This window comes from Canis lupus, chromosome 36 (genome assembly GCF_048164855.1).
Source record: "Canis lupus baileyi chromosome 36, mCanLup2.hap1, whole genome shotgun sequence".
Classification (NCBI taxonomy): domain Eukaryota; kingdom Metazoa; phylum Chordata; class Mammalia; order Carnivora; family Canidae; genus Canis; species Canis lupus.
Window position 1 is genome coordinate 32,518,070 of NC_132873.1, and position 72,089 is coordinate 32,590,158.

Consider the following 72,089-nt stretch of genomic DNA (forward strand, 5'->3'; position numbering starts at 1 on the left):
TATACAATGGAATATTACTCAGCCATTAAAAACGACAAATACCCACCATTTGCTTCAACGTGGATGAAACTGGAGGGTATTACACTGAGTGAAGTATGTCAATCAGAGAAGGACAAATAGTGTATGTTCTCATTCATTTGGGGAATATAAATAATAGTGAAAGGGAATATAAGGGACGGGAGAAGAATTGTGTGGGAAATATCAGAATTGGAGACAGAACATAAAGACATCTAACTCTGGGAAACGAACTAGGGGTGGTAGAAGGGTAGGAGGGTGGGTGGTGGGGAGAATGGTGATGGACACTGAGGGGAGCACTTGATGGGATGAGCACTGGGCGTTCTTATGTATGTTGGTAAATTGAACACAAATAAAAAATTAATTTATTAAAAAAATGTTTCATGGAAACTAATGAGAATGAAGATACAACTGTTCAAAATCTTTGGGATGCAGCACAAGCAGTCCTACGGGCGAAATACATCACAATAGAAGCCTCCATTCAAAAACTGTAAAGAACTCGAATACAAAGGTAACCTTACACATAAACTAGCTAGGGAAAAAAACAGCAGATAAATCCTACACCCAGCAGAGAAAGAGAGTTATTTAAGATTCGAGCGGAACTCAACGAAATCGAGACCAGAAGAACTGTAGAACAGATCGACAAAACCAGGAGTTGCTTCTTTGAAAAGAATAAGATACAAAAACCATTAGCCAGACTTATTAAAAAGAAGAGAGAGAAGATTCAAATAAATAAAATCATGAATGAGAAAGGAGAGATCACTACCAACACCAAGGAAATACAAACGATTTTAAAAACATATTATGAACAGCCATACGCCAATAAATTAGGCAATCTAGAAGGAATGGACGCATTCCTGGAAAGCCAGAAACTGCCAAAACTGGAAAAGGAAGAAACAGAAAACCTGAACAGGCCAATAAGAAGAGAGGAAATTCAAGCAGTCATACAAAACCTCCCAAGACACAAAAGACCAGGGCCAGATGGCTTCCCAGGGGAATTCTATCAAACGTTTAAAGAAGAAACCATACCTCTCCTACTATTACTCAGCTATTAGAAATGACAAATACCCACCATTTGCTTCAACGTGGATGGAACTGGAGGGTATTATGCTGAGTGAAGCAAGTCAGTCGGAGAAGGACAAACATTATATGTTCTCATTCATTTGGGGAATATAAATAATAGTGAAAGGGAAAAGAAGGGAAGGGGGAAGAAATGTGTGGGAAATATCAGAAAGGGAGACAGAACGTAAAGACTGCTAACTCTGGGAAACGAACTAGGGGTGGTAGAAGGGGAGGAGGGCGGGGGGTGGGAGTGAATGGGTGACGGGCACTGGGTGTTATTCTGTATGTTAGTAAATTGAACACCAATAAAAAAATAAAAAATAAAAAATAAAAAAAAATAAAGTTGTTTGGAAAGATAGAAAGAGATGGAGTACTTCCAAATTCGTTCCATGAGGCCAGCATCACCTTAATTTCAAAACCAGACAAAGACCCCACCAAAAAGGAAAATACAGACCAATAGCCCTGATGAACATGGATGCAAAAATTCTCAACAAGATACTAGCCAATAGGAGCCAACAGTACATTAAGAAAATTATTCCCCATGAAATAGTAGGATTTATCCCAGGGACACAAGGCTGATTCAACACTCGTCAAACAAACAATGTGATTCATCATATCGGCAAGAGAAAAACCAAGAAGCATATGATCCTCCCATTAGATGCAGAGAAAGCATTTGACAAAATAGAGCATTCATTGCTGATGGAAACCCTTCAGAGCATAGGGATATCGGGAACATTCCTCGACATCTTAAAAGCCATCTACGAAAAGCCCACAACAAATATCATTCTCAATGGGGAAGCACTGGAAGCCTTTCCCCTAAGATAAGGAACAAGACAAGGATGTCCACTCTCACCACTCCTATTCAAAATAGTACTGGAAGTCCTAGTCTCAGCAATCAGACAAAAAAAGACATGAAAGGCATTCAAATTGGCCAAAAAGTAGTCAAACTCTCCCTCTTCACCGATGACATGATACTCTACCTAGAAAACACAAAAGCCTCCATGCCAAGATTGCTAGAACTCATACAGCAATTTGGTAGCATTGCAGGATACAAAATCAATGCCCAGAAATCAATGGCATTTCTATACACTAACAATGAGTCTGAAGAAAGAGAAATTAAGGAGTCAATCTCATTTACAATTGCAACCAAAAGCATAAGATACCTAGGAATAAACCTAACCAAGGAGGTAAAGATCGAAACCATAAACACTATAGAACGCTTCGGAAAGAAATTGAGGAAGACACAAAGAGTTGGAAATATATACCATGCTCATGGATTGGCAGAATTAATATTGTGAAAATGTCGTGTAACGCAGGGCAATGTACACGCTTAATGCAATCCCTATCAAAATACTATGGACTTTCTTTGGAGAGTTAGAACAAATTATTTCAAGATTTGTGTGGAATTAGAAAAGACCCCGAATAGCCAGGGGGATTTTAAAAAAGAAAACCATACCTGGGGGCAACACAATGCCAGATTTCAGGTTGTACTACAAAACTGTGGTCATCAGGGCAGTGTGGAACTGGCACAAAAACAGACACATATCAATGGAACAGAATAGAGAACCCAGAAGTGGACCTTGAACTTTATGGTCAACTAATAATCGATAAAAGAGGAAAGACTATGCATTGGAAGAAAGACAATCTCTTCAATAGATGGTGGTAGGAAAATTGGACATCCACATGCAGAAGAATGAAACTAGACCACTCTCTTTCACCATACACAAAGATAAACTCAAAATGGATAAAAGATCTAAATGTGAGACAAGAGTCCATCAAAATCCTAGAGGAGAACACAGGCAACACCCTTTTTGAACTCGGCCTCAGTAAATTCTTGCAAGATTCATCCACAAAGGCAAAAGAAACAAAAGCAAAAATCAACTATTGTTACTTCATCAAGATAAGAAGCTTTTGCACAGCATAAATACAGTCAACAAAACTAAAAGACAACTTACAGAATGGGAGAAGATATTTGCAAATGACGTATCAGATAAAGGGCTAGTTTCCTAGATCTATAAAAAATTCTTAAAATCAACACCAAAGAAACAAACAATCCAATCATGAAATGGTCAAAAGACATGAACAGAAATCTCACAGACGAAGACATAGACATGGCCAACATGCACATGAGAAAATGCTGTGCATCACTTGCCTCAGGGAAATACAAATCAAAACTACAATGAGATACCACCTCACACCAGTGAGCATGGGGAAAATGAACAAGGCAGGAAACCACAAATGTTGGAGAGGATGCGGAGAAAAGGGAACCCTCTTACACTGTTGGTAGGAATGTGATCTGGTGCAGCCACTCTGGAAAACTGTGTGGAGGTTCCTCAAAGAGTTAAAAATAGACCTGCCCTATGACCCAGCAATTGCACTCTTGGGGATTTACCCAAAATATTCACATGCAATGAAATGTCGGGACACCTGCACCCCAATGTTTTTAGCAAGAATGTCCATAATACCGAAACTGTGGATGGAGCCATGGTGTCCATCGAAAGATGAATGGATAAAGAAGATGTGGTTTTTGTATACAATGGAATATTACTCAGCCATTAGAAACAACAAATACCCACCATTTGCTTCTACGTGGATGGAACTGGAGGGTATTATGCTAAGTGAAGTAAGTCAATCGGAGAAGGATAAACGTATGTTCTCATTCAAATAGTTAATATAAATAACAGTGAATGGGAATATAAGGGAATGGAGAAGAAACGTGTGGGAAATATCAGAAAGGGAGACAGAACATAAAGACTCCTAACTCTGAAAAAGGAACAAGGGATGCTGGAAGGGGAGGAGGGCGGGGGGTGCGGGTGAATGGGTGAAGGACACTGAGGGGGTCCCTTGCCGGGATGACCACTGGGTGTTATTCTGTTGTTTGGTAAATTGAACACCAATAAAAAATAAATTTATTTGAAAAAAAAGTTAAAACAACTAAATACTGATGCTGCCAACATGGGAGTACGTAAATCTAGAAACCAATTAACAACACACATACAGGAACTCACTGATAATAATACAATGACAGGGGATTTTAAAACCTACCCAGTAATGGCAATGTACCGATCGTCTATGCAGAAAATCAACAGGGGAACAATAGTCTTGACACACTGGACCACAGGGACTCAACAGATATAGTCTGAACATTTCTTCCTAAAGCAGAATACACATTCCTTTCAAGTGCACATGGGACATTCTCCAGAACAGATCATATCATGGCCCACAAATCAGCCCTCAACAGGTACAACAGGTAGAAGAAGGGTGATATCACACCCTGTACATTTTCAGACCATGACTCTATGAAACTCGAAGTCGACAGTAAGAAAAAAATTGGACAGACCAAAAATACGTGGAGATTATGAACATCCTACTAGAGAATGAATGGAGCAACCAGGAAATTAAAGATCAAATTTAAAACAAATGAAAATGAAAACGTTTCTCCAAACCTCTGGGATGTTGCAAAGGCAATCCTAAGAGGGAAATACATAGCAATCCAGGCCTATCTCAAGAAACAAGAAGTCTCCAATACACAACCTAACCCTACGCCCAATAGGCTGGAAAAGGAATAGCAAACAAAGCCTAAAGCCTACAGAAGAAGGGAAAAAATAAAGACGAGAGAAGAAATAAACAATGCAGAAAAAAACAAAACAGTAGAATGGAATAATGAAACTAAGAGCTGGTTCTTCAAAATAATTAATAAAATGGATCAAGCCTTAGCCAGCCTTATCAACGAGAAAAGAGAAAAGACCTAAATAAATAAAATCACAAATGAGAGAAGAGAGATCACAATCAACACCAGAAAAATTAGACAATTATAAGGGAATACTATGAAAGATGATATGCTAACAAACTGGGAGTCCTGGAAGAAATGGACAAATCCTTAGAAATGTGCAAACGAGCAAAACTGAAATAGAAAAAATAGAAAATATGAACACACCCATAACTAGCAAAGAAATTGAATCAGCAAGTCACCTGGGTGCCTCAGTGTTTTAGCATCTGCTTTGGCTCATGTCATGATCCTGGGGGAATCACGCCCCACATCAGGCTCCCCACATGGTGCCTCATTTTCCCTCTGCGGATAACTCTGACTCTCTGTGTCTCTCATGAATACATAAATAAAGGTGCAGCCACTGTGGAAAACAGTCTGGAGGGTCCTCGAGAAGTTAAAAATAGGGGATCCCTGGGTGCACAGTGGTTTGGCGCCTGCCTTTCGCCCAGGGCCTGATCCTGGAGACCCGGGATCGAATCCCACGTCGGGATCCCGGGGCATGTAGCCTGCTTCTCCCTCTATCTGTGTCTCTGCCTCTCCCTCTATCATAAAAAAAATTTTTTTAAAAAGAAGTTAAAAATAGAGCTACCCTACGATTCCAAAATTGCACAGCTAGGTATTTACCCCGAGGATACAAAAGCAGTTTAGTAGATTTGAAGAGGAACACGCAGCCAAGTGTTGGTAGAAGCATTATCAACAATAGCAAAACTGTGTATACACCACAGATGTCCAACGACAGATGAATGGGCAGAGACGATGTGGTAAATATACACACTGCGACATCACTCGGTCATCAGGAAAGATGAAATGAAGCCATTTACAATGATGTGCGAGAAGTGGAAGACACTTATGCTAAATGAACTCAGTCAGAGAAAGACAGATACCAACTACCATACAATTTCATTCACATGTGAATTTTAAGAAACCAAACAAACTGGCAAAGGGGCAGAGGGGGGCATGAGAGAAGCAAACAAAAAAAAAACCACACTCTTAGTCACAGAGAATAAAGTAATCAATACCAGAGGAAGGGGGGGGGATGGGGAATCAGGGGATGGGGATAGTGGAGGTCACCTCTGACCAGTACCAGGCGTTGTATTCAAGGGTTGAATCACTATGTGGTAAACCTGAAACTATATCATACTGTGTTTACAAAGAGGAATTCAAGTAAAACTTTAAAATAATAATTGGTAGTATAGAGGAAACATGTGCGCACAAGAGATAAAATCAGAAAGGCAACTGAAAATCCAAACAGTCTTTAGAGTCACAAATCCCCTCCTTAGCTCAGCTCAGGAGAAGCCTGCCATGCCTATTCTCACCCCAGCAGAAGCCTGGATTTTAATTCTCTGGGGAGGCCACTGACTTGGTGGCGTCAGGCTATCTTTGAACCTGAAACCTAAATAGAGGGCATAAAACTAAACTATCCAAGATGCTAGGATTCCCAGTGCAGGCACATGCCAAGACCCAAACTCTAACCATACACAGACATAACCCTAACCATACACTTAAGCCTAATGTTAAGGTCATCCTTAAACAAGAACTATCACTAATCAAAAACCAAACACAAACCCCAAGACCGAAACACATTGACTGAACCTTCCTGCCAGCCCTCACCCTAACTCCTAAACCTATTCTAAACCCTTAACTCTGACCCTTACCTTAAATCTAACCCTAACCTTAACCTCTAACCCTAACCTTATCTTAATGTACTCAAATCCTAATCCTAACCTTAACCTGTACACTAACCCTAACCCTCTAATACTAATCCTATCTCATACCCCAAACTGTACACTAAACTGTACCCTAAAACTAATCCCTAACACACTGCCTAACCCTCTTACCCTTTTCCAAAACCGTACCCTGACCCTGACCTGCCCCTAACCCTAACCCCTAAACAAACACTAAACCTAACCCTAGCCCTAACCCCTATCCTAAACCTAACCCTCACCCTAACCCTAAACCTAGCCTACCTTTAACTCTAACCCCTAACCCTAAACACTAACACTAACTCACACCCTAACTTGTAACCCTAACTGCAAATCTAGCCCAACCTTATTCTAACCATAACCCAAACCCCAACTCCTAATCTCCTGCCCTAATCACTAAAGTCTAAACCCTAACCCTAACTCTAACTCCTGTCCCTAACCCAAACCCCCATCTTAACTCCTAACCACTTAACCTTACCCTTATCCCTCACCCTAACCTCTAATCCATAACCATAAGCATAATGACTAACCCCTAACATGACTAACCCCTAGGCCTAACCACAAACTGCCTCCCCTCCCCTGACCGTACCATTCATTCTACCCATTCACTTACCCTATGGTTTTGAGGAGTCCCTTCTGACATGGACGAGGCCCACAATGGCGCCTCCAGTGTCCTCCAGGGGGTCCTGAGGACGCCGGGCTCCTGTGAGCGTGGACGTGGCTCCACGTGTTCCAGAGTCATAGTCAGCGGGTCCTGAGTACGCCAGGTCTCCTGTCACAGTGGAGTATTCCTCACATCCTCTGGAAGCCTCACAGCAGTTTCTCAGGAGGCCGGGGGCTCCTGTCAGCCTGGACATGACCCATGTCCCCTAAAAACTCACCGCAAGTCCTGAGGAGGCTGTGGGTTCCTGTCAGCCTAGACGCAGCCCCATGTGTCCTGAAGCCAAAGTGCAGGCCCTGAGGAGGACGGGGGTCCTCTCAGACTAGACGTGGCCCCAGAATTTCCTCAGCCTCACCATAAGAGCTGAGGAGGCTGGGGGCCTCTGTAAGAATGGACGTGGCCCCAAATCATCCCAATCATTCACAGTGGGTCCTTAGGAGGCCAGAGACTCCTGTCAGTGTGGATTCAGCTTCCACATTTTTCTTAGGCCTCACCACAGGCTCTGACAAGGCTGGGGTCTTCTGTCTGCATGGACGCATCCCGATATTTCCCGATGTCTACACCGGGGGTCCTGAGGACATCAGCGTCTGGTTGTGTGGACAGGGCCCCACGTCCTGCTGAAGCGTCACCGCAGGTTCTAAGGTGGCCGGGGCTCCTGTCACTGTGGATGCGGCCCCCAGCTTCCAGAAGACTCAACTTATGTCCTGAGGGGCCCATTAGCTCCTGCCAGAGTGGTCGCAGCGCCACATGTTTCAGAAGCCTCCCCGCATGTCCTGACGTGGCCCAGGGGCTCCTGTCAGTGTGGATGCGGGCCCACATCTTACTGAAGCCTCCACGTGGGTCCTGAGGCAGCCCAGGGGCTCCTCTCAGGGTGGGTGTGGGCCAACTATTTCCTGAAGCCTCCTGGGAAGTCCTGAAGCGGTCCAGGGGCTCCTGTCAGGGTGAATGTGGACCCACATCTTCCTGAAGCTTCACCGTGTGTCGTGAGGAGACTGGGACTCCTGTCAACGTGAACGCTGAGCAATATCCCCCTGAAGACTCCCCACAGGCTCTGAGGAGGCTGTGCTCATCAGCGTGGATATGTCCCCCCGTCTTCCTCAGGCCTCCCCAGCACAGGCTGGCTCCTGTTACTGGAGGCAGAGGAGGCCTACTGCGCATGAGGGCCCCCTGTGCAGTGCCTGGGCTCGGGCGCCCCCTGCGGGATGCTCAGATGCTATAGGAGGCTGTGCAGGAGGCACCTGCCCAGCCCTGGGCCCACATCTGCCTCCTTCCAGGCTCCAGCTGGGGCCTGTTAGCTTCGGAAACATCTCACTGAAAAGGAGCCCAACACCCGGGTTCCTCAAAAATACTTAAGGAGAAGGAATTGGAGCCCAAAAAGCGAAATGAAATGTGGACCAGACTTTTACCACGTCCTGTAAAACTCACTCAACCCTCTTCCACTGTGGGCGGGACAGCAGGCTGGTACAGCCGCCCTGGAAATAGTGTGGAGGCCCCTCAGGAAGTTACAAATAGAGCCGCCCTGCGACCAGCAGGTGTATGGCCTGGAGCTCACTCCGAAGATCAGATGCAGTGAGACTCGGGACACCAGCACCCCAAAGTCCACAGCAGACATGTCCACAGTAGCCACACTGTGGGAGGAGCCTCGGTGCCCTCTGACTGATGATGGATAAAGAGGATAGGAAACAGTTGATGGTCATAGAGAGAGGAATGGCACTCAGCTATCAAAGAGAAGGAAATTTTGCCATTTGCAATGACGTGGATAGAAGTAGAGGGATCATCTTAAGTAAAATAGGTCAGTCAGAAAAGAGAATGACCGTGTGGTATCATTCATAGGTGGAATTAAAGAAGCAAAGCAGATGAACATCTGCGAAGGGAAGGAAAAACAAATAAGATGAAAACAGATGCAGGGAATACAGACTCTTATATATAGGAAACAAACTGTCGCTGCAAGGGAGGGGACGAGGGAGGGGATAACAGGGGACCAGCATGAAGGAGGGCACATGATGTCACGAGGACTGCTGTTAGCTCCAACTGGTGAATCCCTGAATTCATCCTCTGAAAGTATAATACACTATATGTTAATTAATGGGCTTTAAATTAAATTAAGTTAAAAAATCATTTGTATCAGAGCACGTTTCCTACTGGACTTTCTGTTCTGCTCCTTCAGCTTATGCTGGGACCACCCTCGTGGGTCTGGTTTGTTTACGTAGGCATCAGGCCTCGTCCATGGACCAGCCCTGGGCTAGAACTCACGGCCCCGAGATCAGGACCGGAGGTGAGGTCAAGAGTCAGATGCTTAACCAACGGAGCCAGGCAGAGTCCTGAAGACAACACTGCTTTATCATTTGTCTCTGTGACATCGTTTGTTTTATTATTTTTTTAAAATATTTTTTTAAATTTTTTAATTAACTTATAGTCAGAGAGAGAGACAGAGACACAGGCAGAGCGAGAAGCAAGCTCCATGCACTGGGAGCCCGATGTGGAATTCGATCCCGGGTCTCCATGTTCGCGCCCTGGGCCAAAGGCAGGCGCCAAAACGCTGTGCCACCCAGGGATCCCTGTAACATCGTTTGAAATAGGAAAGTGCTGCGTCCCGCTCTGTCCTGCTTCTCCAATACTGATTTGCTCTCCGGGGTCATTTGTGGGGGCTGTTGGATGTTTTGGGGTTTTTTTTCCTATGTATAGGATCTGCCACCATGACTTGACAGGAATGACATTGAAATTGAGGGTGGCTTCAGGAACTGCGGACATTTTCACAAGATGAGGCTCCAAACCAATGAGCCCAGGACGGCCTCCCAGAGCCTAGTGTGGCTCAGTGCACAAGTCTTGTGCTCCTTTGGTACAGTCTCATTATTTATTCTCTGTGATGCTCCTGAGAAGGGATTCACGTCCGCCATTTCCTTCCTGATTGCTCATTGTCTGGACACAGCAAGCCCCACAATAGAATAAACTCTGAGCCCAGGCCAAGGGCAGGAAGCCCCTATTAGAAAAGATCCACTGCCCTTGAAGGCCAATGTCAAAATGTAAACAGAACTTCAGGAAATGCTCCAGCTCTTGTGGTGGTCCCGGAGACCAGCCCTTAAAACTAAGCAAAAACCCACCTTGGGGTCCAATTCCCTGCTCCGCTGTGTCAGGTATACTTGGACAAAAGATTGAGCTTGTAAATAGTCCCTCGTGTGTTTGCATCGGAATTGGCTTCTCGGTGGTTTCTCAGATTCGCAATCTTGGGCACAACAGTCTGAGATAATAAAACAAAACCAAAAGAAGCTCGGACGCGGGCAGAGAGAAAGCAGGGGTCTGAGAGAAGCGGCGGAGACCCGGGGGCTTGGGGAATCTTCTATGGAGGACATGCAGACTGGGGGGCGGAATGCTCAGCCCCAGAGCCAGAGGACCCAGAGACCCCACCCGCATACCGCCCATCAGTGTGGAGTCTCAGGGAGCAGCACAACACTGCCCACTGGAGGCCAGAAGTGCTGACGCCCACCCCGCCTCTGACCCCGCAGGTGCATCTCCCAGGCAGATGTGCACCTGACAATCAGCGCCATGGCCAATCTCCAAACCAGCACAGACCACTCGCTGCCACCAAGGTGTCGGACCACAGAGGCTGTAGACATTCAGCTCTATCTGGAAAGTATGGTCTAGTTTCCTTTGTACTTTGTGCTTTATTGTCATTTATTTTCTTTGATTCTATTTTATAAATTGCCTTATTTTATTTTTATGTATGTACCTTATATATTTCTTATTTTTAGTTTCATGGTACTTTAATTTTGTTTCTTATTTTGGGATTTAGAATCTTTTAACAACCAGGCCAAAATAATCTCGTGGTTTTTTTGGGAAGGCAGTTTTAATTGTTTTTCTTTTTCTTCCTTCTTTCTTTTCTTGGAAAAAAATAAAGAGATGGAAAAATTCGCCTCCATAAAATAATATGAGGTAGTACTCACAGCCAGGAAGTCCATCAATACAAATATATGATGTCTAACTACAGTTTAAAACAATGATTATAAAGATAGCAGGTGGGTTGGAAAAAGAGCACAGAAGAAAACTAGAGAATCCCTTACTGTAGGAATAAAAGAACTAAAATCTAGTCAGGCCAACGTTAAAAATGCTATAACTGAGATGCAGTCCCAAGTGGAAGCCTTAAAAACAAGGAAGTTTATGGACCACAAACGCAGACTTGGAAACTCAGCCACTTATTAAAACAATAGCATTCATATCATGGGAGACTCAGAAGACGAAGAGAGTGAAAAGGTGAGCCTTGCTCAGCCATTAGAAATGACAAATAACCACCATATCCTTCAACGTGGATGGAACTGGAAGGTATTATGCTGAGTGAAGTAAGTTAATCAGATATTGTATGTTCTCATTCACTTGGGAGATATAGACAATAGTGAAAGGGAATATAAGGGAAGGGAGAAGAAATGTGGGGGAAATATCAGAAAGGGAGACAGAACATAAAGACTCCTAAATCTGGGAAACGAACTAGGGGTGATGGAAGGGGAGGAGGGCAGGGGTGGGGGTAAATGTGTGATGGGCACTGAGGGGGGCACTTGACGGGATGAGCACTGGGTGTTATTCTGTATGTTGGCAAATTGAACACCAATAAAAAGTAAATTTATTATTAAGAAAGAAAGAAAGAAAGAAAGAAAGAAAGAAAGAAGGAAAGAAGGAAAGAAGGAAAGAAGGAAAGAAAGAAAGAAAGGCACCTGTGTGGCTCAGTCTGTTAAGCTTCTGCCTTAGGGTCGGATCATGATCCAGGTCCAAGGAAGGCTCCCTGTTCAGCAGGGAACCTGCTTCTCCCTCTCCCTCTGTCCCTCTAGTACATGTTTTTCACTCCTCTCTCTCTCAAATAAATAAATAGCATCTTTGAAAAAGAAATAAACAAACCCAGAGGGAAAAGAAATCTCCCATGTAGAAGATTTTCAAACAATTTGTGCAGACATTCCACCGTCAAGTTCATGAGCATGCTTCCCACTCTTATGTTTGGAATAGACATGGTAACTTCCTTCTACAAAATATAATATGAAAAACTTAAAACAATAATGATAATATAATAATAATAATAATAGTAGTAGTAATAATAATAATAAAGAATCACTTTACTACAGAGAAACCTGACAAACACTACCTCAGCAAGATGATCAGATCGATACCAAGACTGATAAATCATGTTGATAGTATCTAACCTTTATATGATATAATAAAAATAGCAGTATATCTCTGTATATAATCCACAAAAACAGTTCAATCATGAGATAAACAACAGACATGTCCCAACTGAGGGAAATTTTACAAAATACTCTACTTCTCAAAGTGTTCCAGTTCAACAACAACAAGGAAAGGCTGAAAGACTGTCACAATCCAGAGGAGCTTAAGAAAACATGAGGACAAATGGAGTGTGATATGAGGAATGGAGACTTAGCAAAAACTAAGGAAATCTGAATAAAGTATGGTCTTTGGTTATTGGAAAAATTTTAATATTGATTCATTAGCTAATATTTGTACCGTACTGATATAAGATATCAATAATTGGAGAAATTGAGTGCAAGTGCATGAGAATTCTCTGTACTATCTTCTCAATTTCCCTATGAAGCTTTGTTTTCTTTCTAAGAAATAAGATTTAATTTGAAAATTGACTTAAATGAATCAGGCCCCAGTGTGAAGACATTTTAAGAATCATTGAATTAACTTTTGCCTTATACTTAAAGATTTCCTTCGATGGGAACATAGTAAGAATTTTATATCAGAAGGAAAGAAAAACACTTATGAACACGTATAATGCCTCTTCAACCTGAAAAGCAGGAAAGGATAATAAATAGCAAAAATCAGATAAAAATACTTCTAGTATAATAGACACCATTTGCAAGTGCATTTAAAATTATCAATGTATAACATTTATTTCCTTGACATTTGTCTTCCAAAGAGTTCACAGTGTTTCAGTGTCAGTTGAAACAGGGGAAGAATCTCAGGGAAGAATCCTTCACTTAATAATAGGACCATTGGTACTAATGTCTCTCAATTATTTCCAAATCCATAACGATTCATTTCCTGATGAATGACTGAGCTGTGAAGAAATAGGTGAGAAAGCCTCATCCCTCTGTATTACTTGTGTCAGAATATTTTAAACATAGTACTATGGATAGTAAATTATCCTTATTTACAGGAAATACGTCTCAGATTAGAATCTGAGAAATCAGATGGGCAGAGAAAAAATGCTTTAAATCGCTCCTCAAGTTTTAAAGACAAAGGAGAACTTTTCTATGTACAAAGTCAGTTGTCAAGATATCCTTAGGGAATAAGATTCTGCAGCATCTAATCCTGCTGCACTGCCGGGACGCCCGCGCCCCAGGTCTTCCTGATCCCAAATCCCTGGGCCTGTCGCCGAACACAGGCTGCCAGGCTGAGGTCATTTGCAATGTCTCTCTTAGGAGCTCCAGGGAGGGGGGCATGAGCTAGATAGGACAGGACGGGATGCGTGGAGGCCGAGAACATTATGGCCATTCTACTTAAGTTCAGTATTAACACACGTCCAGCAATCCCAGGCCCCTGTGAAGAAGAGCTGAAATTTGCATTACTTCAGTTACTGTAAAAAAACAAAGTTTACAGCTTAATGTCTTAGAAAGCCCCCAATAGAATAAAAACCGAGCCGAAGCCAAGGGCTGGAAGCCCCAATTAGAATGAGAACTCAATGCCCTTGAAGGACCCATATCAAAATGTAAACAGAACTTGAAGAATTGCTCCAGCCCTTCTGGAGGTCCCTGAGACCAGCCCTTAAAACTAAGCTAAAACCCTCCTCGGGGTCCAAGTCCCTGCTCCACTGTGTGGGGTATACCTGGACCCTTGCTTGAGTTTGTAAAACAACCCACGTGTGTTTGCATAAGTGTCGGCTCCTTAGTGGTTTCTCGGATTCGCAATCTTGGACACAACACCCGAATGACCGCTCCCCACCTGGACTGACCTCCTGTCCCCTCCCACCCAGGCTGACCGTCAGTCACCTCCCCACCCACCACAGCTGGGCACAGGCCCTCACACAGTTCCATGGGCACGGTGGGCACTCCCGCCGTCCCCGTCCTCCCAGGCAATGGAAGGAGGTTTCGGCAGGACACACTCCCATGGTGGCCCCAGGGCTCCCTGCCCAGGAGAGCACCTGGTGACAGGTCGGGGTCTGTGTCCCTGATGCCAGCTACTCCTCCCAGATTTTCCCGCAGGAAATGAGAGGAGGACCTGGTCTCCTCCAGGGACATCACGCAGGTGGACCTGGACGTCAACAGGATGTGCAGCAGTCACATCATATTTTGGGACTACTACGGGGTAGAGTGAGGTTGAGGGGCTAGGGGGGATCAGGACCCAGTGGAGGACCAGGGGATTCTGGGTAGGGAAAATGGGGATTCTGAGTCGGGGGGCAGAACGCAGCCAACAACACACCACTCCATGGTAGGGTGTTGGGGATGACCTCTGTGCCCCCACCCCCGGGGCCTCGGACTTGAGGAGGACACTAGGATGGGGTCTCCAGGGCTTGCCATGGGAGCTGAACCCCAAAGGGGTGAGGGACGGTCCTCTGAGTAGCAGGGGATGAGGTGGGGGACGTGGGGGGCAGGAACTAGACCTGGTGGCCAGGCGGCATGGCCACGGCTGGACCAGGACACACATTGATTCCATGAGGGTCGGACGGGTCAGAGTGACACCCACTCTCGGTGATTTATATATTTCTAAGTTTTATGCATTTAATTTGAGACATTTTGCAATTTGAAAACACACATAGTATGACGAACCCCAGATAATGCCCCCGGTCCAGCCAGGGTCCTGCAATGACCACACCCCGCCCCAGGGACAGGTGTCTCAGCAAACCCTAGACTGGAGTTGCCTTTAAGTGTAGACGTCTCCTTGTGCATCTTAGAGGAAGGGGATGCCCTGTGTCCGCAGGCCCGCCATGATATCCCCCTCATTCCCCACTCCCACTCCATCCCCCTACATCATCATTCCCCATGGCATCCCACCTACACCACCCGACTCAAACCCACACAGCCCCACACAATCCCCACCCACACTACCCCAACACCATGTCCCCATAACATCCACCCCCACACCATGAGCCCCCATCAAGGACCTGGTGCAGGTTCCCCCTTGTGGGACATGCTCAGCCTCCCCGGGGATATCTCGATACCCTACTCCCATCAGAAGCCTTGGGGTCCCATAGAGTACCTAGGGGTTGCAGGGAGGAGCGAATACAAGGAGCCCCCAACAGGGTGTGTGCAGGTGAGTGGTGCAGAGGATGCACTGTCCCTCCTGGAGGGCGGCACACCCTTCACAGGACACCAGCCCATAACCCAGGGGGATCTGGGCTGGCCTGGCCCCAGGCTCTGTGAACGTGGGGGTGATTTCAGACCCCACCCCAGGCCCAAAAAAGACTAATGGGATCCAGCCCCCCATGGCCCTGTCCAGCCCTGGATTCTGTCGCTACACTGAGCAAGCCTTCTCACAGCTGGATGTGGCCTCCTGGGCCCTGGGGGTGCCCCACAGATCCAGATCGCTGACCTAGGGCAGCCCTGGGGATCCCGGGACACCCAAGGTTGGGGAGAGCAGAGGTAGGCCGGTGGACCTTACCCGCACCCACACCAGGAAGCAGGCTCCTCCAGGTGCTTGGGCCACAGGAGCCCCATGACCAGGGTCCACCTGCCCTGTAGGGACCCAGCGCAGGAACCCATGAGCTGGAGGTCAAGGTCAGCTCTGCTGTCCTCACAACCGTCTCTCATGCTGAAACCTCAGGACACACGCCCCCACCCGGAGTCCACACATGCTCCCCGGTGGGGGACTCCAGCACTTGCCCCGCATCCATGTGATTCTTGCCCTCCCCTCAAGGACAGGATGGTCTCCCTTCCCAGGGGAAAGCATGCACCCTCGACTCTGAGCCCGTTTGCTGTAGAATGTCAATAAAGTATTGTGGTGTGAAAATGCACAGCCAGCCCGTTTCTGTGTCTCCCAGAACTCTGTGTACGGGGCGTGGAGAGACCCACAGAGAGGAGGAGGGGGCACCATCCAGGCCCCAACAGCCCCTGCATGGGCACTGCAAGGCACAGCTGACGTCCCCACGTGCCTTCCAGGGGTGGCCAGATGTCAGGGTCAGGACCCCACACACTATACTTGGACTCAGCCTGTGCCCCATGGGCCAGGAGGGCCTGGGACAGAGTGACAGCCAGGGAGCCTCAGGTCACCAGGGTCTGTGAAAAGCGACCTGGGAAGTCTGTGCTCCCTCTGTCCAGGGGGCCGAGGCTGGCCCGGTTCCGGGGCATGTACTCCCCTCCCTGCATCCCCGTGCCAGTGTGCCTGGGGCACTGAAGGCCTGTGGGGCGCTCAGAGTGGCTGTGGAAGGGACGTCAGGACAGCAGGCCCTTGTGTTGTGCCCAAGACTGCGAATCTGAGTAACCACCGATGAGCTGACACCAATGCAAACTCCTGAGGGTTTCTCTACAAGCTGTAGCTTGGGTCCAAGTGCACCCGACACAGCGCAGCAGAGACTTGAACCCCGAGACTAAGAGGCATAGCAGCTTTATAGGGGCAGTGGACCGTGGGATATGCAGAAATTTGCAGTCATGTTGGTCCACACGCAAGTGGCTGATTGAATTACACCTTACCCTATAGTATCCACTTGAGCTGGCCTATTACTTTGGTCAGAATTGGCTCACAGTTCTGGGGGGCACAAAGCAGGGTTACATTGTTATGAGCCAATTTCCGGTTAGGGTGTGCCCAGCTGTTTGACTCGGGTGGGGCAGCACCTTAAGCCATAAGCAGGTCATGTGGGGGTCAGAGGGGAGGTGGCGGGTGTAGCACAAAATGGAATCAGTCCTGCTCTGCTTGTCCAGGGGTAGGGGATTTTTATTAAATTTCCTGTGTCCCAACTTGCAGCTCATCAACCTGGACAATGCTCACCAGGTGGACTCAGCGTGTACACCTTGTGGTGCTGGATGTCTCACACGAGCATGTGGATGGCACCCTCCTTGCCCTAGTGAGTAAGGGCTGGGTGAGCATGGGGCTCGGCCTGAAAGCCAGGCAGCACAGGGGACCAAAGAACCCCAGCCCCGTCCCCACCCGGACCTCCACACACAGGCAGCCCCAGGGCTCCCCGCCATGGGTACCCGACTCCTCAGGAGCTCTCCCCAGGGTTGCCCTGAGGTCTGACTCCCTGCTGGAGAGGCATCGGCGAGAAGAGAAACAGCTGGTGCTCGGCGAGACCCACTGTCGTACATGGGGTTGGCTGAGCCAGTCCTTCCACCTCAGCTGAACCTCCAGTTGAAATTCACTACAGGAACGAGCCCCGGGTCAGCCAGGAGAGCCCAGCTAGCCACCCAGCGCCAGCACCAGAAATGATGTTATACCAACCATTTCGGTGTTAGGGTTACCCAGCCAGAGGATCCGAGAGCTACACGTGATAGATTCATGTGATAGACAAACACACACCCCACAACGAACAAAAGTCAGAATCACCCCAATGTTGTCAAACAGCAGCTGGATGGTTACAAACATGACTCCGTGATCCCCAATAGGATACATGGAAGACGCTATAAACCACGACTGCAGAGGTGCTAGAGGCACGGAGATGTGCCTGCTGGGTTCAAAAAAGGAGCGCAGAGGGGCAGGAAACATCCTACGGAGGGGGGCCCCCTTAGGAAAGGACACCAGGTCCCTGTGAATGCTAAGGATGGTGAAATCTGTCCTCCTTCCTTTCAGCTTCTGCTTTTCCTCCTAAATGCCATTTTCCTCAGTCATATGAGCAAAAATTTATTTTATGTTTTTAACTTTCTTTTTATTGGAGTCCAATTTGTATGAATTCATTCTTCAGGAAGTGTGTCATTCAGGAGAGAAGGAGAGAGAAAGATTTTGCCTGACAGGCAACGTATAAAGGAGTTCATGACCGCTAAACCAGTCCAGTAAGCAATTTTAAGAGGGACTCTTCTAGTGGGGGAAAAAAAGATACCAAAAGCAACAAAGACTAGAAAGGACCAGAGAACGTCACCAGAAACACCAACTCTACCACTAACAACAAGGCACAAGTTCATATCTTTGAATAAGCACTCTGAATGCTGATACTAAATGCTCCAATCAAAAGATATAGGGTGTCAGAGTGGCTTAAAACACAGGATCCGGGATGCCTTGGTGGCTCAGAGGTTGAGTTCTGCCTTTGACTCAGGGTGTGATCCTGGAGTCTGGGATCGAGTCCCATATTGTGTTCCTGGTGGGGAGTCTGCTTCTCTCTCTGCCTAATTTTCTGCCTCTCTCTCTCTCTCTCTCTCTCTCTCTGATGCTCTCAAAAATAAAATTGTTATTAAAAAAACAAGATCCATCAGTAAGCTGCCTACTAGAGGCTCACCTTAGACCTATAGACACCAGTAGATTGAAAGTCAGGGAATGGAAAATCATCTATGACACTAATTTTTATGAAAAGAAAGTTGTAGGACCAATACTTATATAAGACAAACTAGATTTGAAACCAAACCCTGGGGGACATCTGGTGGCTCAGTGGTTGAGCATCTACCTTCGGCTCAGGGGTTGATTCTGGGATCCCAGGATCGAGTCCCACATTGGCATCCTTTGGGGAGCCTGTCTCTCCCTCTGCCTATGTTTCTGCCTCTGCTCCTCTGTGTATCTCTCATAAATAAATAAATAAAATATTTAAATCTCAAAAAGAAAGAACAAATACTGTAAGAAGAGATGAAGGAGGGCATTATTTCATAATTAAAAAGACTCTCTATCAGAATCAAACAAATAAATATTTATGCTGCCAACATGGGAGTACCTAAATATGGAACCCAATTACCAATAAACATACAGGAACTCACTGATAATGATACAATGACAGGGGATTTTAAAACCTATCCAGTAATGGCAATGGACTGATCGTCTATGCAGAAAATCAACAGGGGAACAATAGCCTAGACACACTGGACCACAGGGACTCAACAGATATAGTCTGAACATTTCTTCCGAAAGCAGAATACACATTCCTTTCAAGTGCACATGGGACATTCTCCAGAACAGATCATATCATGGGCCACAAATCACCCCTCAACAGGTACAAGAATGTTGATATCACACCCTGTACCTTTTCGGAGCATGATGCTATGAAACTCGAAGTCAACAGTAAGAAAAAATTTGGACAGACCAAAAATACGTGGAGATTATGAACATCCTACTAGAGAATGAATGGAGCAACCAGGAAATTAAAGAGGAAATTTAAAACAAATGAAAATGAAAACATGTTTCTCCAAATCTCTGGGATGTAGAAAAGGCAGTCCAAAGAGAAAAGTACATAGTAATATAGGCCCACTTCAAGAAACAAGAAGTCTCCAATACACAGCCTATCCCTACACCTAAAGGAGCTGGAAAAGGAATAGCAAACAAAGCCTAAAGCCTACAGAAGAAGGGAAAAAAATAAAGATGAGAGCAGAAATAAACAATACAGAAATAAAAAAACATTAGAATGGAATAACGAAACTAAGAGCTATTTCTTCAAAATAATTTAAAAAATGGATCAAACCCTATCCACCCTTATGAACGAGAAAAGAGAAAAGACCTAAATAAATAAAATCACAAAAGATAGAAGAGTGATCACAATCAACACCAGAAAAATTAGACAATTATAAGGGAATACTATGAAAGATTATATGCTAACAAACTGGGAGACCTGGAAGAAATGGACAAATCCCTAGAAATGTGCAAACGAGCAAAACTGAAATAGGAAGAAATAGAAAATGTGAACAGACCCATAACTACCAACGGAATTGAGTCAGCAAGGCAACTGTGTGCCTCAGTGGTTGAGCATGTGCTTTGGCTCAGGTCAGGATCCCAGGATCCTGGTGGATCAAGACCCACATCAGGCTCCCCGCATGGAGCCACATTATCCCTCTGCCTATACCGCTGCCTCTCTGTGTCTCTCATGAATACAAAAATAAAATCTTTTAAAAAGGTAAAAGATAAAAAGATGAGAAGACCCAAATAAAATCACGAATGAGAAAAGAGAAATAACAATCAACACTACAGAAATTCAAACAATAATAAGAGAATATGATGAAAAAGTATATGCCAGCAACCTAGAACCTGGAAGAAATAGATAAATTCCTAGAAATATATAACATATCAAAAATGAAAAATGAAGAAATAAGAAACTTGAACAGACCGTTAACCAGCAGAGAAATTGAATCAGCAATCAGGGATCTCCCAACATGAGATGCTTAGATCAATAGAACAGAATGGAAAGCCAAAACAAGATACAAACCTGTAACTCTATGATCCATTAATGGACAAGAAGGCAGGAAGGAATATCCAATGGCACAAGGACAGTCTCTTCAAGAAACCCTAACCCTGACCCCAGGATAAGAACAAATGGTGTTGGGATCCCTAGGTGGCGCAGCGGTTTGGCGCCTGCCTTCGGCCTAGGGCGCGATCCTGGAGACCCGGGATCGCATCCCACATCGGGCTCCCAGTGCATGGAGCCTGCTTTTCCCTCTGCCTGTGTCTCTGCCTCTCTCTCTCTCTCTCTCTCTGACTATCATAAATAAATAAAAATTAAAAAAAAAAAGAACAAATGGTGTTGGGTAAACCAGGCAGCCACAGGCAGAAGAATGAAACTGGACCACTTTCTTACACCATATATATAAAAAATAAATTCAAAATGGATGAAAGACCTAAATGTGAGACCTGAAACCATACAAAGAAGAAAAGATAGGCAGCAAAGTCTTTGTATTGGCCATTGGATCTTCTTTCAGGATATGCCTCTGAGGTGAGGGAAACAGAAGCAAAAATACTATTGGGATTTCATCAAATTGAAAAGCTTCTGCAAAGTGAAGGAAACAACTAAAGCTAAAAAGCAACATACAGGTGGAGAGGCAAGATGGCGGAAGAGAAGGGTCCCCAAGTCACCTGTCCTGATCAAATTACCTAGATAAACTTCAAATCATCCTGAAAATCTAGGAATTCAGCCTGAGACTTAAACAGAGACCAGATAGAATGCTATAGTGAGAAAAGTTCACACTTCTATCAAGGTAGGAAGATGGGGAAAAAGAAATAAAGATACAAAAGACATCCAAGGGGGAGGGGCCCCACAGAGCCAGGCTAAGGCCAGGGCGAGTGCCCCCCGGGCAGGAGAGCTCTGTCCCAGAGAAGCAGGAGCTGCACCATTCTTCCAGGGGGAAATGACGCCCCCAGGGATTCAGAGCAAGACCCCAGGAGGGCGGGGATACCCTTGGGCTCCATGGGACACAAACATACACCTGCACTCCCAGGAGTGCACCGAGCTCCCTAAGGGCTGTAGGGCACATGCACTGACCCAGGAGCAGCTCTGAGGGGATCCGCAGCGGCTCTGTGCGGAGGGGGCAGCGGGTCCCTGGGAACAGCTAGGTGGCGGCGCCTAGGGCAGAGGAAGTGGCTTCGTGTGGAGGGGGCTGCGGGGCTCCAGGAGCAGCTCAGAGGGGCTATGGCGGCTCCGTGGAGAGGTGCCTACCCGGCCGGAAGCGAGAATCCAACAGCGCAGGTCGGGGAGCACAGGGCTGGGACACAGCCCAGGATTCGGGCTCCCCCGGGACAGGCAGAGGCCTGGACGGCCCAGGACAGCAAGGACGCTCCTGCTCAGAGCTGAGAAGATCAGCAGCCCTGCCCCAGAGCCTCCAGGCCCTGCAGACGGACTGCTCCAGAGTAACTGGGGAGGCTGAATACAGGTGTTCCGACCTGGCTGCTGCCACTGGGGTTGTTCCTCCTTGGGCGTCACAGGGTATACAACCCCCACTGAGCGCTTCACCAGGCAGGGAGAGAGGAGCTCCCCCAAGGGCTAGCACCTGAAAATCAGCACAACAGGCCCCTCCCCCCAGAAGACCAGCTAGACGGACAAGTTCCAGGGGAAGTCAAGGGACTTAAAGTATATAGAATCAGAAGATACTCCCCCATGTTTTTTTTTTTTAATTTCTGATTGCTTCCCCCATCCTTTCCCCCCTTTCTTTCTTTTTCTTTCTCCTTTTTTTTCTTTCTCCTTTTATTCTCTTTTTTGCTTTTTTCTTCCTTTTTCCTTTTTTCTTTTTCTCTTCTCTTTTTTTTCTTTCTCTCTTCTCTTTTTCTCCTTTTCCCAATACAACTTGTTTTTGGCCACTCTGCACTGAGCAAAATGACTAGAAGGAAAACCTCACCTCAAAAGAAAAAACAGTCCTCTCTCCCACAGAGTTACAAATCTGGATTACAACTCAATGTCAGAAAACCAATTCAGAAGCACTAGTATACAGCTACTGGTGGCTCTAGAAAAAAGCATAAAGCACTCAAGAGACTTCATGACTGCAGAATTTAGATACAATCAGGCAGAAAGTAAAAAACAATTGAATGAGATGTAATCCAAACTAGAATTCCTAATGATGAGGGTTAACGAGGTGGAAGAACGAGTGAGTGACATAGAAGACAAGTTGATGGCAATGAGGAAAACTGAGGAAAAAAGAGACAGACAATTAAGAGACCAGGAAGACAGATTAAGGGAAATAAACGACAGCCTGAGGAAGAAAAACCTATATGTAATTGGGGATCCTGAGGGCGCCGAAAGGGACAGAGGGACAGAATATGTATTTGAACAAATCCTAGCTGAAAACTTTCCTAATCTGGGAAGGGAAACAGGCATTCAGATCCAGGAAATAGAGAGATCCCCCCCCTAAAATCAATAAAAACCGTCCAACACCTCGATTTAATAGTGAAGCTTTCAAATTCCAAAGATAAAGAGAAGATCCTTAAAGCAGCAAGAGACAAGAAATCCCTGAGCTTTATGGGGAGGAGCATTAGGGTCACAGAAGACCTCTCCACAGCGACCTGGCAGGCAAGAAAGGGCTGGCAGGATATATTCAGGATCCTAAATGAGAAGAACATGCAACAAAGAATACTTTATCCAACAAGGATCTCATTCAAAATGGAAGGAGAGATAAAGAGCTTCCAAGACAGGCAGGAACTGAAAGAATAAGTGACCTCCAAACGAGCACTGCAAGAAATTTTAAGGGGGACTCTTAAAATTCCCCTTTAAGAAGAAGTTCAGTGGAACAATCCACAAAAACAAGGGCTGAATAAATATCATGATGACACTAAACTCATATCTGTTGATAGTAATTCTGAATGTGAACAGGCTTAATGACCCCATCAAAAGGCGCAGGGTTTCAGACTGGATAAAAAAGCAGGACCCATCAATTTGCTGTCTAAAAGAGACTCATTTTAGACAGAAGGACACCTACAGCCTGAAAATAAATGTTTGGAGAACCATTTACCATTCAAATGGTCCTCAAAAGAAAGTAGGGGTAGCCATCCTTATATCAGATAAACTAAAATTTACCCCGAAGACTGTAGTGAGAGATGAAGAGGGACAGTAAATCATACTTAAAGGATCTATCCAAAAGAGGACTTAACAATCCTCAATATATTGCCCCATATGTGAGAGCTGCCAAATATTTAAAACAATTAATAACCAAAGTGAAGAAATACTTAGATAATAATACACTCACACTTGGTGACTTCTATCTAGGTCTTTCTACCCTTGATAGGTCTTCTAAGCACAACATCTCCAAAAAAACGAGAGCTTTAAATGATACACTGGAGCAGATGGATTTCACAGAAATCTACAAAACTTTACATCCAAACTCAACTGAATACACATTCTTCTCAAGTGCACATGGAACTTTCTCCAGAATCGACCACATACTGGGGCACAAATCGGGTCTGAACCGATACCAAAAGATTGGGATTGTTCCCTGCATATACTCAGACCATAATGCCTTGAAAGTAGAACTAAGGTATCCCTGAGTGGCGCAGCAGTTTGGCGCCTGCCTTGGCCCAGGGCGTGAATCTGGAGACCCGGGATTGAATCCCACGTCGGGCTTCCGGTGCTAGAAGCCTGCTTCTCTCTCTGCCCGTGTCTCTGCCTCTCTTTCTCTCTCACTGTGTGACTATCATAAATTAAAAAAAATAATAAAATAATGAAAAAATGAAATTAGAACTAAATCACAGCAAGAAGATTGGAAGGAGCTCAAACACGTGGAGGTGAAGGATCATCCTGCTAAAAGACGAAAGGGTCAACCAGGAAATTAAGGAAGGATTAAAAAGATTCATGGAAACTAATGAGAATGAACATACAACCGTTCAAATTATTTGGGATGCAGCAAAAGCAGTCCTAAGGGGGAAATACATCACAATACGAACAGGGGCAGCCAATGTGGAAAACACTGTGGAGGGTCCTCGAGAAGTTAAAAAAAGGGGATCCCTGGGTGGTGCAGTGGTTTGGCACCTGCCTTTGGCCCATGTCGCGATCCTGGAGACCCGGGATGGAATCTCATGTCGGACTCACAGTGCATGGAGCCTACTTCTCCCTCTGCCTGTGTCTCTGCCTCTCTCTGTGACTATCATAAAAAAAAATTATAAAAGATGTTAAAAATAGAGCTACCCTACGATTCCAAAATTGCAGAGCTAGGTATTTACCCCGAGGATACAAAAGTCGTTTAGTAGTTTCAAAGAGGGACACGCAGCCCAGTGTTTGTAGCAGCATTATCAACAAGAGCCAAACTGTGGATACAGCCCAGATGTCCATCGACTGATGAATGGGCAGAGACGATGTGGTAAATATACCGACTGCGACATCACTGGGTCATCAGAAGGGATGAAATGAAGCCATTTACAATGACGTAGGAGAAGTGGAAAGGACTTATGCTAAATGAACTCAGTCAGTCAGAGAAAGACAGATACCAAATACCATACAATTGCATTCACATGTGAATTTTAAGAAACCAAACAAACTGGCAAAAGGGCAGAGGAGGGGATGAGAGAAGCAAACAAACAAAAAAAAAAACACACTCTTAACCACAGAGAATAAACTAATAAATACCAGAGATATGTGGGGGGGATGGGGAATCAGGGGATGCGGATAGTGGAGGGCACCTGTGACCAGTACCAGGCGTTCTATCCAAGGGTTGAATCACTATGTGGTAAACCTGAAACTATATCATACTGTGTTAGAAACAGTAATTCAAGTAAATCTTTAAAATAATAATTGGTAGTATTGATGAAATATGTGTGCACTAGAGATAAAATCAGAAAGGCAACTGAAATTCCAAATAAAGAGTATTTAGAGCCACAAATCCCCTCCTTAGCTCAGCTCGGGAGAATCCTGCCATGTCTATTCTGACCCCAACAGAAGCCTGTATTTTGATTCTCTGGGGAGGCCACTGACTTGGTGGAGTCAGGCTATCTTTGAACCCAAAACCTAAATAGAGTGCATAAATCTAAACTGCACAAGATACTAGGATTCCCAGTGCAGGCACATGCCAAGACCCAAACTCTAACCAAACACAGACATAACACTAACCCTACACTTAATCATAATGTTAACCTAACCCTTAAACAAGACCCATCAGTAATCGAAAACCAAACACAAACCTCAAGACCAAAACACATTCACTGAACCTTCCTGCCAACCCTCACGCTAACTCTTAATCCTATTATGAACTCTTCACCCTGACCCCTAACTTAAATCTAACCCGAACACTAACCTCTAACCCTAACCTTAAAATAAGGTATTTAAATCCTATTCCTAACCTTAACCTGTACCCTAACCTTAACACTCTAATACTAATCCTATCTCATATCCCAAACTGTACCCTAACCCGTACCCTAAAACCAACCCCTAACCCACTCCCTAACCCTATATCTTACCCTTTTCCAAAACCGTACCCTGACCCTGACCTGACCCGAACCCTAACCCCTAACCAAACACTAACCCTAACCCTAGCCCTAACCCCTATCCTAATCCTAACCCTCGCCCTAACCCTAAACCTAGCACTCACTTTAACTCTAACTCTTAAATCTAACCCCTAACTCTAACCCCTAACCCTAACTCACACCCTAACCCCTAACCCTAACTGCAAACCTAAGCCCAACACTAACTCTAACCATAACCCTAAACCCAACTTCAAAACTCGTGCCCTAATCCCTAAAGCCTAAACCCTAACCTAACTCTAAATCCTATCCCTACCCCTAACCCACATCCTAACTCTTAGCCACTGACCCTTACCCTTATCCCTCACCCTTACCTCTAATCCATAACCATAAGCATAATCACTAATACCTAACATCTAACCTAAGGCTAACCACCAACTGCCTCCCCTCTCCTGACCCTACCATTCATTCTACCCATTCACTTACCCTGTGGTTCAGAGGAGTCCGTTCTGATATGGACGTGGCCCCCAACGGCGCCTCCAGAGTCCTCCAGGGTGTCCTGAGGAAGCCAGGCTCCTGTGAGTGCGGACAAGGCCCCACGTGTTCCTGTGTCATAGTCAGTGGTTCCAGAGGACGCCGTGTCTCCTGTCAATGTGGACTATGCCTCACATCCTCTGGAAGCCTCACATCCTCACATCCTCACAGCAAGTCCTCAGGAGGCCGGGGGCTCCTGTCAGCCTAGACATGGTCTCACATCCCCCAGAAAACTCACTGTGGGTCCTGATGAAGCTGTGGGCTCCTGTCAGCATAGACCCAGCCCCATATTTCCCGAAGCCAAAGTGCAGGTCCTGAGGAGGACGGGGGTCCTGTCAGTGTTGACGTGGCCCCACATTTTCCTCAAGCCTCACCATAAGACCTGAGGAGGCTGGGGGCTCCTGTCAGCATTGACAGGGCTCCAAATCTTCCCAAAACTTCACAGTGTGTCCTGAGGAGGCCGGAGGTTCCTGTCAGTGTGCATGCGGCACCCACATCTTTCTGAAGCCTCACCAGAGGCCCTGACAAGGCTGGGGTCTTCTGTCCGCATGGACGCATACCCATATTTCCCAAAGACTAGACCAGGGGTCCTGAGGAAGTCAGCGTCCTTTTGTGTGGACATGACCACACGTACTACCAAAATGTCACTGAGGGTACTGAGGAGGCCGTGGCTCCTGTCACTCTGAATGCAGCCCCCAGCTTCCAGAAGCCTCAACTTATATCCTGAGGGGCCTGGGATTTTCTGCCAGAGTGGACACGGTGCCACATCTTCCTGAATCCTCCCCGCGGGTCCTGAGGTGGCCCAGGGGCTCCTGTCAGCGTGGATGCGGGCCCACAATATCCTGAAGCCTCCCCGCGGGTCCTGAGGTAGCTCAGGGTTTCCTATCAGGGTGCATGCGGGTCGACATCTTCCTGAAGCCTCACCGAGGGTCCTGAGAGGACCGGTGCTCCTGTCAGCGTGAACACGGCCCAATATCCCCCTTTAGACTCCCTGCGCGTCCTGAGGAGGCTGTGGCTCATCAGGGTGGATGCATCCCCATGTCTTCATCAGGCTTTCCCAGCACAGGCTGGCTCCTATTAGTGCAGGCAGACGAGGCCTACTGCACATGCGTGCACCCTGGGTGAGGCCTGGGCTTGGGCGCCCCCTTTGCGATGCTAGGCGCTGCAGGAGGCTGTGCAGGAGGCGGCTTGCTGGTGCAGGGGGCCGCACCTGCCTCCTTTCAGGCTCCAGCTGGGGCCTGTTAGCATTGGAAACGTCTCACTGAAAAGGAGCCCAACACCCGGCTTCCCCAGAAATACTTAAGGACAAGGAATTGGAGCCCACAGACTGCAAAATGAAATGTGGACCAGACTTTAGCAAGTCCTGCAAAATTCACTCAACTCCCTTCCACTGTGGGCGGGACTGCGGGCTGGTGCAGCCGCCCTGGAAACAGTGTGGAGGCTCCTCAGGAAATTACAAATACAGACGCCCTGCGACCAGCAGGTGCAGGGCCTGGAGCTGACTCCGAAGATACAGATACAGTGAGACTCGGGGCACCTGCACCCCAATGTCCACAACAGCTAGGTCCACAGTAGCCACACTGTGTGAGGTATCTCGGTGCCCTCAGGCAGATGATGAATAAAGAGGATAGGAGATAGATGATGGTCATAGAGAGAGGAATGGTGCTCAGGTATCAAAGAGAAGGAAATCTTGCCATTTGCAATGACGTGGATAGAACTAGAGAAATCATGTTAAGTGAAATAAGTCAGTCGGGAAAGAGAATGACTGTGGGGTGTCATTCATAGGTGGAATTAAAGAAGCAAAGCAGATGAACATCTGTGAAGGGAAGGAAAAACAAATAAGATGAAAACAGATGCAGGAAATACAGACTCAATTATAGGAAACAAACTGAGGGTCGCTGGAGGGTAGGGGCCGGGTGAGGGGATCACAGGGGACCGGCATGAAGGAGGGCACGTGATGTCACGTACACTGCTGTTATCTCCAACTGGTGAATCCCTGAATTCTTCCTCTGAATGTATAATACACTATCCGTTAATTAATTGGGTTGAAATTAAATTAAGTTAAAAAATCAGCTGTATCAGAGCACAATTCCTTCTAGAATCTCTGTTCTGATCCTTCAGTTTATGCCGGGACCACCCCCCTTGAGTCTGGTTTGTTTAAGTAGGCTCCACGCCTCATCCATGGCCCAGCCCACGGCTAAACCCTCGTGTGTTTGCAATGGTGTCGGCTTCTCGGTGGTTTCTCGGATTCGCAATCTTGGGCAAAACAGTCTGAGAAAAAAAACAAAACCAAAAGAAGCTCGGACGCAGGCAGAGTAAAAGCAAGGTTCTGAGAGAAGCAGTGGAGACCCGGGGTGTTGGCAGGTCTTTTGTGTAGGCCCTTGCAGATGGGGGGAGGCGGGGGGGGGGTGAGGGGGGTGGGGGCGGATGCTCAGCCCCAGAGCCAGAGGACTCAGAGTCCCCACCCACATCCCGCCCATCAGGAGAGTCTCAGGGAGCAGCACAGCGCCGCCCACTGGAGGCCAGAGGTGCAGATGCCCACCCAGCCTCTGACCCCACAGTTGCATCTCCCAGGCAGATGTGCACCTAAGAATCAGCCCCATGGCCCATCCCGAGACCCTGCACAGACCACTCACTGCCACCAAGTGGTCGGACCACAGAGGCTGCAGAGCTTCAGCTCTGCCTGGAAAGTAGGGTCTAGCTTCCTTTGTTCTTTGTGCTTTATTTTCATTTATTTTCTTTGATTCTTTTTTATTAATTGCCTTATTTTAATTTTTATGTATGTACCTTATATATTTATTATTTTTACTATCATGGTACTTTATTTCTGTTTCTTATTTTGGAATTTAGAATCTTTAACAAGCAGGCCAAAATAATCTGGTGTTTTTTATTTTGGGAGGGTAGTTGTTATTGTTTTTCTTGGTTTTCCTTTTTCTTCCTTCTTTCTTTTCTGGAAAAAATAATGATATGGAGAAATTCAACTCCATAAAATAACATGAGGTAGTACTCACAGCCAGGAAGTTCATCAATACACATATATGATGTCTTATTACAGTTTAAAACAATGATTATAAAGGTAGCAGCTGGGCTGGAAAAAGAGCACAGAAGAAAACTAGAGAATTCCTACTGTAGAAATAAAAGAAATAAAATCTAGTCAGGCCAATGTTAAAAATGCTATAACTGAGATGCAGTCCCAAGTGGAAGCCTTCAAAACAAGAAAGGTTATGGACCACAGAGGCAGACATAGGGAACTCAGCCACTTATTAAAACAATAACATTCATATTATAGGAGACTCAGATGATGAAGAGAGAGAAAAGGTGGGCCTTGATCAGCCATTAGAAAAGACAAATGACCAGCATTTGATTCAATGTGGATGGAACAGGAAGGTATCATGCTGAGTGAAGTAAGTCAATCAGAGAAGGAAAAACATTGTATGTTCTCATTCACTTGGGGAATATAAATAAGAATGAAAGGGAATATAAGGGAACGGAGAAGAAATGTGTGGAAAATATCAGAAATGGAGACAGAACATAAAGACTCCTAACTCTGAGAAATGAACTAGGGGTGATGGAAGGGGAAGAGGATGGGGGTGGGGGTGAATGGGTGACGTGTACTGAGGGGGGCACTTGACGGGATGAGCACTAGGTGTTATTCTGTATGTGGGCAAATTGAAGACCAATTAAAAGTAAATTTATTATTAGAAAGAAAGAAAGAAAAAGTGGCATCTGAGTGGCTCAGTCAGTTAAGCTTCTGCCTTAGGCTCAGATCATGATCCAGGTCCCAAGGCAGGCTCCCTGAAGCAGGGAACCTGCTTCTCCCTCTCCCTCTGCCACTCTCGCTAATGGTTTTTCTCTCCTCTCTCTCTCAAATAAATAAATAACATCCTGAAAAAGAAACAAACAGAAGGAAGAGAAATCTCCCATGTAGTAGAATTTCAAAGAAGTTGTCCAGACATTCCACCCTCAAGTTGATTAGCATAGCCTCCCACTCTTACGTGTGGAATACACATAGTAACTTCCTTCTACAAAATATAATATGAAAATCTTAATATAAAAATAAAAAAAAATAATAATAATAATAAAATCACTTTACTATGGAGAAAGCTGACAAACACTACCTCAGCAAGATGATCAGATCAATACCAAGACTGATAAATCATGTTGATAATATCTATCCTTTATATGATATAATAAAAATGGCATTATATCTCTGTATATAATCCACAAAAAAAAGTTCAATGATGAGATAAACAACAGACATGTCCCAACTGAGGTAAATTTTACAAAATACTCTACTTCTCAAAGTGTTCCAGTTCAACGACAACAAGGAAAGGCTGAAAGACTGTCACAATCCAGAGGAGCCTAAGAAAACACGAGTACAAATGGAATGTGATATGAAGGATAGTAACTTAGCAAAATCTAAGGAAATCTGAATAACGTATGGTCTTTGGTTAATGCGACTATTTTAATATTGATTCATTAGCTAATGTTTGTACAAGACTAATATAACACCACAATCATATCCCTGCCCCACACCATCCACCACCACACCACCGGCCCCCAGCAAGGACCCAGTGCAGCTGCCCCCCTGTGGGACATGCTCAGCCTCCCCAGGGTTCTCTGGATACCCTGCTCCCATCAGAAGCCCGATTGTCCCATAGAGAACCCAGGGCTTGCAGGGAGGAGGGAAGGCAAGGATCCCTGAAATGGTGGGTGCAGGTGAGTGGTTCAGAGGACACATTGGGCCCTGCCTCCGCCCACTGTCCCTCCTGGAGGTCGGCACACCCTGCACAGGACACCAGCCCCTAACCCAAAGGGACCTGGGCTGACCTGGCCCCGCGCTATGTGGGGGCTGAGGTGATTTGAGCCCCACCCAGCCCCAACACAAAGACTAATGGGATCCAGGCCCCCATGGTCCTGGCTAGCCCTGGATTCTGGCCCCAGGCTGAGTGAGCCCTCTCACAGCTGGACGTGGCCTCTTGGGCCCTGAGTGTGCCCCACAGATCCAGGTCACTGACCTAGGGCAGGCTGGGGGATCCCGGGACAACCCAGGGTGGGGAGAGGATGGATAGGTCGGTTGGCCCCACCCGACCACACACCAGGAGGCAGGCTCCAGGTATTGGGTATTGGGGCCCCAGAGGGCCGAAGGCCGGGGTCCCGCTGCCCTGTGGGTCCCAGTCAGGAGCCCATGAGCTGCAGGACTAGGTCATCTCTGCTGTCCTCAAAACAGTCACACAGGCTGAAATCTCAGGACACACGCCCCCACGCGGAGTCCACACATGCTCCCACAATGTGGACTCTAGCACCCGCCCCCCCACACTGTGTGATTCTTGCCCTCCCCTAAAGGACAGAAAGGTCTCCCTCCCCAGGGGAAGGCGCACATTAGGCTCTGAGCCCGTTTGCTGTAAAAAGTCAATAAAGTTTTGTGGTGCGAAAATGCATAGCCAGGCCATTTCTGTGTCTCCCAGAACTCTGCATGGGGCGTGGAGAGATACCCAGAGAGGAGGAGGGGGCACCATCCAGGCCCCAAACAGCCCCTGCAGGGGCGCCGCCAGGTACACACAGCTGACGTCCCCATGTGCCTTCCAGGGGCGGCCAGATGCCAGGGTCAGGACCCACAGACTTTCCTGGGACTCAGGCTCTGCCCACTGGGCCAGGAGGGGCTGGGACAGAGTGACAGCCAGGGAGCTTCAGGTCACCAGGGTCTGTGAACAGCGACCTGGGAGGTCTGTGCTCCCTCTTTCCTGATGAACGAGGATGGCCGAGTTCCGGGGCAATTATTCCCCTCCCCGCATCCCCGTGCCTGTGTGCCTGGGGCACAGAGGGCCTGTGGGGTGGTCAGCGTGGCCCTGGAAGGGATGCCAGGACACCAGGCCCTGGTGTTGTTCCCAAGATTGTAAATCAGGGGAACCACCAAGGAGCCCACACCGATGGAAACTCCCGAGGGTTTCTTTACATGCTGGAGCTTGGGTCTAATTGCACCCAACACAGCGGAGCAGGGACGTGGATCCTGAGACTAAGAGGCATAGCAGCTTTATAGGGGCCAGTGGCACATGAGATTCGCAGAAAGTTGCATGATCATGCCGGTCCACAAGCTGGTGGCTGATTGAATTACACCTTACCCTATAGTATCCAATTGAGCTGGCCTATTAGTTTGGTCAGAATCATCGCACAGTTTTGGGGGACACAAAGCAGGGTTACATTGTTATAAGCCGATTTCCGATTAGGGTGTGCCCAGCGGCCTGACTAGGGTGGGGCAGCACCTTAAGCAATAAGCAGGTCATGTGGGGGTCATAGGGGAGGTGGCGGGTGTAGCACAAAATGGAATAAGTTCTGCCCTGCTTGTCCAGGAGTAGAGGATTTTTGTTAACTTTCCTGGGTCCCACACTTGCAGCTCATGCACCTCGGCTACCCTGACCAGGTGGACTCAGCCTGCACACCTTGTGGTGCTGGATCTCTCACACCAGCCTGTGGAGGGCACCCTCCTTGTCCTAGTGAGTAGGGGCTGGGTGAGCATGGGGCTCGCCACAAGGCCAGGCAGCACAGGGGACCGAAAACCCCAGCCCTCACCCCAACTCGACTCCCACACACAGGCAGCAACAGGGCTCTCCGCCATGGGCAGCTCCTCAGGATCTCCCCCAGGCAGCGCTGAGGTCTGGCTCCCTGATGGAGAGGCATCGGCGAGAAGAGAAGCAGCCTGTGCTCAGCGGGACCCCCCGCTGGACATGGGAATTTGGCCTAGTCAGAACTTCAAGCTCAGCTGACCCTCCAGAGGAGTCACCGCAGGAGCGAGCCCCGAGTAAGCAAGGAGAACCCAGCTATCTGCCCAGCGCCAGCACCAGAAATGATGTTGTGCCAACCATTTGGGCATTTGGGTGACCCAGCCAGAGGATCAGATAGCTGCACGTGATATCTGAATGTGATAGACACACACACAACCCAAAACCAACAAAAGTTGGAATCCCCCAATGTTGTCAAACAGCAGTCGGATGGTTACATACACGAGGCTGTGGTCCCCAATAGGATACATGGAAGACGCTATAAACCATGACTGCAGAGGTACTGGAGGCACGGAGATGTGCCTGCTGGGTTTCAAAAAGGAGCACAGAGAGGTTGGAAGCATCCTACGGACGGGGTGCCCCTCCTAGGAAAGGACACCAGGTCCCTGTGAAGGCTACAGATGGTGAAATCTGTCCTCCTCTCTTTCAGCTTCTGGTTTTCCTCCTCTTTTGTTCTTCCTAATTCTAGTTTAGCCTCCACCCTGCATCCAAGACAATGACCAAAGAGGCTTCGTTATGACATTGCGTCCTAAAGGAGGCCGAGCTCTGGCTACCGGGTTCAGAAATGGTCATTGCCTAGGTGTATGCTGATCCCCCAAAGTCGTGGCTTCACGGCTCTTCTCTCCCTGCAGAACGAGGGGAACCACAGGTCTTACAATGAAAGACACCCACTTACACTGAGGCAGGACTATCCCTTGTGGAGGACGTCATCTGGGCTAAGTAGTACAAGCGGGGCAATCAAGAATAGTTCGCAGGTGAGACATAAGCAAACACTTACCTTTGATGTCATGCTTTATTTGTTCATCCATTTATTATTTGTTAAATATTTTCGTTTCATGTCCTCTCTATACCCAACATGGAGTTCAAACTCACAACCCTGAGATCAAGATCCCCCAAACAGGCCAGCCAGGCACCCCAGTGCCATGTTTCATAACTCTTTGCTTCCTTGCCTATCTCTGCATCGAACTGGAACATTAAGTCCTGGACGGGAAGCTTTAGTTACCTCCGAATCCTAGAACGTTCTCACTGTATCCCAATCCTAAATTGACATTTACCATTGAATAGCACTTTAAATAAATAGTAAAATAACTACTACAGTAAAGGAAATTATCAACTTTTCACGTGTGTGGGCCCTGCTCCCTGGGCTCCCAGGGAAGCTATGGTTTCTTTCACATTGATCAGGTCCAAATGACTCCACCACACCTCAAAGCGTGGGCTCAGTTTCTGCCCTGACACATGCAAGACCCCTGCTTCAATTAACATGTATCAATCAATCAAAGAGAGCCTGACCGGCTCAGTGTGGTTCGTAAGAACATGGGACTCTTGTTCTTGGGGTAGCAAGTTCAAGACCCATGTTGGCTGTAGAGATTACAGAAAAATAAAATCTTAAAAAAATCAATCAGTTGATCTTGATGATACATAGCCCCAGATCCCACAAGGGCAAAGAGCCAACTGACGAATCTACTCACAATATTATAAGCAGCAGTGCACAAAAATTGAACTTTCAGAAGTCTCCTAGAGTGGGGGACACACCAGCCTTAAGGTGTTCAGGTGGAGAAGTGGGGGGCAGTCCCTGGAGCGACAGGGTGGGCTCAGAATCCCAGGGGTCCCAAGGACAGTGGCGACAACTGTTCCCAGGCACAGGAGCAGGAACCCGGCTGAGAGCAGTGGGGCTCGGGCCAGCTGTCTGCCCTGTGTGGCCATAAGCTGCAAACCCCTGTGCAGTCATGGGGCCCAGTTCCTGGGACAGACCAGCAAAGGCCAGGAGTGCGAGGACACCCTCCCGGGCAGGAAGAGAACAGGTCTCCACCAGGGCAGCCCCTAAAATTTGGAGTTTTAAACTTCAGTCACTTGTCTATGGGGAGGCTGACAAAATTGAGGCGGTTCCACTTTAAGTTCACGGTTAGCACAAGTACTGCCATCCCAGGACCCTGTGTATAAGAGCTAAAATTTACATTACTTCAGTTACAGGAAAAAAAGAAAAAAATCTTACAGCTTAAGGTCCCAGAAAGCCCCATATTAGAATGAGAACAAAGCTCAATGCCCTTGAAGGCCTCATATCAAAATGTAAACAGAACTTGAGGAATTGCTCCAGCCCTTCTGGAGGACCCTGAGACCAGCCCTTAACTAAGCTAAAACGACCTCGGGGTCCAAGTCCCTGCTCCGCTGTGTGGGCTATACTTGGACCCAAGCTCGAGTTTGTAAATCAACCCTCGTGTGTTTGCATCGGTGTCGGCTTGGACAATCTTGGGCACAACACCCCCAAGTGTTGGGCACTTGCAATCTTGGGCACAACACCCCCAAGTCCCCTCCCCACCTGGGCTGATACCCTGTCCCCTCCCACCCAGGCTGACCCTCAGGCACCTCCCGCCCACAGCGGCTCACCACAGCCCCTCACAGAGGTCCCACAGCCATGGTCGGCACTCTGGCCATCCCCGGCCTCCCAGGAGAAGAAAGGAGGTTTCAGCAGGACACACTCCTATGGTGGCCCCAGGGCTCCCTGCCCAGGATGGCAGCTGGTGACTGGCCGGTGTCTGTGTCCCTGACGCCGGCTCCTCCTCCCCGGTTTTCCCGCAGGAAATGAAGGAGGAGGCCTCGTGTCCTCCAGGGACATCACGCAGATAGACCTGGACATCAACAAGATGTTTGGCAGCCAAATCAAGTTTTCGGACTGCTACAGGGTGGGGAGAGGCTGTTGAGTCAGGGGGCTTCTAGGCCCGGGGGAGGTCCAGGGGCTTCTGGGTAGGAAACACGGGGCTTAAGAGGCCAGGGGAAGCAACAGCAGCCAGCAACACACCACTGTATGGTTGGGTGCAGGGGATGACACCCGAGCCCCAACCCCCAGGGCTTCGGGGTTGAGGGGGTCACTAGGTGGTGCCTCTAGGGGTTTCCATGGGAGCTGAACCACACAGGGACAAGGGACGGCCCCTTGAGAAGCAGGGGGCTGCGGTGGGCCCGTGGAGGGCAGTAACCGGACCTGTGGGTCAGGCGGCATGGCCGTGGCTGGAGCAGGACGCACATCGTTCCCATGAGGGTCGGACGGGTCAGGGTGACACCCACACTTGGTGTTTTATATATATCTAAATTCTATGCATTTAATTTGAGACAATTTGCAATTTGTAAACATACATAGTATGATGACCACCAGATAATGCCCCCGGTCCAGCCAGCGCCCTGCACTGACAACACGGGGCCCCAGGGGCAGGTGTCACAGCAAACCCCAGACTGGGATCGCCTTTATCTGTAGACGTATCCATGTGCGTCTGAGAGAAAGTGGATGCCCTGTGTCGGCAGGCCCCCCATGTCATCCCCTCTTTCCCCACCCCCACACCATCCCCTTTCATCATCATCCCCAATAGCATCCCACATATATCATCCCCCTCACTCCGACACAGCCCCACACAATCCCCACCCACACTATTCCCCCCACCATCCCCCCTAAACCATCCCCCACACTCCACCACCATCATGCCCCTGCCCCCACAACATCCACCCCCACAGCAACTGTCCCCAGCAAGGACCCTGGGCAGCTGCCCCTTATGGGACATACTCAGCCTCACCGGGGTTCTCTGGATACCCTGCTCCCATCAGAAGACCGGGTTTCCCATAGAGTACCCAGGGGTTGCAGGAAGGAGGGAAGGCAGTGAGCCCCAGACAGGGTGGGTGCAGGTGAGTGGTGCAGAGGACCCACTGTGCCCTGCCTCCATCCACTGTCCCTCCTGGAGGGCGGCACACCCTGCATAGGACACCAGCCCCTAACCCAGAGGGACATGGGCTGGCCTGGCCCCGGGATCTGTGGGGTTGGGGTGATTTGAGCCCCCCCAGGCCCAACACAAAGACTAATGGGATCCAGCCCCCCATGGCCCTGGCCAGCCCTGGATTCTGGCCCCAGGCTGAGAGAGCCCTCCCACAGCTGGATGTGGCCTCTTGGGCCCTGGGCGTGCCCACAGATCCAGGTCGCTGACCTAGGGCAGCCCTAGGAATCCCGGGACACCCAATGTTGGGGAGAGAAGGGGTAGGCCGGTGGGCCCCACCTGCACCCACACTAGGAGACAGGCTCCACCAGGTTCTGGGGCCCCAGGGCCCCGAGACCGAGGTCCAGCTACCTACCCTGCGGGGAACAGTGCAGGAGCCCATGAGCTCAGGTCCAGCTCAGCTCTGCTGCCCTCAGAACCGTCTCTCTTGCTGAAACCTCAGGACACGTCCCCACCCGGAGTCCAAACATGCTCCCAAGTGGGGGACTCCAGCACCCGTCCCCACCCCACATGTGATTCTTGCCCTCCCCTAAGGACAGAAAGGTCTCCCTCCCCAGGGGAAAGCACGTGCCCTCGGCTCTGAGCCCCATTGCTGTAGATAGTCAATAAACTGTTGTGGTGCAAAAATGCACAGCCAGCCCATTTATGTGTATCCCAGAACTCTGAGCAGAGGGCGTGGAGAGACCCCGAGAGAGGAGGAGGGGCTACATCCATGCCCCAAACAGCCCGTACAGTGGCGCTGCCAGTCACACCCAGCTGACATCCTCACATGCCTTCCAGGGGCTGCCAGACGCCAGGGTCAGGCACCATAGACTTTACTGGGACTCAGCCTGTGCCCAGCAGGCCAGGAGGGGCTGGGACAGAGTGACAGCCAGGGAGCCTCAGGACACCAGTGTCTGTGGAAGAGACCTGGGTGGTCTGTGCTCTCTCTGTCCAGGGGGCCAGGGCTGGCTGGGTTCCGGGGCACTTCCTCCCCTCCCCGTATTCCCGTGCCTGTGTGCCTGGGGCACAGAGGGCCTGCGGGGTAGTAGCGTGGCCCTGGAAGGGATGTCAGGACAACAGGCCCTTGTGTTGTGCCCAAGATTGCTAATCCGAGAAACCACCAAGGAGCCCACACCGATGCAAACTCCCGAGGGTTTCTTTACAAGCTGGAGCTTGCGTGAAAGTGCACCAGACACAGAGGAGTAGGGATTTGGACCCCGAGACTAAGAGGTGTAGCAGCTTTATAGGAGCTGAAAGATGCGTAGTCATGTTTGTCCACAAGCAGCTGGCTGATTGAATTACACTTTACCTTTTAGTATGGACTTGAACTGGCCTATTACTTTGGTCAGAATTGGTGCGCAGCTTTGTGTGGCACAATGCAGGGTTACATTGTGATGACCCGATTTCAGATTAGGGTGTGCCCAGCGGTTTGAGTTGGGTGGGGCAGCGCCTTAAGCCATAAGCAGGTCACGTGGGGTCATAGGGGAGATGGCTGGTGGAGCACAAAATGGAATCAGTCCTGCTCTGCTTGTCCAGGGGTAAGGGATTTTTGTTAAATTTACTGGGTCCCACACTGCAGCTCACGCACATGGGCCACCCTCACAAGGTGTACTCGGCGTGCACACCTTGTGGTGCTAGATCTCTCACACTAGCATGTTGAGGGAACCCTCCTCGTCTTAGTGAATAGGGGCTGGGTGAGCATGGGGCTCGACCTGAAGGCCAGACAGCACAGGGGACCGAAGAACCCCAGACCCATCCCCACCCAGACTCCCAAACACAGGCAGTCCCAGGGCTCCCCCCATGGGCAGCTGGCTCCTCAGGAGCTCCCGCCAGGATGGCCCCGTAGTCTAGCTCCCTGCTGGAGAGGCATCAGGGAGAAGATAAGCAGCCAGCGCATGGCAGGACCCACTGTCGCACATGGGAATATGGCCAAGCCGGACCTTCCAGCTCAGCCTGCCCACCAGCGGAAAATCACTGCACGCACGAGCCGTTGGTCTGCCATGAGAGCCTAGCTAGCCACCCAGCGCCAGCAGCAGAAATGATGTTGTGCCAACCATTTCGGCATTTGGGTGACCCAGCCAGAGGATCCAGTAGCTGCACGTGATAGCTACATGTGATAGACACACACACACCACACAACCAACAAAAGTTGGAATCCACCCAATGTTGTCTAACAGCAGCCGGATGGTTACATACACGACGCTGTTGTCCCCAATAGGATACATGAAAGACGCAATAAACAATGACTGCAGAGGTGCTGGAGGCACAGAGATGTGCCTGCTGGGTTCCAACATGGAGCACAGAGGGGCAGGCAGCATCCTACGGAAGGGAGGCCCCTCCTTGGAAAGGACATCATGTCCCTGTGAAGGCTACGGACGGTGAAATCTGTCCTCCGCTCTTTCAGCTTCTGGTTTACCTCCTAGATGCCATTTTCCTCAATCATAAGACCAAAAATTTATTTTATGTTTTTAAATTTCTTTTATTGGAGTCCAATTTGTATGAATTCTTGCTTCAGCAAGGGTGTCATTCAGGAGGAGAGGAGAGATAATGATTTTCCCAGACAGGCAAAATATAAAGGAGTTCATGACCACTTAACCAGTCCAGTAAGGAATTTTAAGAGGGACTCTTCTAGTGGGGGAAAAAAAAGAGACCAAAAGCAACAACTCTAGAAAGGCCCAGAGTACGTCACCAGAAACACCAACTCTTCCGGTAACACAAAAGCACAAAGTTCATATCTTTGAATAATCACTCTGAATACTGATAGACTAAATGCTCCAATCAAAAGATATAGGGTATCAGAGTGGCTTAAAACACAGGATCTGGGATGCCTGGGTGGCTCAAGGGGTTGAGCATCTGCCTTTGACTCAGGGTGTGATCCTGGAGTCTGGGATCGAGTCCCATATGGGGCTCCTGGTGGGGAGTCTGCTTCTCTCTCTCCCTAATTTTCGGCCCCTCTCTCTCTCTCTCTCTCTCGTAAATAAAATTGTTATTAAAAAAACAAGATCCATCTGTATGCTGCCTACAAGATGCTCACCTTAGACCTATACACACCAGCAGATTGATAGTCAGGGGAGGGAAAATCATCTACCAATCTACCACGCTAATGGATATCAAACGAAAGCTGGAGGACCCATACTTATATCAGACAAACGAGATTTGAAACCAAACCCTGGGGGACACCTGGTGGCTCAGTGGTTGAGCATCTGCCTTCGGCTCAGGGTGTGATCCTGGGATCCCAGGATCGAGTCCTACATCGGACTCCCTTAGGGGAGCATGCCTCTCGCTATGCCTATGTTTCTGCCTCTGCTTCTCTGTGTATCTCTCAGGAAAAAGTAAATAAAATATTTAAATCTCAAAAAGGAAGAAAAATACTGTAAGACGAGATGAAGAAGAACATTATTTCAAATTAAAAAGACACTCTATCAAGATCAAACAACTAAATATTTATGCTGCCAACATGGGAGTACCTAAATATAGAAACCAATTAAAAACAAACATACAGGAAATCACTGGTAATAATACACTGACAGGGGATTTCAACACCCACTTATGGCAATGGACCGTTCGTCTAGCAGAATTAACAAGTGAACAATAGCCTTGACACACTGGACCACAGGAACTCAACAGATATAGTCAGAATATTCATCCGAAAGCAGAATACACATTCCTTTCAACAGCACATGGGACATTCTCCAGAACAGATAATATCAAGGCCCACAAAACAGCTCTCAACAGGTACAACAGTTACAAGAAGGTTGATATCACACCCTGTACATTTTTGGAAAACAACGCTATGAAACTCGAAGTCGACAGTAAGAAAAAATTTGGACAGACCAAAAATATGTTGAGTTTATGATCTTCCTACTAGAGAATGAATGGAGCAACCAGGAAATTAAAGAGGAAATATAAAACAAACGAAAATGAAAACATGTTTCTCCAAACCTCTGGGATGTACCAAAGGCAGTCCTAAGAGGGAAGTACATAGCAATACAGGCCTACCTCAAGAAACAAGAAGTCTCCAATACCCTTCGTAACCCTACACCTGAAGGAGCTGAAAAAGAAATAGCAAACATAGCCTAAAGCCTACAGAAGAAGGGGAAAAAAATGAGAGCAGAAATAAACAATATAGGAACAACAAAACAGTAGAATGGAAAAACAAAACCGAGAGCTGTTTCTTTAAAATAATTAATAAAATGGATCAAGCCCTAGCAAGCCTTATCAACGAGAAAAGAGAAAAGACCTAAATAAATAAAATCACAAATGAGAGAAGAGAGATCACAATCAACACCAGAAAAATAAGACAATTATAAGGGAATACTATGAAAGATTATACGCAAAGAAACTGGGAGACCTGAAAGAAATGGACAAATACCTAGAAATGAGCAAATGAGCAGAACTGAAATAGGAAGAAATAGAAAGTGTGAACAGACCCATAACTAGCAAAGGAATTGAATCAGCAAGGCACCTGGGTGCCTCAGTGGTTGAGCATGTGCTTTGGCTCAGGTCATGATTCCGGGGTCCTGGGGGATCAAGTCCCACATCAGGCTCCCCAAATGGAGCCTCATTTTCCCTCTGCCTATACCTCTGCCTCTCTGTGTCTTGCATGAATACATAAATAAAATCTTTAAAAAAGAGAACAAATACAAAGATGTGAAAGGACCTAAATAAAATCACAAATGAGAAAAGAGAAATAACAACCAACACTAGAGAAATACAAATGATTATAAGAGAACATTATGAAAAATTATATGCCAGGAACCTAGAACCTGGAAGAAATAGATCAATTCCTGGAAATATATAACATAGCAAAAATGAAAAGGGAAGAAATAAGAAACTTGAACAGACAGATAACCAGCAAAGAAATTGAATCTGCAATCAAGAATCTCCCAACAGGAGATGCTTAGATCAATAGAATAGAATGGAAAGCCGAAACAAGATACAAACCTGTAACTCTATGATCCATTAATGGACAACAAGGCAGGAAGGAATATCCAATGGCACAAAGACAGTCTCTTCAACAAACCCTAACCCTGACCCCAGGATAAGAACAAATGGTGTTGGGAAAACCAGGCAGCCACATGCAGAAGAATGAAAATGGACCACTTTCTTACTCCATATATATAAAAAATAAATTCAAAATGGATGAAAGACCTAACTGTGAGACCTGAAACCATACAAAGAAGAAAAGATAGGCAGCAAAGTCTTTGCCATTGGCCATTGGATGTTCTTTCTAGATATGCCTCTGAGGTGAGGGAAACAAAAGCAAAAATCCTATTGGGACTTTATCCAATTGAAAAGCTTCTGCAAAGTGAAGGAAACAACCTAAGCTAAAAGGCAACATACAAAATGAAAGGAGATATTGGTAAACAACACATCCACTAAAAAGTATGCAAAACACATAAAGCAAATATAAATCTCAAGATCCTAAAAACAAATTATGCAACTGGAGCTAGGCAGAAAAATGAATGGACTTTCTCTCTGAAAGACTGCCAGATGGCGACCACACACAAGGAAAGACACTAAGCATCACCCATCATCAAGGAAATGCAAATCAAAACCACAATGATAGTTCACCTGACAGCCGTCATAATGGCTAATATTAACAACACAAGAAAAAACAGGTTTTAGTGAGGCTATGGAGAAGGAGTCGCTCCCTTACACTCCTGGTGGGCATGTGAACAGAAGCAACCACTGTGGAAAACAGTGTGGAGGGTCTTCTAGTAGTTAAAAATAGGTGATCCCTGGGTGGTGCAGTGGTTTGGTGCCTGTCTTTGGCCCGGGGCATGATCCTGGAGACCTGGGAACCAATCCCACATTGGGCTCCCGGTGCATGGAGCCTGCTTCTCCCTCTGCCTGTGTCTCTGCCTCTCTCTCTGTGACTATCATAAAAAATTAAAAAAAAAAGTTAAAAATAGAGCTAACCTACGATTCCAAATTTGCAGAGCTAGGTATTTACCCTGAGGACACAAAAGTACTTTAGTAGATTCGAGGGGGACACGCAGCCCAGTGTTTCTAGCAGCGTTATCAACAACAGCCAAACTGTGGATACAGCCCTACATCCATCGGCAGATGAACGGACAGAGACAATGTGGTAAATATACACACTGCGACATCACTCGGTCATCAGAGGGATGAAATGAAGCCATTTACAATGATGTGGAAGGAGTGGAAAGGATTTATGCTAAATGAACTCAGTCAGAGAAAGACAGATACCAAATACCATACAATTGCATTCACAGGTGAATTTTAAGAAACCAAACTGGCAAAGGGGCTCAGGGGGGATGAGAGAAGCAAGCCAAGATACCCACTCTTAACCACAGAGAATAAACTAATAAATACCAGAGGAAGGTGGGGGGATGGGGAATCAGGGGATGGGGACAGTGGAGGGCACCTGTGACCAGTACCAGGTGTTGTATCCAAGTGTTGAATCACTAAGTGGTAAACCTGAAACTATATCATATTGTGTTTACAAACAAGAATTCAAGTAAAACTTTAAAATAATAATTGGTAGTATTGATGAAACATGTGCGCACTAGGGAAAAAATCAGAAAGGCAACTAAATATCCACATAAAGAGTATTTAGAGCCACAAATCCCCTCCTTAGCTCAACTTGGAGGAAACCTGTCATGTCTATTCTGACCCCATCAGAAGCCTGGATTTTGAGTCTCTGGGGAGGCCACTAATTTGGTGGAGTCAGGCTATCTTTGAACCCAAAACCTAAATAGAGTGCATAAAACTCAACGGACCAAGATACTAGGAGTCCCAGTGCAGGCACATGCCAGGACCCAAACTCTAACCATACACAGACATAACCCTAACCCTACACTTAATCCTAATGTTAAACTAACCCTTAAACAAGACCCATCACTAATTGACAACCAAACACAAACCGCAAGACCAAAACACATTCAGTGAACCTTCCTGCCAACCCTCACCCTAACTCCTAAACCTATTCGAAACCCTTATCCCTGACCCCTGTTTTAAATCTAACCCTAACCTCTAACCCTAACCTTAACTTAATGTACTCAAATCCTATTCCTAACCTTAACCTGTACCCTAACACTAACCCTCTAATACTAATCCTATCTCATACCCCAAATGGTACTCTAACTTGTACCCTAAAACTAACTCCTAAACCACTCCCTAAACCTATCTCTTACCCTTTTAAAAAACCATAACCTGACCCTGACCTGATCAGGGTCACTAATCCCTAACTAAACACTAATCCCTAACTAAACACTAACCCTACCCTAGCCCTAACACCTATCCTAAACCTAATCCTCGCCCTAACCCTAACTAAACACTAACCCTACCCTAGCCCTAACACCTATCCTAAACCTAATCCTCGCCCTAACCCTAAACCTAGCCCTAACTTTTACCCTAACCCCTAACACTTATCCCTAACCTTAACTCACACCCTAACCCCTAACCCTAAATGCAAACCTAAGCCCAACCCTAACTGTAACCATAACCCTAACCGCACCTCCAAACCTCCTGTCCTATCCCTAAAGCCTAAACCCTAAACCGAACTCTAAATCCTGTCACTAACCCTAACCCCTTTCCCTAATCCCTAACCCCCATCCTAACTCCTAACCACTGACTCTTACCCTTATCCCTCACCCTAACCTGTATTCCGTAACCATAAGCTTAATCACAAACACCTAACATCTAACCTAAGCCTAACCACCAACTGCCTCCCCTCCCCTGACCCTACCATTCATTCTACCCATTCACTTACCCTGTGGTACTGAGTAGTCCCTTCTGATGTGGACGTGACCCCCAACAACGCCTCCAGAGTCCTCCAGGGGGGCCTGAGGAAGCAGGGCTCCTGTGAGTGCGGACGTGGCCCCAATTGTTCCTGAGTCATAGTCAGAGGGTCCTGAGGACGCTGGGTCTCCTGTCACTGTGGACTATGCCTCACATCGTCTGGAAGCCTCACAGCAGGTCCTCAGGTGGCCCGGGGCTCCTTTCAGCCTGGACATGGCCACACGTCCCCCAGAAAACTCACCACACGTCCTGAGGAGCTGTGGGCTCATGTCAGCATAGACGCAGCCCCATATTTCCCAAAGCCAAAGTGCATGTCCTGAGGAGGACGGGGGTCCTGTCAGTGTTGAGGTGGCCTAACATTTTCCTCAAGCCTCACCATAAGACCTGAGGATGCTGGGGGCTCCTGTCAGCATAGATGTGGCCCCAAATCTTCTCAAACCTTCACAGTGGGTCCTGAGGAAGCTGGAGACTCCTGTCAGTGTGGATGCGGCACCCACATTTTTCTTAGGCCTCACCACAGTCCCTGACAAGCCTGGGGTCTTCTGTCTGCATGGACGCATCCCATATTTCCCCAAGTCAACACCAGGGGTCCTAAGGATTCAGCATCCTGTTGTGTCGATGTGACACAACGTCCTCCCGAAGCATCACCGAGGGTTCTGAGGAGGCCGGGGCTCCTGCCACCATTAATGCGGCCCGCAGCTTCCAGAAGCCGCCCCGTGGGTCCTGAGGAGGCCCAGGGTCTCCTTTCAGCGTGGATGCGAGCCCACAATTTCCTGAAGCTGCAGCTCATCAGCTTGGCCGTGTCCCCACGTCCTCCTCAGGCCTCCCCAGCACAGGCTGGCTCCTGTTAGTGCAGGCAGAGGAGGCCTACTGCACATTCATGCCCGCTGGGTGGGGCCTGGGCTCGGGTGCCCCCTGCAGGACACTCAGGCGCTGCAGGAGGCTGTGCAGAAGGCAGCGGCGCTCCAGGGGCCGCACCTGCCTCCTTCCAGGCTCCTGCTGTGGCCTGTTAGCTTTGGAAACATCTCACTGAAATGGAGCCCAACACCTGGCTTCCCCAGAAATACTTAAGGACAAGGAATTGGAGCCCACAGGACGCGAAATGAAATGTGGACCAGAGTTTTACCACGTCCCGCAAAACCCACTCAACCCTCTTCCACTGTGGGCGGGATTGTGGCTGGTGTAGCCACCCTGGAAAGAGTGTGGAGGCTCTGCAGGGCGACTATATTTGTAACATCCTGAGAACAGCAGGTGAACGGCCTGATTTCACTCCGAAGATACAGATGCACTGAGACTTGGGACACCTGCACCCCAATGTACACAGCAGCCGGGTCCACAGTAGCCACACTGTGGGAGGAGACTCGGTGCCCTGTGGCAGATGATGGATAAAAAGGATGGGAGATAGATGATGGTCATAGAGAGAGGAATGGAACTCAGCTATCAAAGAGAAGGAAATATTGCCATTTGCAATGACGTGGATAGAACTAGAGGGATCATGTTAAATGAAATAAGTCAGTCAGGAAAGAGAATGACCGTGTGTTGTCATTCATAGGTGGAATTAAAAAGCAAAACATATAACAACTGTGAAGGGAAGGAAAAACAAGATGAAAACAGTTGCAGGAAATACAGATTCTTTTTTTTTAATTTTTATTTATTTATGATATTCACAGAGAGAGAAAGAGAGAGAGGCAGAGACATAGGCAGAGGGAGAAGCAGGCTCCATGCACCGGGAGTCCGATGTGGGATTCGACCCCGGGTCTCCAGGATCGCGCCCTGGGCCAAAGGCAGGCGTCAAACCGCTGCGCCACCCAGGGATCCCCGAAATAGACTCTTAATGATAGGAAACAAACTGATGGTCATTGGAGGCGGGGAGGTTAACAGGGGACCTGCTTGAAGGAGGTCATGTGATGTCACGAGCACTGCTGTTATCTCCAACTGGTGAATCCCTGATTCTTCCTCTGAAAGTATAATACACTATCCGTTAATTAATTGGGTTTAAATTAAATTAAGTTAAAAAAATCCGTTGTATCAGAGCACATTTCCTTCTGGACTCTCTTTTTGCTCCTTCAACTTATGCCGGAACCACCCCCAATGGGACTGGTTTGCCTAAGTAGGCTCCACGCACCATCAATGGCCCAGCCCAGGGCTAGAACTCACGACCCCTGAGATCAGTACTGGAGGTGAGGTCAGGAGTGAGATGCTTAACCAACGGAGCCAGCTGGGGGCCCGAGAACCACACTGCTTTATCCTTTTTGTCTGTGACATCGTTTGAAATAGGAAAGTGCTGCGTCCCACTCTCTCCTGCTCCTCCAGTACTGATTTGCTGTCCGGGGTCATTTGTGGGGGCAGATTGATGTTATGTTTTTTTTTTTTTTTTTTTTTTTTGCTATTTCTAAGATATACCACCATGATTTTGATAGGAATGACTTTGAAACTGAGTGTGGCTTCAGGAACTGTGGACATTTTCACAAGATGATGCTCCCACCCCTCGAACCCAGGACGGCCTCCCAGAACAGAGCCTTCTATGGCTCAGTGAACAAGTCTTGTGCTCCTATGTTTCAGTCTCATTATTTATTCTCCTTGATGCTCCTGAGAAGTGAGTCACGTCCTTCCTTTCCTTCCTGAGTGCTCATTGTCGGGACAGAGCAAGGCTACTCTGCTCTGTAGGGTCAGTTTGTGTCCCTGACTTTACTGAACTCACTCCTTAGTTCTAACAGGTTTTGGTGGAGGCTCCCGGGTTTCCTGTTTCCAGTACCGCATCTTCAGCATATAGGGACAGTGTGACGTCCCCCTTCCAGGTGTGGAACCTTTTCTGTTTACAGCTTAATGTCCTAGAAAGCCCCACAATAGAATCAAAACAGAGCCCAGGCCAAGGGCAGGAAGCCCCTATTAGAATGAGAACAGAGCTCAATGCCCTTGAAGGCCCCATATCAAAATGTACACAGAACTTGAGGAATTGCTCTAGCCCTTCTGGAGGTCCCCGAGACAAGCCCTTAAACCTACACAAAAACTCACCTCGGGGTCGAAGTCCCTGCTCCGCACTGACAGGTATACTTGGACACAAGCTCGAGCTTGTAAATAAACCCTCGTGTGTTTGCTTCGGTGTGGGCTTCTCCATGGTTTTTCAGATTCGCAATCTTGGGCACAACAGTCTGAGATAAAAAAACAAAACCAAAAGCATTTCGGATGCGGGCAAATGAAAGCAGGGTTCTGAGAGATGCGTTTGGGGGCTCTTCTGTGGAGGGCTTGCAGACTGGGGGGTGGGATGCTTAGCCCCAGAACCAGAGGACCCAGTGTCCCCTCCCAAATCACGCCAAACAGCGCCAATCTCAGGGAGCAACACTGCACCACCTGCTGGAGGCCAGAGGCGCTGAAGACCACCCCACCCCTGACCCCGCTGGTGCCTCTCCCAGGCAGATGCGCACCTGACAATAAGCACCATGGGCCATCCCCAGACCCCACACAAACCATTCGCTGCGACCAAGTTGTCAGACCCAAGAGGCTGCAGAGCTTCAGTGCTGCCTGGAAAGTAGGGTCTAGCTTCCTTTGTATTTTGTGCTTTATTTTCATTTATTTTCTTTGATTCTATTTTATTAATTGCCTTATTTTATTTTTTATGTATGTACCTTATATATTTCTTATTTTTACTTTCATGGAACATTGTGTTTGTTATTTTGGGATTTAGAATCTTTTTACAAGGAGGCCAAAATAATCTAGTGGTTTTTTTGGAGGAGGGCAGTTTTTATTGTTTTTCTTGGTTTTTCTTTTTCTTCCTACTTTCTTTTCTGGAAAATATAATGAGATCGAGAAATTCACCTCCATAAAATAACATGAGGTAGTATTCACAGCCAGGAAGTCCATCAAAACAAATATATGATGTCTAAATACAGTTTAAAACAATGATTATAAAGATAGCAGCTGGGCTGGAAAAAGAGCACAGAAGAAAACTAGAGAATCCCTTACTGTAGAAATAAAAGAACTAAAATTTAGTCGGGCGAATGTTAAAAATGGTATAACTGAGATGCAGTCCCAAGTGGAAGCCTTAAAAACAAAGAAAGTTATGGACCACAGAGGCAGATTTAGGGAACTCAGTCACTTATTAAAACAATAACATTCATATCATAGGAGACTCAGAAGATGAAGGAAGAGAAAAGGTAGGCCTTACTCATCCAATAGAAACGAAAAATACCCACCATTGCTTCAATGTAGATGTAACTGGAAGGTATTATGCTGAGTGAAGTAAGTCAATCAGAGAAGGACAAACATTGTATGTTCTCATTCACTTGGGGAATATAAATAATAGTGAAAGGGAATATAGGGGAAGGGAGAAGAAATGTGTGGGAAATATCAGAAAGGGAGACAGAACATAAAGACTCCTAACTCTAGGAAACTAACTAGGGGTGATGGAAGGGGAGGAGGTCAGGGATCTGTATAAATGGGTGACGGGCACTGAGGGGGGCACTTGACGGGATGAGCACTGAGTGTTATTCTGTATGTTGTCAAATTGAACACCAATAAAAAGTGAATATATTATTTAAAAAAAAGAAAGAGGGAAAGAAAGAAATAGTGGCACCTTGGTGGCTCAGTCAGTTAAGCTTCTGCCTTAAGTCAGATCATGATCCAGGTCCCAAGGAAGGCTCCCTGTTTAGCAGGGAACCTGCTTCTCCCTCTCCCTCTGCCCCTCTCACTCATGGTTTTTCTCTCCTCTCTCTCTGAAATAAATAAATAACATCTTTGAAAAAGAAACTGCAAAAAACAAAGCCACAAGAAGAGAAATCTCCCATGTAGAAGAATTTCAAACAATTTGTGCAGACATTCCACCCTCAAGTTGATGAGCATAGCTTCCCACTCTTACATGTGGAATACACATAGTAACTTCCTTCTACAAAATATATTATGAAAAACTTAAAATAATAATGATAATATAATAATAAGAATAAGAATAAGAAGAAGAAGAAGAAGAAGAAGAAGAAGAAGAAGAAGAAGAAGAAGAAGGAGAAGAGGAAGAATCACTTAACTACGGAGAAAGATGACAAACACTACCTCAGCAAGATGATCAGATCGATACCAAGACTGATAAATCATGTTGATAGTATCTATCCTTTATATGATATAATGAAAATGGCAGTATATCTCTGTATATAATCCACAAAAACAGTTCAATCATGAGATAAACGACAGACATGTCTCAACTGAGGGAAATTTTCAAAATACTCTACTTCTCAAAGTATTCCAGTGCAACAACAAGGAAAGGCTGAAAGACTGTCACAATCCAGAGGAGCCTAAGAAAACATGAGGACAAATGGAATGTGATATGAGGGATGGTAACTTAGCAAAAACTAAGGAAATCTGAATAAAGTATGGTCCTTGGTTAATGCGAATATTTTAATATTGATTCATTAGCTCATATTTGTACCATACTAATATAAGATATCAATAAATGGAGAAAGTGAGTGCAAGTGCATGCGAATGCTCTGTACTATCTTCTCAATTTCCCTATAAATCTTTGTTTTTTCCTAATAAATAAGATTTATTTTGAAAATTGACTTAAATGAATCAGGATCCAAATGTGAAGACATTTTTAGAATAGTTGAATGAACTTTTGCTTTATTCTTAAAGAGTTCCTTCGATGGGAACAAAGTAAGAATTTTATATCAGAAAGAAAGAAAAACACTTATGAACACGTATAATGTCTCCTCAACCTGAAAAGCAGGAACGGATAATAAATAGCAAAAATCAGATAAAAAATACTTCTATTATAATAGACACCATATTGCAAGGGCATTTAAAATTAGCAATGCATAACATTTCCTTGACATTTGTCTTCCAAAGATTTCAAAGTGTTTCAGTGTCAGTTGAAACAGGGGAAGAATCTCAGGGAAGAATCCTTCACATAATAATAGGACCACTGGTAATAATATATCTCAGTTCTTTCAAATCCATAAAGATGCAATTCCTGAGGAGTGACTGAGCTGTGAAGAAAGAGATGAGAAACCCTCATCCCTCTGAATTACTTGTGTCAGAATATTTTAACCATAGTACTACGGATAGTAGTAAATTATCCTTATTAACAGGAAATACGTCTCAGATTGGAATCTGAACAATTAGAAGGGCAGAGAAAAAACACTTTGAATCGCTCTTCATCTTAGAAAGAGAAAGGACAGCTTTTTTATGTACGAAGTCAGTTGTCAAGATAGCCTTAGGGAATGAGTCTGCAGCATCGAATCCCGCTGCACAGCTGGGACGCCCATGCCCCAGGTCTTCCTGATCCCAAATCCCTGGGCCTGTCCCCCAACAGAGGCTGCCAGGCTGAGGTCATTAGCAATTGCTCTCTTAGGAGCTCCGGGGAAGGGGAAAGGAGCTAGATAGGATGGGAAGGGACGCAAGGAAGCCAAGAAAATGAAGGCCTTTCCACTTTAAGTTCAGCGTTCGAACCCGTCCAGCCATCCCAGGCCCCCGTGAAGAAGAGATGAAATTTACATTACTTCAGTTACAGGAAAAAAACAAAAGTTTACAGCTTAATGCCCTGGAAAGCCCCACAATAGAATAAGAACAGAGCCCACGCCAAGGGCTGGAAGCGCCTATTAGAATGAGAACAGAGCTCAATGCCCTTGAAGGCCCCATATCAAAATGTAAACACAACTTGAGGAATTGCTCCAGCCCTTTTGGAGGTCCCGGAGACAAGCCCTTAAAAGCAAAACAGCACCTTGGGGTCCAAGTCCCTGCTCTGCTGTGTCTGGGGTGTACTTGGACGCAAGCTCGAGTTTGAAAATCAACCCTTGTGTGTTTGCATCAGTGTCAGCTCCGTAGTGGTTTCTCAGATTCACAATCTTGGGCACAACACCCCCATGTCCCCTCCCACCTGGGCTGACCACTATCTCCTCCCATCCAGGCTGACACTCAGTCACCTCCCCACCCACAACAGCTGGGCACAGGCCCTCACACAGGTGTCACGGGCACGGTGGACACTTTCGCCATGCCTAGCCTCCCAAGGAAGGAAAGAGGTTTCGGCAGGACACACTCCCATAGTGGCCCCAGGGCTCCCTGCCCAGCACAGCAGCTCGTGACAGGTTGGGGTCTGTGTCCCTGACGCCTGCTCCTCCTCCCCGGGTTTCCCATAGGAAATGAAGGAGGAGGCCCTGGTCTCCTCCAGGGACATCTTGGAGGTAGACTTGGACGTCAACAGGATGTTCGGCAGCCACACCATATTTTGGGATGGCTAGGGGGTCGGGTGAGGCTGCTGGGCCAGGGGGATTCGGGACACCAAGGGAGGCCTGGGGCCTTCTGGGTAGGGAAAACGGGGCTACTGAGGCCGGGGGAGCAATAGCAGCCAACAACACACTGCTCCATGGTAGTATGCTGGGGCTGACACCCGTGCCCACACTCCCAGTGCCTCGGGGATGAGGAGGCCACTAGGGTGGGGCCTCCAGGGGTAGCCATGGGAATTGAAGACCAAAGAGGAGAGGGACGGCTCCCTGAGAAGCAGGGGATGGGGTGGGGGATGTGGGGGGCAGGAACCGGACCTGGGGGCCAGGCTGCATAGCCGCGGCTGGAGCAGGACCACATCGATCCCATGAGGGTCGGACGGGTCAGAGTGACACCCACTCTCTGTGCTTTATATTATTCTAAATTTTATGCATTTAATTTGAGACAATTTGCAATTTGAAAGCATATATAGTAAAATGACCCCCAGATAATGCCCCCGGTCCAGCCAGGGCCCTGCACTGACCACACGGAGCCCCAGGGGCAGGTGTCACTGCAAACCCCAGACTAGTCGCCTTTAACTGTAGATGTCTCCTTAGCATCATAGAGGAAGGAGATTTCCTGTGTCCGCAGGTCCCCCACGACATCTCCCACATTCCCCACTCTCACACCATCCTCCTACATCATCATCCCCAATGATATCCCACCTACACATCCCCCTCACACCCACACAGCCCCACACAATCCGCACTCACACTATAGCCCAACACCATCACCCTTACACAATCCCCCACACTCCACCACTATCATACCCCTGCCCCCACACCATCCACCACCACACGATTGGCCCCCAGCAATGACCCGATGCAGGTGCCCCCTGTGGGACAAGCTCAGCCTCCCCAGGGTTCTCTGGATACCCTAATCCCATCAGAAGCCCGGGTGTCCCATAGAGTACTCAGGGGTTGCAGGGAGGAGGGAAGACAGGAAGCCCCCGACAGGGTGGGTGCAGTTGAGTGGTGCAGAGGACCCACTGTGCCCTGACTCCACCCACTGTCCCTCATTTAGGGTGGCAAACACTGCACAGGACACCAGCCCCTAACCCATGGGGATCTGGGCTGGCCTGGCCCTGGGCTCTGTGAGGGCTGGGGTGATTTGAGCCTCCACCACAGGCCCAACACAAAGACTAATGGGATCCAGCCCACACGGCCCTGGCTAGCCCTGGATTCTGGCCCCGGGCTGAGCCAGCCCTCTCACAGCTGGATGGTGGGCCCCACCCGCACCCACACCAGGAAGCTGGCTCCTACAGGTGCTGGGGCCCCAGGGAGCCTGAGGCCGGGGTCCAGCTGCCCTGTGGAGACCCAGCACAGAAGCCCATGAGCTGCATGTCCAGGTCAGCTCTACTGTCCTCAGAACCGTCTCTCAGACTGAAACCTCAGGACACACGCCCCCACCCAGAGTCCACACATGCTTCCAGGTGTAGGACTCCAGCATCCGTCCCCAACCTATGTCATTCTTGCCTTTCCCTAAAGGACAGAAAGGTCTCCATCCCCAGGGGAAGGCGTGCACCCTCGGCTCTGTGCCCGTTTACTGTAGAATATCAATAAAGTCTTGTGGTGTGAAAATGCACAGCCAGCCCGCTTCTGTGTCTCCCAGAACACTGTTCACGGGGCATGGAGAGACCCCCAGAGAGGAGGAGGGGGTACCACTTAGGCCCCACCAGCCCCTGCAGGGGCGCCGCCAGGAACACCCAGCTGACGTCCCCACGTGCCTTCCACGGGTAGCCAGATGCCGGGGTCAGGCCCCAACAGACTTTACTGGGACTCAGGCTGTGCCCCACGGGCCAGGAGGGCCTGGGACAGAGTGACACCAGGAAGCCTCAGGTCACCAGGGTCTATGCAATGTGACCCAGAGGTCTGTGCTCCCTCTTTCCAGGAGGTCGTGCCTGGCCAGGTACGGGGCACTTCCTCCCCTCCCCGCATCCCTGTGCCTGTGTGCCTGGGGCAGAGAGGGCCTGCCGGGTGGTCAGCATGGTCCTAGAAGTGATGTTAGGACAGTAGGCCTTTGAGTTGTGCCCAAGATTGTGAATCAGAGAAACCACTGAGGAGCCAACACCGATGCAAACTCCCAAGGGTTCCTTACAATCTGGAGCTTGTGTCCTAGTGCACCCGACACAGCGGAGCAGGGATTTGGACCCTGAGACTAAGAGGCGTAGCAGCTTTATAGGGGCCATTGGCCCATGGGATACACAGAAAGTTGCACAGTCGTGTCGGTCCACATGCAGGTGGCCGATTGAATTACACCTTACCCTATAGGATCCACTTGACCTGGCCTATTTCTTTGGTCAGAATCGGCGTGCAGTTTTGGAGGGCACAAAGCGGGGTTACATTGTTATGAGCCCGATTTACAATTACGGTGTGCCCAGCGGCTTGACTGGGTTGGGGCAACGCCTTAAGACATAAGCAGGTCATGTGGGGGTCATAGGGGAGATGGCGGTTGTAGCACAAAATTGAATCAGTCCTGCTCTGGTTGTCCAGGGGTAGGGGATTTTTGATAAATTTCCTGGGCCCCACACTTGAAGATCATGCACCTGGGCCACCCTCACCAGGTGGACTCACTGTGCACAACTTGTGGTGCTGGATCTCTCACACCAGTGTGTAGAGGGCACCCTCCTCACCCTAGTGAGTAGGGGCTGGGTGAGTATGGAGCTTGTCCTGAAGGCCAGGCAGCACAGAGGACCGAGGAACACCAGCCCCATCACCACCCCTACTCCCACACACAGGCTGCCCCATGGCTCCCCATAATGGGCACCCGGCACCTCTGGAGATCCCCGCAGGGTGGCCCCGAGGTCCGGCTCTCTGCTGGAGAGGTATCGGGGAGAAGAGAAGCAGGCGGCGCTCGGGGAGACCCACTGCCGGACATGGGAATGTGGCCGAGCCAGACCTTCCACCTCAGCTGACCCTCTGGCTGAAATTCACCTCAGGAGCGAGCCCTGGGTCAGCCAGGAGAGCCCAGCTAGCCACCCAGCATCAGCACCAGAAGTGATGTTGTACCAACCATTTCGGCATTTGGGTGACCCAGCCGGAAGATCTAATAGCTGCATGTGATAGCTTCATGTGATAGACACACACACACCCCACAACCAACAAAAGTCAGAATCCCCCCAATGTTGTCAAACAGCAGCTGGATGGTTACATACACGACGTCATGGTCCCCAATAGGATACCTGGAAGATGCTATAAACCATGACTGCAGAGGTGCTGGAGGCACGGAGATGTGTCTGCTGTGTTCCAAAAAGGAGCGCAGAGGGGCAGGAAGCATCCTACAGGGGGGGGGCCCTCCTAGGAAAGGACACCAGGTTCCTGTGAAGGCCATGGATGGTGAAATCATTCCTCTTCTATTTCAGCTTCTGCTTTTCCTACTAAATGCCATTTTCCACAATCATAATAGCAAAAATTTATTTTATGTTTTTATATTTCTTTTTATTGGAGTCCAATTTGTATGAATTCTTGCTTCAGCAAGGGTGTCATTCAGGATAGAAAGAGAGAGAGATTTTCCCAGACAGGCAAAGTATAAAGGAGTTCATGACCACTAAATCAGTCCAGTAAGGAATTTTCAGAGGGACCATTCTAGTGGGGGAAAAAAGAGACCAAAAGCAACAAAGACTAGAAAGGACCAGAGAACGTCACCAGAAACACCAACTCTACCAGTAACACAAAGGCACAAAGTTCATATTTTGAATAAGCACTCTGAATGCTGATACTAAATGCTCCAATCAAAAGATATAGGGTATCAGAGTGCCTTAAAAAACAGGATCCGGGATGCCTGGGTGGCTCAGGGTTTGAGCCTCTGCCTTTGAATCAGGATGTGATCCTAGAGTCTGGGATCGAGTCCCATATTGGTCTCCTGGTGGGAAGCCTGCTTCTCTCTTGGCCTAAATTTCTGCCTCTCTCTCTCTCTCTCTCTCTCTCTCTCTCATGCTCTCAAAAATAAAATTGTTATTAAAAAACAAGGTCCATCGGTATGCTGCCTACTAGATGCTCACCTTAGGCCTATAGACACCAGCAGATTGAAAGTCAGGGGATGGAAAATCATCTATCACGCTAATGGTTATGAAAAGAAAGCTGGAGGACCAATGCTTATATTAGAAAAACTAGATTTGAAACCAAACCCTGGGGGACACCTGGTGGCTCAGTGGTTGAGCATCTGCCTTCGGCTCAGGCTGTGTTCCTGGGATCCCAGGATCGAGTCCCACATCGGCATCCCTTTGGGGAGCCTTTCTCTCCCTCTGCCTATGTTCCTGCCTTTGCTTCTCTGTGTATCTCTCATGAATAAATAAATTAAATATTCAATCTCAAAAAACAAAGAACAAATACTATAAGAAGTGATGAAGAAGGGCATTATTTCATAGTTAAAAAGACTCTCTATCCGGATCAAACAACTAAATATTTATGCTGCCAACATGGGAGTACCTAAATATGGAAATCAATTACCAACAAACGTACAGGAACACACTGATAATAATACAATGACAGGGGATTTTAACACCCACCCACTTATGGCAATGGACCAATTGTCTATGCAGGAAATCAACAGGGGAACAATAGCCTTGACACACTGGACCACAGGGACCCAACAGATATAGTCTGAACATTTCTTCCTAAAGCAGAATACACATTCCTTTCAAGTGCACATGGGACATTCTCCAGAACAGATCATATCATAGGCCACAAATCAGCCCTCAACAGGTACAACAGGTTCATGAAGGTTGATATCACACCCTGTATATTTTTGACCACGATGCTATGAAACTCGAAGTCGACAGTAAGGAAAAATTTGGACAGACCAAAAATACGTGGAGATTATGAACATCCTACTAGAGAATGAATGGAGCAACCAGGAAATTAAAGAGGAAATTTAAAACAAATGAAAATGAAAACATGTTTCTCCAAACCTCTGGGATGTAGCAAAGGCAGTCCAAAGAGGGAAGTACATAGCAATACAGGCTTACCTCAGGAAACAAGAAGTCTGGGATCCCTGGATGGCGCAGCGGTTTGGCGCCTGCCTTTGGCCCAGGGCGCGATCCTGGAGACCTGGGAACGAATCCCACATCGGGCTCTTGGTGCATGTAGCCTCCTTCTCCCTCTGCCTATGTCTCTGCCTCTCTCTCTCTCTGTGACTATCATAAATAAATAAAAATTAAATAAAATGTTTAAAAAAAGGAAACAAGAAGTCTCTAATACACAACCTAACCCTACACCTAAAGGAGCTCGAAAAGGCATAGCAAACAAAGCCTAAAGCCTACAGAAGAAGGGAAAAAATTAAGATGAGGGCAGAAATAAACAATACAGAAATAAAAAAAAACATTAGAATGGTATAATGAAACTAAGAATCGGTTCTTCAAAATAATTAATAAAATGGATCAAGCCCTATCCAGCCTTATGAACGAGAAAAGAGAAAAGACCTAAATAAATACAATCACAAATGAGAGAAGAGTGATCACAATCAACACCAGAAAAATAAGACAATTATAAGGGAATACTATGAAAGAATATACGTTAACAAACTGGGAGACCTGGAAGAAATGGACAAATCCCTAGAAATGTGCAAATGAGCAAAACTGAAATAGGAAGAAATAGAAAATGTGAACATACCCATAACTAGCCAAGGAATTGAATCAGCAAGGTACCTGGGTGCCTCAGTGGTTGAGCATGTGCTTTGGCTCAGGTCATGATCCCGGGGTCCTGGGGAATCAAGTCCCACATCAGGCTCCCCGCATGGAGCCTCATGTTCCCTGTGCCTATACCTCTGCATCTCTGTGTCTCGCATGAATACATAAATAAAATCTTTAAAAAAGAAAAAAGATAAAAAGATGAGAAAGGACCCAAATAAAATCAGAAATGAGAAAAGAGAAATAAAAACCAACACTAGAGAAATACAAAAGATTATAAGAGAATATGATGAAAGTATATGCCAGCAACCTAGAACCTGGAAGAAATAGATCAATTCCCTGAAATGTATAACATAGCAAAAATTAAAAATGAAGAAATAAGAAATTTGAACAGACAGGTAACCAGCAAAGAAATTGAATCAGGAATCAAGAATCTCCCAACAGGAGATGCTTAGATCAATAGTACAGAATGGAAAGCCAAAACAAGATACAAACATGTAACTATGACCCATAATGGACAACAAGGCAGGAAGGAATATCCAATGGCACAAAGACAGTCTCTTCAACAAACCTTAACCCTGACTGCAGGATAAGAACAAATGGTGTTGGGAAAACCAGGCAGCCACATGCAGAAGAATGAAACTGGACCACTTTCTTACACCATATATATATAAAATAAATTCAAAATGGATGAAAGACCTAAATGTGAGACCAAAAAACATATAAAGAAGAAAAGATAGGCAGCAATGACTTTGACATTGGCCATTGGATCTTCTTTCTAGATATGCCTCTGAGGTGAGGGAAGCAAAAGCAACAATCCTATTGGGACTTCATCAAATTGAAAAGCTTCTGCAAAGTGAAGGAAACAACCAAAGCTAAAAGGCAACATACAGGAGGAGGGGCAAGATGGCGGAAGAGTAGGGTCCCCAAGTCACCTATCCCCTTCAAATTACCTAGATAACCTTCAAATCATCCTGAAAATCTTCGAATTCTGCCTGAGATTTAAAGACAGACCAGCTGAGGGATCCCTGGGTGGCGCAGCGATTTGGCGCCTGCCTTTGGCCCAGGGCGCGATCCTGGAGACCCGGGATCGAGTCCCACGTCGGGCTCCCGGTGCATGGAGCCTGCTTCTCCCTCTGCCTGTGTCTCTGCCTCTCTCTCTCTCTCTGTGACTATAAAAAAAAAAAAAAAGACAGACCAGCTGGAATGCTACAGTGAGAAAAGTTCGCGCTTCTATCAAAGCAGGATGACGGGGGAAAAGAAATAAAGAAACAAAATGCATCCAAGTGGAGGGGCCCCACGAGGAGCCGGGCTAAGGCCAGGCGGTGTGCCCCTGGTCAGGAGAGCTTTGTTCCAGAGAAGCAGGATCTGCACCAATCTTCCTCGGCAGAATGGCGCCCACAGGGATTCAGAGCAGGACCCCAGGAGGGCGGGGATACCCACGGGCTCCCTGGGACACTAAGAGACACCTGCACTCCCAGGAGAGTGCACCAAGCTCCCTCAGTGCTACAGGGCACGTGCACTGACTTGGGAGCAGCTCAGAGGGGGTCAGGCAGGGCTCTGCGTGGAGCAGGTTGCATGCCCTGGGAGCAGCTTGGTGGCAGTGCCTGAAGCAGAGGAAGTGGCTCCGTGCAGAGGGGGCTGTGCGGCTCCGGAAGCAACTCGGAGGTGCTCAGGCGGCGGCTCCCTGAGGGGGCTGTCCGACCAGGAGCAGCTCAGAGGGGCTGGGCGGCAGCTCTGGGGAGAGGCGGCTGCACAGACAGGAGCGAGAATCCAACATCGCAGGCCCCAGAGCACAGGGCGCCAGGACACAGCCCAGGATTAGGGCTCCCTGGGGACAGGCAGAGGCTCGGATCGCCCAGGACAGCAAGGACGCTCCTGCCCAGAGCTGAGGAGATCAGCGGTCCCACCACAGAGCCTCCAGGCCCTGCAGATGGACTGCTCTGGAGTTACTGTGGGTGCTGAATACAGGTATCCAGAGCTGGCCGCTGCCACTGGGGTTGTTCCTCCTGGGGCGTCACGGGGTAAACTATGCCCACTGAGCCCTGCACCAGGCAGTGGACAGAGCAGCTCCCCCAAGTGCTAACATCTGAAAATCAGGACAACAGGCCCCGCCCCAGAAGTCCAGCTAGACGGACAAGTTCCAGGGGAAGTCAAGGGACTTAAAGTATACAGAATCAGAAGATACTCCCCCATGTTTTATCTTTTTATTTCTGATTGCTTCACCCTCCCTTTTTCCCCCTTCTTTCTTTTTTCTTTCTCTTTTTATTCTCTTTTTTCCTTCTATCTTCCTTAATTCTTTTTCTTTTTCTCTTTTCTTTCCTTCTTTCTCTCCTCTCTTTTTCTCCTTTTCCCAATACAATTTGTTTTTGGCCACTGCACTGAGCAAAATGACTAGAAGGAGAAGCTCACCTCAAAAAAAAAAAGAATCAGAAACAGTCCTCTCTCACACAGAGTTACAAAATCTGGATTACAATTCAATGTCAGAAAGCCAATTCAGAAGCACTATTATACAGCTACTGGTGGCTCTAGAATAAAGCATAAAGGACTCAAGAGACTTCATGACTGCAGAATTTAAATCCAATCAGGCAGAAAGTAAAAATCAATTGAATGAGATGCAATCCAAACTAGAAGTCCTAACGACGAGGGTTAACAAGGTAGAAGAACGAGGGAGTGACATAGAAGACAAGTTGATGGCAAAGAGGGAAACTGAGGAAAAAAGAGACAGACAATTAAAAGACCAGGAAGACAGATTAAGGGAAATAAATGACAGCCTGAGGAAGAAAACCTACGTGTAATTGGGGTTCGCGAGGGCGCCAAAATGGACAGAGGACCAGAATAAGTATTTGAACAAATCCTAGCTGAAAACTTTCCTAATCTGGGAAGGGAAACAAGCATTCAGATCCAGGAAATAGAGATTCCCCCCTAAAATCAATAAAAACCATCCAACACCTCGACATTTAATAGTGAAGCTTGCAAATTCCAAAGATAAAGAGAAGATCCTTAAAGCAGAAAGAGACAAGAAATCCCTGACCTTTATGGGGAGGAACATTAGGGTAACAGCATACATCTCCAGAGAGACCTGGCACCCCAGAAAGGGCTGGCAGGATATATTCAGGGTCCTCAATGAGAAAAACATGCAACCAAGAATCCTTTATCCAGCAAGGCTCTCATTCAAACTGGAAGGAGAGATAAAGAGCTTCCAAGACAGGCAGGAATTGAAAGAATCTGTGAACTCCAAACCAGCTCTGCAAGAAATTTTAAGGGGGACTCTTAAAATTCCCCTTTAAGAAGAAGTTCAGTGGAACAATCCACAAAAACAAGAACTGAATAGATATCATGATGACACTAAACTCATATGTATTGATAGTAACTCTGAACATGAACGGGCTTAATGACCGCATTAAAAGACCCAGGGTTTCAGACTGGATAAAAAAGCAGGACCCATCTATTTGCTGCCTACGAGAGACTCATTTTAGACAGAAGGACACCTACAATCTGAAAATTAAATGTTGGAGAACCATTTACCATTCAAATGGTCCTCAAAAGAAAGTAGGGGTAGCCATCCTTATATCAGATAAACTAAAATTTACCCCGAAGAATGTAGTGAGAGATGAAGAGGGACACTAAATCGTACTTAAGGGATCTATCTAACAAGAGGACTTAACAATCCTCAATATATGCCGCGAATATGGGAGCTGCCAAATGCTTAAACCAATTAATAACCAAAGTAAAGAAATACTTAGATAATAATTATCTTATACTTGGTGACTTCAATCTAGCTCTTTCTACCCTCGATAGGTCTTCTAAGCACAACATCTCCAAAGAAACGAGAGCTTTAAATGATACACTGGACCAGATGGATTTCACAGAAATCTACAGAACTTTACATCCAAACTCAACTGAATGCACATTCTTCTCAAATGCACATGGAGCTTTCTCCAGAATAGACCACATACTGGGTCACAAATAGGGTCTGAACCGATACCAAACGATTGGGATCGTCCCCTGCATATTCTCAGACCATAATGCCTTGGAATTAGAACTAAATCATAACAAGATGTTTGGAAGGAGCTCAAAGACGTGGAGGTGAAGGATCATCCTGCTAAAAGATGAAAGGGTCAACCAGGAAATTGAGGAAGTATTAAAAAGATTCATGGAAACTCATGAGAATGAACATACAACCATTAAAATCTTTGGCATGCAGCCAAAGCAGTCCTAAGGGGGAAATACATCACAATATAAGCATCTATTCCAAAACGGGAAACTACTCAAATACAAAAGCTAACCTTACACATAAAGAGGCTAGAGCAAAAAAAAAGCAGATAGATCCTACACCCAACAGAAGAATAGAGTTAATTAACATTCGAGCAGAACTCAAGGAAATTGAGACCAGAAGAACTGTGGAACAGATCAACGGAAGGAGGAGTTGGTTTGTTGAACGAATTAATAAGATAGATAAACCATTAGCCAACCTTATTAAAAAGAAGAGAGAGAATATTCAAATTAATAAAATCATGAATGAGAAAGGAGAGGTCACTACCAACACCAAGGAAATACAAACGATTTTAAAAACATATTATGAACAGCCATACACCAATAAATTAGGCAATCTAGAAGAAATGGACGCATTCCTGGAAAGCCAGAAACTGCCAGAACTGGAACAGGAGGAAATACAAAACCTGAACAGGCCAAAAACCAGGGAGGAAATTGAAGCAGTCATCCAAAACCTCCCAGGACACAAACGTCCAGGGCCAGATGGCTTCCCAGGGGAATTCTATCAAACGTTTAAAGAAGAAACCATACCTATCCTACTAAAGATGTTTGGAAAGTTAGAAAGAGATAGAGTACTTCCAAATTCGTTCTATGAGGCCAGCATCACCTTAACTCCAAAACCAGACAAAGACCCCACCAAAAAGGAGAATTACAGACCAATAGCCATGATGAATATGGATGTAAAAATTCTCAACAAGATACTAGCCAATAGGGATCCCTGGGTGGCGCAGCGGTTTGGCGCCTGCCTTTGGCCCAGGGCGTGATCCTGGAGACCCGGGATCGAGTCCCACGTCGGGCTCCCGGTGCATGGAGCCTGCTTCTCCCTCTGCCTGTGTCTCTGCCTCTCCCTCTCTCTGTGACTATCATGAATAAATAAAAAAAATTAAAAAAAAAAGATACTAGCCAATAGGATCTAAAAGTACATTAAGAAAATTATTCACCATGACCAAGTAGGATTTATCCTTGGAACACAGGCTGGTTCAACACTCATCAAACAATCAATGTGATTCATCATATCAGCAAGAGACAAACCAAGAACCATATGATCCTCTCATTAGATGCAGAGAAAGCATTTGACAAAATAGAGCATCCATTCCTGATCAAAACACTTCAGAGCATAGGGAGAGAAGGAACATTTCTCATCATCTTAAAAGCAATCTAGGAAAAGCCCACAGCAAATATCATTCTCAGTGGGGCCGCACTGGAGGCCTTTCCCCAAAGATCAGGAACAAGACAGGGATGTCCACTCTCCCACTGCTATTCAACATAGTACTGGAAGTCCCAGCCTCAGCAGACAGCAAAAAGACATCAAAGGCATTCAAATTGGCAAAGAAGTAGTCAAACACTCCCTCTTCTCAGATGACATAATACTTTACCTAGAAAACCCAAAAGCCCCCACCCCAAGATTGCTAGAACACATTCAGCAATTTGGTAGCGTTGCAAGATAAAAAATCAATGCCCAGAAATCAATGGCATTTCTATACACTGACAATGAGACTGAAGAAAGATAAATTAAGGAGTCAATTTCATTTACAATTGCACCAAAAAGCTTAAGATACCTAGGAATAAACCTAACCAAGGAGGTAAATGATCTATACCCTAAAAACAATAGAACACTTCTGAAAGAAATTGAGGAAGACACAAAGAGATGGAAAAATATTCCATGCTCATGGATTGGCAGAATTATCATTGTGAAAATGTCAATGGTACCCAGGCAATGAACACGTTTAATGCAAACACTATCAAAATACCGTGGACTTTCTTCAGAGAGTTAGAACAAATTATTTATGATTTGTGTGGAATCAGAAAGGACCCCGAATAGCCAGGGGAATTTAAAAAAGACAACCTTATATGGGGGCATCACAATGCCAGATTTCAGGGTGTACTACAAAGCTGTGGTCATCAAGAAAGTGTGGTAGTGGGACAAAAACAGACAAATTGATCAAAGGAACAGAATAGAGAACCCAGAAGTGGACCTTGAACTTTATGGTCAACTAATATTCGATAAAGGAGGAAAGACTATCCATTGGAAGAAAGACAGTCTCTTCAATAATTGGGGCTGGGAAAATGGACACCCACGTGCAGAAGAATGAAATGAGACCACTCTCTTTCACCATACACAAAGATAATCTGAAAATGGATGAAAGATCTAAATGTGAGACAAGAGTCCATCAAAATCCTAGAGGAGAACACAGGCAACACCCTTTTTGAACTTGGCCACAGTAACTTCTTCCAAGATACATCCACGAAGGCAAAAGAAACAAAAGCAAAAATGAACTGTTGTGATTTCATCAAGATAAAAAGCTTTTGCACAGCAAAGGATACAGTCAACAAAACTAAAAGACAACCTACAGAATGGGAGAAGATATTTGCAAATGATATATCAGATAAAGGGCTAGTTTCAAAGACCTATAAAGAACTTCTTAAAGTCAACACTAAAGAGACAAAGAATCCAATCATGAAATGGGCAAAAGACATGAACAGAAATCTCACAGAGGGAGACACTGACATGGCCAACATGCACATGAGAAAATGCTCTGCATCACTTGCCTCAGGGAAATAGAAATCAAAACTACAATGAGATACGACCTCACACCAGTGAGAATGGGGAAAATTAACAAGGCAGGAAACCACAGATGTTGGAGAGGATGCGGAGAAAAGGGAACCCTCTTACACTGTTGGTGGGAATGTGAACTGGTGCAGCCACTCTGGAAAACTGTGTGGAGGTTCCTCAAAGTGTTTAAAATAGACCTGCCCTATGACCCAGCAATTGCACTCTTGGGGATTTACCCAAAATATTCAGGTGCAATGAAATGCCGGGACACCTGCACCCCAATGTTTTTACCAGGAATGTCCACAATAGCGACACTGTGGACGGATCCATGGTGTCCATTGAAAGATGAATGAATAAAGAAGATGTGGTTTATGTATTCAATGGAATATTCCTCATCCATTAGAAACGACAAATACCCACCATTTGCTTCAACGTGGATGGAACTGCAGGGTATTATGCTGAGTGAAGTAAGTCAATCGGAGAAGGACAAATGTATGTTGTCATTCAATGCGTTAATATAAATAATAGTGAAAAGGAATATAAGGGAATGGAGAAGAAATGTGGGGGAAATATCAGAAATGGAGACAGAACATAAAGACTCCTAACTCTGAGAAAGTAACTAGGGATGCTGGGAGGGGAGGAGGGCAGGGGGTGCGGGTGAATGGGTGACGGGCACTGAGGGGGGCACTTGCCGGGATGAGCATGGGTGTTATTCTGTTTGTTGGTAAATTGAACACCAATAAAAAATAAATTTACTAAAAAAAAGGTACAAACAACTAAACATTTATGCTGCCAACATAGGAGTACCTAAATATAGAAACCAATTAACAACAAATATACAGGAAATCACTGATAATAATACAATGACATTGGATTTTAACACCCACTTATGGCAATGGACTGATCGTCTATGCAGAAAATCAACAGGGGAACAATAGCCTTGACACACTGGACCACAGGGACTCAACAGATATAGTCTGAACATTTCTTCCTAAAGCAGAATACACATTCCTTTAAATTTCACATGGGACATTCTCCAGAAAAGATCATATCATGGGCCACAAATCAGCCCTCAAGAGGTACAACAGGTAAAGAAGGTTGATATCACCCCTTGTACATTTTCGGACCATGACGCTATGAAACTCGAAGTCGACAGTAAGAAGAAAAATTGGACAGACCAATAATACGTGGAGATTATGAACATCCTACTAGAGAATGAATGGAGCAACCAGGAAATTAAAGAGGAAATTTAAAACAAATGAAAATGAAAACATGTTTCTCCAAACCTCTGGGATGTAGCAAAGGCAGTCCTAAGAGGGAAGTACATAGCAATAGAGGCCTCAAGAAACAAGAAGTCTCCAATACACAACCTAACCCTACACCTAAAGGAGCTGGTAAAGGAATAGGAAACAAAGCCTAAATCCTACAGAAGAAGGGAAAAAATAAAGATGAGAGAAGAAATAAACAATGCAGAAAAAACAAAACAGTAGAATGGAATAACGAAACTAAGAGCTGGTTCTTCAAAATAATTAATAAAATGGATCAAGCCCTAGCCAGCCTTATCAACGAGAAAAGAGAAAACCTAAATAAATAAAATCACAAATGAGAGAAGAGAGATCACAATCAACACCAGAAAAATAAGATGATTATAAGGGAATACTATGAAAGATTATTCACTAACAAACTGGGAGACCTGGAAGAAATGGACAAATCCCTAGAAATGTGCAAACGAGCAAAACTGAAATAGGAAGAAATAGAAAATATGAACAGACCCATAACTAGCAAAGAAATTGAATCAGTAAGGTACCTGGGTGCCTCAGTGGTTGAGCATCTGCTTTGGCTCAGGTCATGTTCCCGGGTCCTGGGGGATCACGTCCAACATCAGGCTCCCTGCATGAAGCCTCATTTTCCCTCTGCCTATAACTCTGCCTCTCTGTGTCTCTCATGAATACATAAATAAAGGTGCAGCCACTGTGGAAAACAGTCTGGAGGGTCCTCGAGAAATTAAAAATAGGGGATCCCTGGGTGGCGCAGGGGTTTGGAACCTGCCTTTGGCCCAGTGCTTGATCCCTGAGACCCGGGATCGAATCCCACGTCGGGCTCCCAGTGCATGTAGCCTGCTTCTTTCTCTCCCTGTGTCTCTGTCTCTGTCTCTGTGACTATCATAAAAAAATTTAAAAAAGACGTTAAAAATAGAGCTACCCTACGATTCCAAAATTGCACAGCTAGGCATTTACCCCGAGCATACAAAAGTAGTTTAGTAGATTGTAAGAGGAACATAAGCCCAGTGTTGGTAGTAGCATTATCAACAACAGCGAAACTGTGTATAGAGCCGAGATGTCCATCGACAGATGAATGGGCAGAGACGATGTGTTAAATATACACACTGCAACATCACTGGGTCATCAGAAGGGATGAAATGAAGCCATTTACAATGACGTGCGAGAAGTGGAAGGGACTTATGCTAAATGAACTCAGTCAGAGAATACAGATACCAAATACCATACAATTGCATTCACATGTGAATTTTAAGAAACCAAACAAACTGGCAAAGGGGCAAAGGGTGGGATGAGAGATGCAAACCAAGAAACATACTCTTAACCACAGAGAATAAACTAATAAATACCAGAGGAAGGTGGGGGGTGGGAAATCAGGGGATCGGGATAGTGGAGGTCAACTCTGACCAGTACCAGGCATTGTATTCAAGGGTTGAATCACTATGTGGTAAACCTGAAACTATATCATACTGTGTTTACAAAGAGGAATTCAAGTAAAACTTTAAAATAATAATTGGTAGTATAGAGGATACATGTGCACACAAGAGATAAAATCTGAAAGGCAACTGAAAATCCAAACAAAGAGTCTTTAGAGCCACAAATCCCCTCCTTAGCTCAGCTAATGAGAATCCTGCCATGGCTATTCTCACCCCAGAGAAGACTGGATTTTGATTCTCTGGGGAGGCCACTGACTTGGTGGAGTCAGGCTATCTTTGAAACCAAAACCTAAATAGAGTGCATAAAACTAAACTGCCCAAGATGCTAGGAGTCCCAGTGCAGGCACATGCCAAGACACAAACTCTAACCATACACAGACATAACCCTTACCCTACACTTAAGCCTAATGTTAACCTAACCCTTAAACAAGAACTATCACTAATCAAAAACCAAACACAAACCCCAAGACCGAAACACATTCACTGAACCTTCCTGCCAACCCTCACCCTAACTCCTAAACCTATTCTGAGGTTTCCATAACCCTGACCCTTACCTTAAATCTAATCGTAACCCTAACCTCTAACCCTAACCTTAACTTAATGTACTCAAATCCTATTCCTAAACTTAATTTGTACCCTAACCCTAACCCTCTAATACTAACCCTATCTCATACCCCAAACTGTACACTACCCATACCCTAAAACTAATCCCTAACCCACTGCCTAACCCTATCTCTTACCCTTTTCCAAAACCGTATCCTGACCCTACCCTGACCCTGACCTGACCCCATCCCTAACCCCTAACCAAACACTAACCCTAACACTAGCACTAAACCCTATCCTAAGCCTAACCCTCGCCCTAACCCTAAACCTAGGCCTAACTTTAACTCTAACCCTTAACGCTAACCCCTAACCCTAACTCACACCCTAACCCCTAACCCTAACTGCAAACCTAATCACAACCCTAACACTAACCATAACCTTAACCCCAACTCCTAACATCCTGCCCTAATCCCTAAGCCTAAACCCAAACCCTAACTCTAAATCCTGTCCCTAACACTAACCCTAACCCCTTTCCCTAATCCCTAACCCCCAGCCTAACTCCTAACCATTGACCCTTACCCTTATCCCTCACGCTATCCTCTAATCTGTAACCATAAGCATAATCACTAAACCCTAACATCTAACCTAACTTAACCACCAACTGCCTCCCCTCCCCTGACCCTACCATTCATTCTACCCATTCACTTACCCTGTGGTTCTGAGTAGTCCCTTCTGATATGGACGTGGCCCCCAATGGCACCTCCAGAGTCCTCCAGGGGGTCCTGAGGAAGCCAGGATCCTGTGAGTGTGGATGTGGCCCCATGTGTTCCTGAGTCATAGTCACTGGGTCCTGAGGATGCCGGGTCTCCTGTCACTGTGGACTATGCCTCACATCCTCTGGAAGCCTCACAGCAGGTCCTCAGGGGGCCAAGGGCTCCTGTCAGCCTGGATATGGCCCCATGGCCCCCAGAAAACTCACTGCGGGTCCTGAGGGGGCTGTGGGCTCCTGTCAGCATAGACGCAGCCCAATATGTCCTGAAGCCAAAGTGCTGATCCTAAAGAGGCTGGAGACTCCTGTCAGTTTGGATTCAGCACCCACATATTTCTTACGCCTCACCACAGGCCCTGACAAGGCTGGGGTCTTCTGTCTGCATGGAAGCATACCCATATTTCCCGAAGTCTACACCGGGGGTCCTGAGGACGTCAGCGTCCTGTTGTGTGGGCGTGGCCCCAAGTCCTCCCATAGCCTCAGTGCGGACTCTGAGGAGGCCAGGGCTCCTGACACCATGGATGCGGCCCCCACCTTCCAGAAGACTCAAATTATGTCCTGAGTGGCCCGGGAGCTCCTGACAGAGTGGACGCAGCACCACAGCTTCCTGAAGCCTCCCTGCAGGTCCTGAAGCGGCCCAGATGTTCCTGTCAGGGTGGATGCGGGCCCACATCTATCCTGGGAATCTGAGCAATCAGATGGGCAGAGAAAAAACACTTTGACTCGCTCTTCGTCTTATAAAGAGAAAGGACAGCTTTTCTATGTACAAAGTCAGTTGTCAAGATAGCCTTAGGGAAGAAGAGTTGCAGCATCAAATCCAGCTGCATAGCTGGGACGCCCGAGCCCCAGGTCTTCCTGATCCCAAATCCCTGGGCCTGTCCCCCAACACAGGCTGCCAGGCTGAGGTCATTAGCAATTGCTCTCTTAGGAGCTCCAGGGAAGGGGGAAGGAGCTAGATAGGATGGGAAGGGACACAAGGAGGCCGAGAAAATGAAGGCCTTTCCACTTTAAGTTCAGCGTTCGACATGTCCAGCCATCCCAGGCCCCTGTGAAGAAGAGCTGAAATTTACATTACTTCAGTTACATGAAAATAACAAAAGTTTACAGCTTAATACCCTGGAAAGCCCCACAATAGAATAAAAACTGAGCCCAGACCAAGTGCAGGAAGCCCCTTTTAGAATGAGAATAGATCTCAATGCCTTTGAAGGCCCATATCAAAATGTAAACAGAACTTGAGGGGGATCCCTGGGTGGCGCAGCGGTTTGGCGCCTGCCTTTGGCCCAGGGCGTGATCCTGGAGACCCAGGATCGAATCCCAAGTCGGGATCCCGGTGCATGGAACCTGCTTCTCCCTCTGCTTGTGTCTCTGCCTCTCTCTCTCTCTCTCTGTGACTATCATAAAAAAAATAAAATCTTAAAAAAAAAAAGAAGTTTAAAAAAAAAAAGAACTTGAGGAATTGCTCCAGCCCTTCGGGAGTACCCCGAGACCAACCCTTAAAACTAAGCTAAAACCCACCTCAGGGTCCAAGTCCCTGCTCTGCTCTGTCGCGTATACTTGGACACAAGCTCAAGCTTGTAAATAAACTCTCATGTGTTTGCCTTGGAGTCAGCTTCTCGGTGGTTTCTTGGATTAGCAATCTTGGGCACAACAGTCTGAGATAAAAAAACAAAACCAAAAGAAGCTCGGACACAGGTAGAGTGAACGCAGGGTTCTGAGAGAAGCCACGGAGTCCTGGGGGCTTGGCCGCTCTTCTGTGGAGGCCCCAGCAGACTGGGGTGGGGGATGCTCTGCCCCAGAGCCAGAGGACCCAGAGACCCCACCCGCATCCCGCCTCTCAGGGCCAGGTCTCAGGAACAGGGCAGCACAGCCCGCTGAGCCCAGAGGCGCTGACGCCCACCCTGCCTCTGATCCCCGCAGGTGCATCTCCCAGGCAGATGTGCACCTGACAATCAGCGCCATGGCCCATCTCCAGACCCCACACAGAGCATTCGCTGCCACCAAGTTGTTGGACCACAGTGGCTGCAGAGCTTCAGCTCTGCCTGGAAAGTAGTGTCTAGATTCCTTTGAACTTTGTGCTCTTTTTTCATTTATTTTCTTTGATTCTTTTTTATTAATTGCCTTATTTTAATTTCTATGTATGTACCTTATATATTTCTTATTTTTACTTTCATAGTACTTTAATTGTGATTCTTTTTTAAATTTTTTTTCAATTTATTTATGATAGTCACAAACAGAGAAAGAGAGAGAGAGAGAGAGAGAGAGGCAGAGACACAGGCAGAGGGAGAAGCAGGCTCCATGCACTGGGACCCCGACGTGGGATTTAATCCAGAGTCTACAGGATCATGCCCTGGGCCAAAGGCAGGCACTAAACTGCTGCATCACCCAGGGATCACTTTAATTGTTTCTATTTTGGGATTTAGAATCTTTTAACAAGCAGGCCAAAATAATCTGGGTTTTATTTTGTTTTGTTTTGTTTTTTTGGGGGGAGGGCAGTTGTTATTGTTTTTCTTGTTTTTCCTTTTTCTTCCTTCTTTCTTTTCTGGAAAATATAATGAGATGGAGAAAATCACCTCCATAAAATAACATGAGGTCTACTCACAGCCAGGAAGTTCATCAATACGCATATATGATGTCTAACTACAGTTTAAAACAATGATTATAAAGACAACAGCTGGGCTAGAAAAAGAGCACAGAAGAAAACTAGAGAAACCTTTACTGTAGAAATAAAAGAACTAAAATCTAGTCAGCCCAATGTTAAAAATGGTGTAACTGAGATGCAGTCCCAAGTGGAAGCCTTGAAAACAAGAATGGTTATGGACCACAGAGACAGATGTAGGGAAGTCAGCCACTTATTAAAACAATAACATTCATACCATAGGAGACTCAGAAGATGAAGAGAGAGAAAAGGTGGGCCTTGCTCAGACATTAGAAACAACAAATACCCACCATTTGCTTCAAAGTGGATGGAACTGGAAGGTATTATGCTGAGTGAAGTAAGTCATTCGGAGAAGGACAAACATTGTATGTTCTCATTCATTTGGGGAATATAGATAATAGTGAAGGGAATATAAGGGAAGTGAGAAGAAATGTGTGGGAAATATCAGAAAGGGAGACAGAACATAAAGTCTCCTAACACTGGGAAATGAACTAGGGGTGATGGAAGGGGAGGAGGGCGGGGGTGGGGGTGAATGGGTGACATGTACTGACGGGCTGAGCACTGGGTGTTATTCTGCATGTGGGCAAATTGAATACCAATAAAAAGTAAATTTATTATTAAAAAAAGGAAAAAGAAAGAAAAAGTGGCATCTGGGTGGCTCAGTCACATAAGCTATTGTCTTAGGCTCAGATCATGATCCAGTTCCCAAGGCAGGCTCCCTGTTTGCAGGGAACCTGCTTCTCCCTCTCCATCTGCCCCTCTTGCTCTTGGTATTTCTCTCCTCTCTCTTTCAAATAAATAAATGACATCTTTAAAAGGAAACAAACAAACAAACCCAGAATGAAGAGAAATCTCCCATGTAGAAGAATTTCAAATAAGTTGTACAGACATTCCACCCTCAAGTTGATTAGCATAGCCTCCCAATCATATGTATGGAATACACATAGTAACTTCCTTCTATGAAATATAA